The following is a 69,947-nucleotide window of genomic DNA, read 5'->3' as shown; positions in this document are numbered from 1 at the left end:
GGAAAGCCTGCTCCGACTCGAGTTTATAGAATCATTGAAAATAGCGTAAATAAAAAAGTTAGTTTTGTTGCAGGCTGATGGGATGAAAGAAAGCAATTTTAGAAATAGATTTAAATGGCAACTAGTTAAGTGATGACATTTTCTGGACATAAGTTCCTATCAAATTCCCTGGTATCTAAAATCCATTTCTGAACTCGAAACATTGATTCCGAGTTTGCTGTTATTGACATTATATTCCTCAAAAGTGCTTACAAAAATTAAATTTGAAATTCATTGGATGTTTTTTATTCTCGATTTGTAGTAATTTGACTCTGCAATCAGAAAGTCAATTAGATAAATTGTAGTTTAAAAGGATTTGTCCAAAGGTGTCATTTTTTAAGTTTAGAATACTTCTTGAACTTTTCTTCCAAACTTTTTTTTCGTAATTTTTTGATGCTATTTTTTATTATGTTTTTTTTTTTCTCTTAGACAGAAGTAGCCATGCGTGAGTTTGGACGTGGAATTTGTTCGGTGCCGAAAATTTGACATTTTTCTTCCGTTTTGATTTATTTTTCATTGGCAAATTCCAAGAAAGTTTCTGATGAGATTTTCGGATTTGTTCGTACTGTAAGTGAATCTACATGCTGAATACAAAAGTGAAGCTCTGCGTGATTTTTTTTTTCGTGTGGCGTAACGGAAAAGATTTCCGTTTGGTTCCAGCTTTTGCGGCAAGACCATAATCTGTTCACAACCTGCGGATGGGTGGAAGCAACAGCATCGTATTCGATGTATAAGCGGTTTGTCGTATGCTTTGAAGAACCTTGGTGAGATCTTTCCATACTTTTTTTTGCTAGATAATTTATATTATATTCTATTTATCAAATGAAATATTCTTTCTACCTCATCCCATCTTCCATGTCCTTAATCCAAATTCCAGCCCCTTCCTCCCTCTTCCACCTCCTAAAAAATACCAATTACTTGCCAAATTTACACTTACACAACCAACCACAACTCATTCGGAGCGTTTGGTACGGTATGTCCACGCATCCTTCCTCCCCTGTTGATTCTGTAAAATGTGATCCGTTCTCAGAATCTGTCTCTGCGGTTAATGCAACGCAGTAGGCCTGGCCGCTCTAGTTTTTGCAATACATGTTCGGGGTTACTCGGATGTAATGCAATCATTAATGTTGACAAGAAAGGACTTGGGGCGTAATCTAACCACAAGTTCATCCAGGATGCTTTCTTCGGACTGGCTGCGCTTGTGTTCGATTAGATTAGATTACACAGAAAAAAATAATGTAAATTTGGAAGCTGTAATTTTGGAAGGTTGAATATTACCTCTTTTATGATGTAATTTTACCTCAATTTAGACTGAAAAATTGACATTACACCAGAAAAGTGGTAAAATTACACATTTCCAGAGGTAAAATTACACCTTTTTTCTGACATAAAAGATGTAATATTACCATGATTTTTTTTCTGTGTAGATTAGATTATGCTTTTTTCTCTTAGACATGCTCTTGTGAAGAATGAAATCTAAGAAATATTTTTTTTAATAATACTTAGTTGAAGTTGTTTAAAGATTTTTTTCAATATTTTGAAGAAAAATGTATAAAGAGACAGTTATCAAAAAACTAACTTAATCCACCTATGTGGTTGATGCCTTCCTCTTTTTTTACCAACAATGGGTAATATGAGTGGTTTGGACACATATTTCAGCTACACACATATAACTTAAGTAATCATAACTCGAGACAAGGTTGCCAGATCTTCAATGTTTTGGACTCGTTGGAAAGGGTTTTCGATAACCTAACCAACGATGGGTCGGATGGTGGATCCGGACATAGTTTACATACATTTAAGTGAGATTCAGCTTCAAAAAAGTACATAAATATTACTTAAGTGGCCATATCTCGAGACAGGGTTGCCAGATCTTCAATGTTTTGGACTCGTTGGAAAGGTCTTTTGATTACCTAACCAACGATGGGTTGGATGATGGATCCGGACATAGTTTACATGCATATAAGTGAGATCCGGATAAATGTGAAAACACATTTTTATATATAACTTTTGAACTACTTATCGAATCTTCAAACAATTCAATAGCGATGTATGGGACCCTAAACCAAGTCGAATGCAACCGGTTTGATCAAAATCAGTCCAGCCAGTGCTGAGAAAACTTGGCAAGAATTTTGAACACATACATACATACACACACACACACATACACACACACACACAGACATTTGTTCAGTTTTCGATTCTGAGTCGATAGGTATACATGAATATAGGTCTACGAGCTGTATTTCAAAAGTTCATTTTTCGAGCAGGTTTATAGCCTTACCTCAGTGAGGAAGGCAAAAATATCAATGAATTGATTAAAATATTATGTTTTTTTCCAAAAGTTTCAGGTCTTTTACTAATGACTGGCTGAGTTTTTTTTTGAAAGTTTGTGATTGAATTTGATTAATGAAGGCGATTTGAATATTTTTCAAAGTTTTTGTCCCTGGGCTCTGGCAAAGGTCGATGAGTGGGGCAAATAAATAAAAAAAATAAATAACATGCCAGTTTTCTTTTTATTTTAATTATTTCTATTAAAAAAGGCATGCACTATAAAGCAGAACTGTCGATTTGCAATCAAAAGTTTATAGTTTTTAAAAAATAGAAAATATTTTTCTTGCGGAAAAAACTTTTTGCGGTAGTGTACAACGAAAATTTACAATAACTCAAAATATTTTAAAATTAACTAAAACATGTTGAAATTATTATACGCTCAGGGGAATGCATTTCAAATTGTTCTGAGATGGTTGCACTTAAAATTACATTCAAACTTAAGGGTACACAGCAACCAAGAAAGTTTTTGTCTTCTTATTCCAAAATTGTCAAACTTACGAACCCAATCCTGCAACAATCTGATTGTTAAAAATAGTTAAACTTTTTTGTTAACTATTTTGTAGACTGTACTTTAGGGGATGAATAAAAAAATATACTGATAGTTTCCGTTGTTTTGAAGATACTAAAATGTCTGTAACAAAAATCTTGGTGGGGGTGGTTTTTTTGCCCCACCGGTTTCACAAAATCATATTTTTCGAAAAATCATAACTCCGCGCCATTTCAACCGATTTTAGCTGTCATGGACGAAAATTTGAAATGATTAGATTGGCTTTTAGTAAAAATAGCTTCAAGTTTCAAAAATCTAGCTTATATTTGAAATGGTCGTATAAAACATGAAATGCGTTTTTGAAGGTCTTGAGACAAAAGAGCCTATGTCTGAACATGTTTCTATCGGATTATTCGGACATTTTTACATAACATATGTAAAAATGGTGAAGTTTCATTTGCAGGATTCCAAGGAATGAAAATAAATAAAACGGGCAAATATAAACATTTTTACTCGTGATAAATTTGAAAGACGCAACTTTTGGTACCCTATAGCATGTTTTTTGAATTTGTATTTTTTGCCCTGAAAAATTTTGAGCTTGAGTTCTCCATTTTTTTTTAAATCATTCTGTTTTCGTAGAAAATTACTGTATAGCTACACATTTTTTTTAATAGATATTTTCATCTTAAAAAATAAATCCGTCTTTTTTTTTTTGTAGGTAATTTAGAATGGGAGAGATTTTTTTTAATAAAACTAATTTTTGTATTAAAACAAATAAACATAAAAAATGTTCCAACTTTTATCCAATTTCAAATAGTCTTATTTATCGGAACTCCACAGTGCGAGTGACCCCATCGCACTGAGAGCAAACATTTTTGTTTTTGTTTTGATTCCACCGGTTCTTACTCCACCGTTGAAGTCACTCTTTCTCGTGCTCCATCAGTTTCAACTTGGAGTCCCCCCTTTGCAGTGGCACTCACCGAGCTCGGGTAGCTCCGCGAGAACTCGTGAAAAACGTGGGCGGGCGGCGCTCCACCGAAGCTTTGCCTCCATAAAGTAAGTGTCTTTATGATTGGACTGTGCTCGCGATGAGCACGAGCTGATGTTTTTTTTTTCGGCAGCTTCTGCGAGATAACGACTTTTTAAGAGTAGCTTGGCGAGTTGTTAATAGATCGATTTGGAAACGTGTTAGACCGTTTGTCTTGGATTTGGGGGGCTGGAACGAGCTTAAGTAAACAAAATCTGGACGGACTGTAAACTTTGCATTTTAAACAGCAATTCATTAGGATCAGAGTAAAGAAATTGTGTTTGAATTTGGTGAGTCAAACAGAATGAATTTGGGCAGTTAAATTACAAAGCAGTTCAATATTTTTCATTGAAATCATTTCCTATTCGAAAGCTCAAGTTCACAGACAATCGGTTCAAGAGCAACCTAAAAAAGGGGCGTTCGTTTTTCTCACTCTCGAAAGATCAACTGATTTTGCCCTCTAAACTTGGCCATTGGAAAATAAAAGAGTGGACCCGCAGCAAACCGATTGTCTTTCATGTTCCGCCTCGTTGAAGAGCACTTGAATGCAAGTTCAATTGCAAACCTCCCGATAAACATTAGGTATGCTGCGCGCACTCATACACGTGCGCTCCCAAGTGCAATCAGATGGTTATGCTTTTGTTGGTTCTTTTTTTTTGTCCGTGGTGCGGCGGCAAAACCTTCGCCATGATCGAAGTTTCCAAGTGGGTGCGGCGGCAGCAGTACGGAAGCTCTCGTTTTGAAGTTCAAGTACGCACCATCTGCAGCAGCTGCTGCTGCTGGGTTAGAGTGTAAACACTTGGAGTTTGCGAAGCTTCTCAATTGAACTAGCGTGAAGATTTGGAGCAACTGATCTGTCATTGTTTGTAGTTGACTAATGGAAAGGGGTCGCTGTGAGTTTTAAATGGAATTTTGCCTATTTTTTATTATTAAATAATCAAAATTCTTGGCAAGTATACCTGTAGGTCAACTTTCCGCAAGGAGTTTCACAGTTATTTACGATGTGTTAAATAACTATCGGTAACCCTCAAATATTTCATTTGTTGCAGCGATTCATCAGCATTCTTGGCTTTGATTACCCAATCGGCCCTGTTATAACAGCTGCAATAGACCGTTTTTTATTGATACCACCTCACGTAGATCAATAATTTTTAAGCGACCTTCATCCATCGGAACAGCCACATCGGATGGAAATTTATCAACACCTACACATCGTACTTCCCTGCTGGCAGAGCAGATCCGCAAACCTGGGAAGCTCAATTAACCCACATTTCAATCGACTCTGCAATCACCGATGACCGAACATTTATTTTTGCCAGAAGGTGGAACTCCGACGTCTCTTTGTTGACGTTTTGCGAATAAAAGTGACAGTGTGCGAAAACAAAAACTTATCTATTATTATTCCGTTTCCCTTATTTATTAATGGCGCAAACGTGCTCGGTATGCAAATTTTGACGGAGAAGAAGTCGCAATGTGGTTGTGAGCTGGGGGTGTAGCTAATGGTAATAGAAGTTACCTCAGGTTCAGTTGTTTGAATTGTTTTGGAATGCGGCGATCGTCGTATAAAGTCATCTCTATTAATAAAAATGGTAGCAGAAGGTTTTCCTTCTGGGCGCCGAAGGAATCGGCCTTTGGGCCCATGCCCCAACACGGAACCAGCAATCGATCAATCTTCGAATCGTATCACGTCCCGGGTGCTGAACAACACACGATCAGCTGAATCATAGCTGGCTGTGGTGGGTTGTAACTTTGAGTTGGTAGGACTTGGTTTTTAAAGAGTGACTTAAACGCGTCAGCGAGTGTCAACTCGTTTGACGGATTTGCACGTTTAAAGGGAGTGAGTGAATTAGTGCGATTTCCCATGCGTTCGATTCGGTGCATGTTGTCGCGAATTTTAATGGTCGCCAATTGTGAAATAAACTTTCTTGTCATTTGGATGTTTACAGAAAAAGGTCGTTAATTTATCGCCAAACAGGACAAGAGTTCGGTTTTTATATCTGAGCCAAACATCCCTTTTAAAATGTTAGAGTAATTGCTTAGACTTCCTTATTTCATAAATGGAGGTGTTTTTATTCATATTAGTGATTGATTTGTAGAATGGAACATAATGTAAATTAAATGTTTTCATGTAATAATCATGTGAAATTTAATCCATGATTCTATTATTATTAGGAATTGTTTTAAAGATTATTTAGAAATATTGTAAAATGTTTAAAGCATTATTCTCATGTCCAAAATATCCTTTCTTTATCCAAATTTGAAAAAAATATAAGGGTGCAGTGCAGACTCAATTATCCGAAAATCCTCGTAAAAAAATCACCCCAAATTTTTTTTTCGTTGTTTTTTTTTTTGTGACGCTGTGATCAAACATGCTCTAAAGTGATTAAAAAAAGGAAATGATATTTTGGAAATTGCAAGATAGTACTTTACTTTTAGTTAGTTTTATTGACTATACTATAGTATACAGCCGTGCTACCTCCTTAAATTTAAGATTGATCTATCACTTGGCTGAATTCCAAATTCGACCTCTCAACCACTTGAATTTGACTCAAATTGGGTCGTAGAACTCAAATTTGTTATTAAAGTATGTTAAAAAAAACTGTTACTGACTCGAATATTCATAGTTTCTTAAAACCTTCGAAGCATCGGATGATCAAACCTAGACTGTAGAGTAGGATGTAACAAAAATGACTTTTTGGCGGGCATTCAAGGGTTTGTTCCGGTGGGCATACTAAGCCCAAATCCAAAATATGAGCTTGATTGGACGTAACAGGAGCTGGCGCTCCGGCCTTCAATTTTAAATGGGATTTAACCCGTAAAAAAAGATTTTTTCAAAAATGTCACTTTTTGAGGCATTTTGGCCACTGAAGCGTTTATTTTCAACATCATTGGCGTGTAGGCCAGATCCTTGCGCATCTTTTGGTATATATAACATTGAAATTTGGAGTACCCTGGAGCTCGGTACAGACCTTCAAAGTTTGGCATTTTTTCGAAAAATCGGCCCCGGCAAAATCAAATGGCGTCTAGGGCGTCGCGAGGCGCGACGCATATCTTTTTTGCCGGGACCGATTTTTCGAAAAAATGCCAAACTTTGAAGGTCTGTACCGAGCTCCAGGGTACTCCAAATTTCAATGTTATATATACCAAAAGATGCGCAAGAATCTGGCCTACACGCCAATGATGTTGAAAATAAACGCTTTAGTGGCCAAAATGCCTCAAAAAGTGACATTTTTGAAAAAATCTTTTTTTACGGGTTAAATCCCATTTAAAATTGAAGGCCGGAGCGCCAGCTCCTGTTACGTCCAATCAAGCTCATATTTTGGATTTGGGCTTAGTATGCCCACCGGAACAAACCCTTGAATGCCCGCCAAAAGTCATTTTTGTTACACTCTACTGTAGAGACATTCAGCCTAAAAATCAGCCTTTTTAACATTTTTTGTATTTTTTGATATACAGTCCAGACCCGACTATCCGAAGGCCTTGGCAAAATTTCACTTCGGATAATCGAATCACAAAAAAAAATGTATCGCTGTCTTTTTTATTGTTGAGTTTAAGTCAGAGGTGCTCAATCTTTTTGAATGGCGGGCCAAATTTTAAATGAGAAAAAAAAATAAAAGGGATGAGAAATGTCAATCTACAAAATTGATAAAAAAAAATCAACTGTCGGTTTCCAGGTAATATTAAAACATTTTCGTTATTGCGGGCCAAATGAGAAAAAAAATTAAAAGAAATGAGAAATGTCAATCTACAAAATTAATAAAAAAAATCAACTGTCGGTTTCCAGGTAATATTAGAACATTTTCAATATTTTTGTACAAAAATTCTCCAATAAATTGGATTATTTTCAGTAAAAAATAAAAATATTATTGATCTGCTTTACATTGCATTTTTCGTGCCTCACAAATCAATGAAATCAATACAGTATTTTTGACTAAAGAAAATCGTCGCTTGTGTGCTATCTTGTGACACGTCCTATCTTTTACAGCAGACGTGTCACAAGATATTATAGATTATTTTTTGAAAATATTTTAGAAGGGGTGACACAAACTTTGTTAAAATGCGTAATTTTATTTTTGAATAATGTCTAACTTTAATGATTAATCGTAGCTTAAAGATTTTTCAATAAAATTTCAATAAATTTCATTCTGCCTTAATCAGATGATAGGTACTCAGATTCTTAACCCACTCGTTATGAGTTCAAATCACGCGATGGAAGGTTGTAAGTGAGAAATAAGTTTGAGGCCCGGATAATAAATAAATCTTACGTAATGATTTTTGATAAATTATAAACCTATATTTGAGCTCAGCACAGTTTCCTGCTTTAATCATTAATTCGAACGTTCTTTAACTTATTTCCAAAAAAGAATTGATGAAAATTCGGCAAAATTTCCTTTTTTTCAATCACATTTAAACGTATTATATGCATTGTTTGATTAAGAAAGATTGTTCAACACAACTTTTTTTTTATATGATGGGGATCAAAGCATGGAAAAAGTTATTTTCAAGGAATAATAAAATTATTTACAAATGCGTCAGAGGGCCATTTTATATGATCTCTCAAAATGGGTCCGTGGGCCACAAAAAATCACCTCGCGGGCCAAGTATGGCCAGCAGGCCATACTTTGATCACCCCTGGTTTAAGCATAACCCCAAAACTCTTCTAAAGTTATTTAAAAGTTTTAAATCCAAGGTGGTGGCCAAAGTGACGGTCATAGAATATTGAAAATTTTACTTTTTAATTTATTGGGCAATCAACCATTCAAATTTGACTGAAATGAGGTCGTAGAATTCGAATTTGATGTTAAAACAAGAAAATAAAAAAAAAACGAAAATTTATTACCGTTTGTGATTTGATTATCCGAAGCCCCATATAAACCTTCAGATAATCGAACTTCGGATAATCGAGGTTTCGGATAATCGAGTCTGGAATGTACCTTATCTTAAGCCTTGTAGAAGCCTTCTTTATGACCAACGAAGATTTTTCGCAGCAGAGCAATTCCCTACGAAATCGGTCTTTTTTTTAAGAATTTTAATTTTTGTATTTTTTAATCCGACTGAAACTTTTTTGGTGCCTTTGGTATGCCCAAAGAAGCCATTTGGCATCATTAGTTTGTCCATATAATTTTCCATACAAATTTGGCAACTGTCCATACAAAAATGTGGGTCTCGTGGCGCAGGGGTAGCGGCTTCGGCTGCCGATCCCGATGATGCTATGAGACGCGGGTTCGATTCCCGCCTTATCCACTGAGCTTCTATCGGATGGTGAAGTAAAACGTCGGTCCCGGTTTCTCCTGGCTCGTCAGAGGCGCTGGAGCAGAAATCCCACGTTAGAGGAAGGCCATGCCCCGGGGGGCGTAGTGCCAATAGTTTCGTTTTTTTTTCATACAAAAATTATATGTAAAAATTCAAAAATCTGTATCTTTTGAAGGAATTTTTTGATCGATTTGGTGTCTTGGGCAAAGTTGTAGGTATGGATACGGACTACACTGGAAAAACATGATACACGGTAAAAAAATTTTTGGTGATTTTTTATTTAACTTTTGTTCACTAAAAACTAATTTTCAAGAAAAACACTATTTTTATTTTTTTTTCATTTTTTATATATTTTAGAGGACATCAAATGCCAACTTTTCAGAAATTTCCAGGTTGTGCAAAAAATCTTTGACCGAGTTATGATTTTTTTAATCAATACAGATTTTTTCAAAAAATCGAATATAGGTCGCAAAAATTTTTCAACTTAATTTTTCGGAGTAAAATCAAATTTGCAATCAAAAAGTACGTAAGTGAAGTTTTGATAAAGTGCATCATTTTCAAGTTGAAGCCATTTTTTGGTGATTTTTTTGAAAATAGTCGCAGTTTTTCATTTTTTTAAAATTGGTGCACATGTTTGCCTACTTTTGAAAAAAATAATTTTGAAGAGCTGAGAAAATTCTCTATATTTAGCTTTTTTGAACTTTGTTGATACGACCCTAAGTTGCTGAGATATTGCCATGCAAAGGCTTAAAAACATGAAAATATATATTTTCCAAGTCTCACCCAAACAACCCACCATTTTCTAACGTCGATATCTCAGCAACTAATGGTCCGATTTACAATGTCAAAATATGAAACATTCGTGAAATTTTCCGATCTTTTCGAAAACAGTATTTTCAAATTTTTTAAATCAAGACTAACAATTCAAAGGGGCAAACATTCAATATTACGCCCTTTTAAAATGTTAGTCTTTATTTGAAAATTGTGAAAATATTGTTTTCGAAAAGATCAGAAAATTTCACAAAAGTTTCATATATTAACATTGAAAATCGGACCATTAGTTGCTGAGATATCGACATTAAAAAATGATGGGCTGTTTGGGTGAGACTTAGAAAACATCAATTTTCCTGTTTTTAAACCTTTGCATTGCAATATCTCAGCAACTAAGGGTCGTATCAACAATGTCCGAAGAAGCAAAATATAGAGAATTTTCTAAGCTTTTCAAAAATATTTTTTCCAAAAGTGTGCAAACATGTGCACTAATTTAAAAAAAATGAAAAACGGCGACTTTTTTCAAAAAAGTTACCTAAAAATGGCTTTAACTTGAAAATGGTGCACTTTATCAAAGTTTTACTAAAGTACTTTTTGATTGCAAATTTGATTTTACATCGAAAAATGATTTTTTGAAAAAATCAAAAACATATTAAAAAATAATAAAAATTAAAAATAGTGATTTTTTGCAAATCAAGGGCTAGAAACAAAAAGTTGAATAAAAAATCATCAAAAAATGTTTTACGTGTATCATTTTTTTCAGTGTAGTCCATATCCATACCTACAACTAAGCTCAAGACACCAAAACAATCAAAAAATTCCTTCAAAAGATACAGAATTTAGAATTTTCATACATCATTTTTGAATGAACTGCTGCCAAATTTGTATAGAAAATTATATACACAAACTAATAATGCAAAATGGCTTCTTTGGGCATACCAAAGGCACCAAAAAAGTTTTAGCCGGATTAAAAAATACAAAAAAAACGAATGAACGAAATTTGAAAAAGCTGCTCAAGTGTTTTCAGCCAATATGAAGGTAAGGACAACATGGGAAAACCTATGTACCCGTTTTGATTTCACTTAAAAACGCATAAAAACACAATTTTTGATTTTCTTGATTTTGTTTTTGATTTTTAGAAGAAAACTTTTGAAGCCAGCAAGGGCAAAAAAAAAATTTTTGGTTAAAAAAATATTTTTTTTTGAAAAATATCAATATTTTGGAGAACTTTTAAAACATTATAAAAAATACTCATCTCCATTTTTTAAATGTTACTTTTTTCGTGTTTGACAACTGACCAAAATATTTTTTAATTTTTGATTTTGTAACCATTTTAATGTTTGAAGTTATCAGATTTGCTTACGAGATTTCTATCTGCGTAGTATACTCGGCATTAGTGTACAACTAATGGTTTAGAAAACTTAAAAAAAAACATGTCTGGTATAATATCCGTTATTCGATACTTGTAACACCTGGCTCCACCCAACCTACAACGAAATCCGCTTGCACTCGAATGTGACTCAGAACAACCGCTACTTTTCACTAAATCTCACCAGCAACCTCAAGAATTCAGCACTCCAACCCACCCTTACACACACCAGCTCCCGCGATTCAGGTCGGTCATCTGGAGAACAGAAATTATTGGGAACGTTGCGTTGGTTGGCCGTACTTAAAAATGCTTGACATTGTCCCCCCGATTGCAAACAAATTGTTGTCCTCCAGGATGACATCAATGTCGCCTGGGATTTTATCGTCGGGGAGAGGTTCTCCTAGAATGGAAACCTGGCCCGATAATCGCTGCCACGGGAGTTGCATTACCTTCGAAGTTGCATTAATTTCAATTAAATCTCGCCCCTTTGCGTGTGCGGTTGTGTGCAAATTGGGACAAACGATCATCAAGAAAGCGCGTGTTGTTGACCACTGTTGAGGTCAGTGATCCTTTGGGTGGGATGTTGTTGGTGCAGAGTTCTAGTGCAGCGGTGTCTGCCAACCTATCCACTTGAAGCTGGGCAGTTTGTTTTAACCCTTTCAAGCCTGAATTTTCAAAAAAATATTTTTGAGGTAATGATGGGAAAATGATTCTTACGACCATACGAAAATTATAGGATAGTTTTGGAAATTTTCATTTTTGGGTCATATATGACCCATCAGGCTTGAAAGGGTTAAGTCGAGAGAGAACACTGAAACCACATTAACGAGTATGATGTTGAACAATCGGTTAATGACGTTGAATGTTGCCTGCTGTTGGTCGATAAATTACTCCGCTGAAATCGGGCCAAATCAATCAAAATCCTAGGCCGAGAATGCAAAACAGCCTGTAACAAGGTACCGGTTTCAGATTATACAACGCAGCACTATCGCTCCTCAGGTTGATAATTTAGTAGCCCCAACGATCGTTATACTTTCAACTAAGCCCGAATTATCTTATACCGGCTCACGCTACAAGTGATTAGTTACACTTGGCACTACTTTCGGTGTCTGCCCGTGATAAACAAGTTCGACAGTTTATGCTACTAGACCAGCCCAGAGGCCGGTGCTAGGTTGTCTGAAATTGTTCGTCCACCCAGCAGGTGGTGACCACCGTGCTGAACCTACCCCAAATGGGTATGCTAATTTCGATGCTTTAACGGCGCGGGACGCGACGAACCTTTCGAACTCTCGTTTTCGCGAACCGTATCCTACCTGATGGCGCGAAAACTTTCCTTCCAAAATGCAACTCGTTCGGGGTGCTAGACGCGTGGTGCTGAATTTTAAAGATCCCCTCCCGTGAATGATCGATTTGAGTTGGTTTTTTGTGAGTGTGTAGATTCGTGACATGCCAATGTGTTTGGTGAGGTTCGGGTTAGCGTATTTTTGGGTCTATTTGGGAGTTGCGTAAACATCAGTTACCTCAATGAGCCTGGAAGCATATAACGACTTGTTCCATGATTTAATCATGATATGCGGTTTTGATGATTTTGAAAATAAATAAATCATTAAATGTTTTTGAAATAATTCGATATTCTTCAACTGAAATCACCAGCATCTGACTCATCGCCCAAGAACAAATTCTCTGCTCAACTAACTGATCCAAAACAACTCAACCCGTTCCCCAAAAAATTGCGATGACGCCCTGCTTGATGGACAAACGATCATTGTCCCCGCGTCCACAGTCCCGAACGTCGATTCCCCGTCCCAGTCCAAATATGGCCGGTTTCGCCTTCTGGTTTGAAACCTCACCGCCTACGCACATCCAGTTGTAATGGTAATTTCGTCGAGGTTCACCTTTCAACATTGACAGACCACGATCGTGAGCAAGCACCCAAAACGAGCAGGGGTTACATTGAACTTGACTTCGTCGTGTTCCGTTCAGGATCTACGTCGCCGCGGGTTTTGATCCGCGGTAGTCAACCCCCCTCCAGTTCGAGAATCGTTAAAAAATAATTAGAACAGTTGCTGTTGCGTTTGTTAGCGGCTTAACCACCCACGCGCCCCCATTGCGAACGACATGGAATCGGCTTTATGGGCCTTTGTTGATAGATCTTTAGGAATAAGTCTCTGCAACAGTAAGTTGGCAACACCTGGAATGCGAATTCCGCGTGGTCTGTGGCATGTTCCGTTCCGACTTGGTGACGATGGTCTTCGGCGGCTAGGCGTTCAAGATGTTGAGTTGAGGGCGCACTGGTGGCGTAGGCCGCTAGGGTTTGCGCGTTAAGTCGGATCAGTCTGCAAAAAGAGAGCCTGATCTAGAACGAGTCAAGACGGGTGGTGTTTATTAGCTCTACGCGTTTCTACACAAATTCCACATCTTGGTTTATGGCGACAGAATCGCAAGTGACGTGAAATAAATTTGATCCGAATCCAATTGACGTTTGGCGATGGGCTTCGGTGTGGGTTGTGGAACGAATTGTTTCAAACGAATTTTGCTTGTTAGGAATGACTTTTTCTTGAAGGCGTTTCTCGTGAATATTTGAAATTATCATCTAGAACTATCATAAATAGGACGTATCCACAAATTATTTTATGTCTCTGGCTGGGTGCAGAATAGTGGTATGCATAATGCCTCAATTTAGGACTGTCGAAGCAGAATCAATTTACTATTTTGATTTTTCTGGTTGGTTTCGATTAGAACAGACTCAAACCAACAAAATGTGTACATCCATTTCCAGATTTAAAAGCTTTAAGTGTTCTAAGAACTGCTGTCCCTATTCAGACTGAAGTCCCCATTCACCCCAGATTATGGTATGCCAATATATACCTAATATAATATAATATATGGACATTGATATAAGATGTCAAAGGGATACACTTAATGTTTACATTTGTTTATAGAATCTATTAAAAAAAAGTCGAGAAATGTTTCAAAACAAGTGACTTCAACAGCAAAACATATGTCACGCTTGAGCTTGAACATAGCCTTTTACTTTATTTATGTTTATGCTGTAACGGCTTGTCCCAGGGCGCTGCCTTTTAAAATATATCGAAACTTGAAAAGTTGTATTTATACAGTCGACTCTCTGGCTGTCGATCTTCTCGATATCAATAATTCTCCATCTATCGATGAATTCTTCAGTCCCTTCAATCTGCATACTTCAATTATCTTCATTCCTCGATATTTTCCCTTGCTTGAAGGATCTCTTCCTCGACGGTCCCTTGGATTCTGTTTGCTTTAAAAATCTCTTCCGGTTGTCAATAATTTCACTTTCTCATGGCTTGCATAGACATTTTTCTTGGCGAAACGAAGCCTTGAAGGGTGTTTGACATTAGTTTGTTTTAGTTTGATGGACTTTGCCATGATTCTCTCCCATAGCTGGGTATCCAGAAAAAAATATTTTCAATCGAGTCTTCATTTTGCATCGTTCTGTAAACTAATGATTCTCTTCCTCGATGGTCCCTTGAATATTGACAACCAGAAAGTCGACTGTATTACCTAATTTGAGTGAAGCCCCTTAACCCTAAGAGATAGAAAGTTGGTGTGCTCTGCAATCGACGGTGTCGTGCTAACTTGTCGCACGTCGCTTTTTTACGTTTCGAGAAAAACGCGCCCTTTAATATTTGACCTTGAATATACAAAAACGACAGCATGCAATGTAAACAATAACAAACAAAGGTAAGGCATTGTGAGCTGCACAAAATGGCGTTCTTAGCTTAATTTGGCCCAAAATGCATGTGCGACAAATTAGCACGACAGCGATAAAATATGTGTATTTTAACATAGGTAACAATCTTTGTAGAAGATTTAAAAAATTTCAAAAATTGGGGTGGTGATATACACAGAAAAAATATGTGAATTTACTCGACACGAAAAACATGAATCACATGTAAATACAGTTGATGTAAACTTGAGATTCGATGTACATGGTTGAATCACACGTAAAATCATGTTTTTACGTATAAATTGTTGCAAATTTACATCAAATTACATAGAAAAAAAAAAATGATGATAATAGTCATCAGGAAATAGTGATAGATTCTGTGTCAAAAAAAGATGAATTTTACCTCAGAAAATGATGAACTTTCATCAGTTTTTGATGAATATTCATCAGATTCACATTTTACACATTTTGTCTTTCTTACTTAAGAAAGGTATAGGTTTTACTTTATGGCTGGACGTCATTTTCATCTTCGTAAATAAGACGATACAGCATGAATATTCATCAGAAAAATCGCCAAAAAATCACACTGCATTGATTTTTTTGTAATATTACTTAAAAAAGAGGTAATATTCAACCTGGGTGCTGAATAGTGGTTCGCAAAACGGCCTCAATTTTGAACTGTCAAAGTGAAACCAATTTACTGTTCGCCAAAAGTAGAGAGTATTGTTATCGATCATTTGAAAGTTTTGTTAGTAAGAATGAAAAATATGTGGCTTTTGAAGACGAGAAATCTTAAGACAGTTTAAGTCGAGATAGTTCTCAGCCAGGGAATTTATCTGCGACATCGCAGAATAACACTCTCGCCGTAGTTTTTCGTCACCCGTAAAAATGAAAAACCTCTTCTAACCGATCAAAACTTGAAAACACACACATATTTTCCAGCAAAAAATGTTAAAAACTAGATAAAATAAAACACATACTACTGATTATAAAACAGCTCATTTATCAGTAAGAAAAAAGTCATGCTTGTGCTTGAACATCCTCCTACTTTATAGATGTGAACAAAGTGGGATCATTCGAAAATCACGTTACGCATTCTCTCTATTCATCACCCAGTATTCAACCTACCAAATTTTCAACATTCCAATTTAAATTTAAATGTTTTGACGACGTGCAAAAGTGTTACACCATAAATTGTTATGTGTGTAGCTCATCTGTCACATTTTGTAACGAAAGTGGAGAGGGTGGTCAAAATCCCAAATTTTGCGTTACGTTTTGAAGGAAGCCTCCCTTATAGTTGACGATCACGTTTTTTTGCGTTTTGAACCACTGTGGGTTACAAGATGGATCCGGTAAAGTTTTCATCAAAATAACATAGATCCAGATCTTCAATCTTATGGACGCTTTGGATAAGTGTTTCGATTACACATCTAACGACGAGTCACATCTTTAGTTCTTTTTTTAAATGGGCCAAAAATCAAAATTTTCAGATCCCAAATCATGTTCACCAACATATTCGAGATCCGGCTTTAAAAAGAGTATAATCTATATACACATAAAATTTCATTTTTGATATAGTTGTCTGTTCTTCACTATTTGGGACTTGTTCGGAAGCTCTTTCAAATACATTTCTGAAAATAAATAATTGTAAGGCGTTTCTTTCATAACCATCCACTGTAAGTCTTCGTAACGTGAACCATAATCGTTTCGTTAGGGACTTATGAGACCCCAATACAGATGTGATTTGTATGGATAATCAAACGCGTCTATAAAATTAATGTTTTGAAAACACTCTCTCAAGTTATGCAAACTTAAGTGATACTTATGTACATATTAACAACCTTAACGAGTGACTGAGACTATGAACGGATCGTTCATCTGGCATTTCGTTGGATAGGCTATCGTAAGAATCCCCAAGCGCGTCTAAAAAAGATCTAGTAACCTTGTTTAATTTTTTGGCCACATAAATCAAGGCTTTTTAAAAAAGTAGGTCTAAATAATACATTTTTTTTCTTTCTTACATTTTATTGGGATGTAGTGTCGAATACGCTGTTATAAATACGACTATTTACACATCGAGATATTTCTAACATTTCATTTTAAAGAAACTTTCACGCTTCACGGGTTTCCTTAACACGTTGAGTATTTTCGATTTGCACTGAAAAAATAATACTTGCACCTTACACTCTAGACACATCCTCTTCACATCAAGATCACACGATTCACCCACACCCACTAGGATGTCCTCAACCACCTCCAACCCCCGCCCTACTCGCCACCCCAGAACCACTTAAAGTCGAAGCCCTTCAAGCCGGCCTTCTTTTCCGTTTCTTCCCGCGGGGTCTCCTCGGGGCTGACCTTCTCGAACTTGATGTGCGGCTGGTAGCCAAATTCGTTCGCCTTGTACGTGACCTCGCGCCGGATGCCGTCCCGCCCGACGGAGAAGTACCCGCCGTCCTTGTTGCCCTTGCGGTCACCCTGCTCGTGGTGGCCGTGGTACCCGACGGTGTAGTTGAACCGGTACAGCAGCCCGTTGAGGATGTGCTGGATCATCGCGTTTGCCGTGTTGACGTGGTCGAACTTGGCCGGTGTAGTCGATGAAGTTGTGTTTGGTTTGGAGGGGGGTGAGGAGGACTGCGGCGGGGACTCTCCACTGTTGTTGGCTCCAGTGGAGCTGGTGGCGGAGGAGGAGGATGGTGCTTTGCTACCACCGCTTGGTTGCATACCTGCGGGGACTTTCTGTTCGTTTGTCGACTCTTTGGAACTGGGAGCTTTCGAGTCTTTTTGTGATCCATTGACAAGCTTTTGCGGTGTATCTTCAGCGTTGTTCTTGGACGGTTGATCGCCGTTCGTGGTGAAAGTTGAAGTTACCGGTTTTGGGGTATTCGCGGGGACGTTTTCAATGTCGTTTTTGTTGACGATCTTGAATGGAGGGACGTACAACGTGCTGGTTTCAGGAGGAGTTACTTCCGTAGCAGGTTGAACAGTCGTTGTTGTTGTTGTTGTAGTACTCAAATCCGGAATCTTGCAGCCACCACAAGCTGCAAGTCCTGACGGTTTCGGCGTGGAAATCGACCTGGCAGTGGTGATTATTCGGAACGGTTGTGGGGTCGTTGAGGTCGTTGTTGTTGTAGCGGCCGTCGTCGTCGGTGGTGCCGTCGGTCCCAGTTTGTAGTTCTTCATGCTGACAATTTTGAAGTTGCCATTCTCGTCCGTGGCGTACACTGTCACGTGGTACACGTTGTCGGCGGTGATGAAGCCGAACTCGCCCATAACGATGCCATTTTTGTCTGCGAGAAGAAAATCGATTGAATTAAATCAGCTTCAAAGTGGTTCGTGATGATGTCTCCACAGTGTCTGACATATTGTTGATCGAAGACGATGATCGTTCTAACAAAGGAGATTGGCCAAATCTGGTACAAAGTGGTTACAAATCTGGTTTGGATAGTTGCTCAAATGTTATTCGATACCTATCTAATCTCATAGTTTAGGAGCGAACATTCATCGTCGTTATTCTGAAAAAAATCATCTTTCCACACCCCAACTTTTGAAAGTAAAGAATGCGATCGGATCACCTTACAGAAAAAAAGAAATTTAGAGTAGTTCATCATCTTTAATTTATTAATGTGAATTTTGGAATTTGATAATGCAACGCATGCTAGAGAACTGTCTCTGATTTTGTTTGTTATAAAAAAATTAAACTGGCAGAAAAGAGAAGGAAACCGTATTTTTAACGTAAAAAAAATGTAAAAGCATTTGTTATACTTGACATGAATTGCTTCTGTACCCAAAGTGATAAATAAAAATAAAATAATCATGTTTAAAGAACATTGTCAGGAATAAAATAGTGATATAAACAAAACATTTTTCATTTAAAAAAAAATGATAAAACTGCCATAAACGTTTTGGTAACCCTACCCAGCTCGCTATAAATAGTACGAAATTTGATAACACTCGAGCGAGCTTCCAGCGTTTGTTTGTAAACACCATCAAATTCTTCGCCCCACACCGGGTGATGTCACCTTCCCGATCGGGGTTATTTACATTTCCCCGTCCGATTTTCTGTGCGAAAGAAAAAAAACTGGGTTCGGCCTTACCTTTCGATTCCTTGCGGTGCTGGTGACCTTCGATGTTGAACCCAAACTCGTACGGCCGGATCGGACCGTCGTAATACTTGGACGCTGCCTTGACCAGGGACAGGAGCAGGACGATAATCTGAGGTGGGAAGAAGGAGTGTCAGTCGGGGAGATATTAAATTTACTCTCGGCCAGACGAGTTGGCACGGTCCGTTGGAATATGTGCGGGAAAAAGTGATTCTAAAGTAAGAATTTTTATAGCTGTTGAGAATGTTTGTCATTTGGGAAACGGTTTTGCTTAACCCTGAGATTAACAATCTTTGTTTTCTTGAACAAGTTTTTTAATATGAAGGCATGGTTTTCATTTAATATATTACCATTCTTATGGACTATGCTTATTATTTTTACAAAAAAAATATTTAAGAGAATCAAATATGGAAAAATAAAAAAAAGTCCAAATAATGTTCCTTTTGCTGAGACATAGCTTGAAATTTATATTGTTTACTAATCTAAAACAAATCTAAAAATATTTTTTCGAAAATTGTGTTTTTACGAAAAACGGATTTTGTGTTGAACAGTGAAATTTGAAAATGTTTTTTTTTTTCAGATTGAACCGATTGAACTGATTTCGAAAATTGTGCTTACATATTGCGCAATTCTCACTAACTTGGACTTCGCACTAAATTATTGCTAAATATATTTTTAAATTTGTCGAATACCTCGGTGTCTTGATAAAAAAATCCGTTCTCACACTACAGATTTGCAAATAATTAGTTCCTTTTTTGTAAGGTATGGACGAACAAATCTGGAGTTTTTTTTTTTTTTTTTTTTGAAAAGGACCAATAAACCAAATTTCTAGTTTTTGCATTTTGGGTGTTTTTGAAACCGCCTTGAGTCAGGGGTATTAAAAAACACCCAAAAAATAAAAACTGGAATATTGGTCCTTTTCAAAAAAAAAAAAAAACTCCAGAAATGTTACTTTGGTCATAGGGAAGGCCCCACAATGTCTTAGATTAATCAAAAAATATAAAATATGCATACCCGAAATTCTGAAGAATTGCTCATTGACAAGGTACCAATTTTTGCGTCTAAGACAGCTAAAATCGGATGAAATGACGCGGAGATATGTTTTTTAGAAAAAAGTGGTTTTTGCGAAAAATTACGAAAATAGCCATTTTTTGAAACACCGTAGCACAATGTGGGTCGCCCTAATGGCCAAACAATAAAATACGAGTCTAATTATTTTGGCCAAGGAACCCGCAGAAAAAATTTGAGCCCGATCGGAGAACTTTTTTTTAGGCTCTTCCTAGTCAGAAATTTACTAACACATTCAAAGTATGTTTACATGGCAGCTGGACGTTTGTTGGCATCAGATTTCCTATCTCTTTCTAGCAAAAGTTTTTTTGTCAGGTGATTTATAGCTGGGTTTTTGACTGACCGCCCGATACATCAGCCAACATTCCGGATTGGTACGAAATTCCAACGAAAAATCTATTCTATCGATACAAAGACCCCCAAAACGGTGTTATACCCACTCCAAAATGTTTATTAGCAATTCTTTGGTAATATATTGACAATAAGTTAAATTAAAAGTTTGCAAAATAAAGTTTAGATAAGTTGTATGTAAAGTTTCCAGAGTTATTTAAACATTTATACTAAGTAGTTAGTTAGTTAGTAGTTTTTTTAATCAGTCAAGGATGCCTATTTGAAGTTGAGAGACTGGATTTAATACCTTTATTTATGTAAATTTTTCGAAAGGTGTACAAACTTTTTTTGCGCCTTTGTTGATTTTTGTAATAGTATTTATTATAGATTTTTTTTTATAGAAATCATCTTTTCATGAGCTTTTTGTAGCAAAATGTTCGGCATGAGTTCCTGAACAAAATGTAGTACTAGGTTTCTGTCAAACTTAAAATTGTTTACATGTTTCGTCACAAAATGTGCATAGTGCCCAAGGGGTGTAAATACTTTTTAAACATACTGTACTTCGCAGGGCTGTGACAGCTCGAGCTCGATCATTGTTTGCATCAGGACACTGTGACGAGAAGTTTGGCATTTTTGGTTTTAATCATATTTTTTCCAGTAGGCCTAGAAAGCTTTTTTTGAGTAAAAAAACGCCATTTTTGCAGATCTCACTGCCTAACCTTTTGACCTTCACAGATCCTCAATATTCGATTTCAAACATATTCAAAAAATCAAATCATCCACATTAACGACCCCCGGGTCTTTTGTGGTCTCTATTGTAAGTTTCTGCTCAAACCTAGGAGTCCGAAGGCTTGAATGGGGAGAGCACCCAAACCTCTTTCTACTCCAAGGAACCTTCCACCCCAGTGTTTGAACTGACGACCTTTGGATTGCGAGTCCAACCGCCGCCAGCGATTCCACCGGAGTAGGCTTGGTTTGGTGTGTTGTTTGTACTTATGCCATGGAGACGACTCCTACACCTGGAATGACTTAACGGCCTAACAACCAAGGCCGGGACCGACATTTTACTTCCTCATCCGATGGAAGGGTGCAGCAGATGGGAATCGAACCCAGAATCATCCGCTTACGAAGCGGACAGCGAAACCATTCGGCCAAGCACTGCCACAAACATATTAAATAAAAACCGAAAAAAAACTCCATGCATTTTTATTAATTTTCATATGAAAAACGTGTGTACTATCTTGACACTGTAAGTGTGACACTTGGCCAATGAGATTTCAGGTCAAATCGCGTTTGTCACATGTACTTGCCCTGCCCGACTACTGTAAACATACAGCAATTCCATTTGAAAAGAGCCTAAACCAAAAAAAAAGTTCTCCGATCGGGCTCAAAATTTTTCTGGGGGTTCCTTGGCCAAAATAATTAGACCCGTATTTTTTTGTTTGGCCATTAGGGTGGCCTACATCGTGCTAGGGTGGTTCAAAAATGGCAATTTTCGTCATTTTCGCAAAAACCACTTTTTCTAAAAATCATATCTCCGCGCCATTTCATCCGATTTTAGCTGTCTTAGACGCAAAGAAAGGTGATGAGTTTGGCTATTTGGGAAAAATAGTAAAGTTCCAAAATCTAGCTTAACTATTGAAAAAGTCGTATGAAAACTTAAAATGGCGTTTTGACCGTGTCTGGACCAAAGAGCCTATGTCTGAAAATATTTTTATCGGATTCCTCGGAAAATTTCACATAACATATCAAAAATTGGCGATGTCGAACCGTACGTTTCGAGATATGATTTTTGAAAAAAACTGCGTTTTCGACGCGCCACGCGCAAAAACGGGAAAATGACGAAATCGGCAAAAATCAACTTTTTCCACTAAAACTGCGATAACTTTAAAATTTCAGCGATGACCTATAGATGTTATGGTACCAAAAGTTGCGTCTCTCAATTACGAAAATTTTGGTACCCAGACATGTATAGGTCATCGCTGAAATTTTAAAGTTATCGCAGTTTTAGTGAAAAAGTTGATTTTTGCCGATTTCGTCATTTTCCCGTTTTTGCGCGTGGCGCGTCGAAAACGCAGTTTTATTTTCAAAAATCGTATCTCCAAAACGTACGGTTCGACATCGCCAATTTTGATATGTTATGTGAAATTTTCCGAGGAATCCGATAAAAATATTTTCAGACATAGGCTCTTTGGTCTAGACACGGTCAAAACGCCATTTTAAGTTTTCATACGACTTTTCAATAGTTAAGCTAGATTTTGGAACTTTACTATTTTTCCCAAATAGCCAAACTCATCACCTTTCTTTGCGTCTAAGACAGCTAAAATCGGATGAAATGGCGCGGAGATATGATTTTAGAAAAAGTGGTTTTTGCGAAAATGACGAAAATTGCCATTTTTTGAACCACCCTAGCACGATGTAGGCCACCCTAATGGCCAAACAAAAAAATACGGGTCTAATTATTTTGGCCAAGGAACCCCCAGAAAAATTTTGAGCCCGATCGGAGAACTTTTTTTTTTGGTTTAGGCTCTTTTCAAATGGAATTGCTGCATAATTATAATTCGTGACTCCGGCAACCAAATTCAACTAAAAATCGGCACAATACACAGAATAATCAATCATACAAAACGTTTTTGTTATTGTTCTTATTGAATGCTCTATTTTTTTTTGTTTATTCAACGTCAAACATTAAAACGCGTTTTTCTTGGAACGTCAAAAAGCAACAAGCGACAAGACAGAACGACAGCGTCGATTTCGTGGCTTACTATTGTTAATATTTTGTAATGTTTTCTTTTATGATTTTCATTGTAGTTTCAAAAGCCATTCGAGTGATTAAATTCACTCAGCAGAGGGTTAAGTCTGCATGAGGGGTTTGTTTTTGTTTTTCACCAACCTGTCTGTCTGTCTGTGCAAACGTCAAAGAACGGTGATGCGCTGCTCCATAAAAATGTCAATCAATATTTTATTGATGCACTTCTGCAGATTATGGTGAGACCTGGCGTGACCACACTGAGACTGGGTGGGATTACTGATATGCAAATGGCATCCACCAGCTCAGAATGACTGGCGCTATTTTGACGTGGTTGTGGGTGGGGTTAGTGTTAACAGCAGTAGGTTCGATGGGATAAAAGCTCTATTATATTTCCATTCCAAAGTCGTAAAAGTTTAGCCTGGAGCTTTAAAAGCATTTTGTGGCGATTTTTGATCGAAATTGAAAAGATTTGCAAAGAAATGATATAGGGGAACAGCATCTAATTCCAGCGTGCCTCTAATGTTGGCAGGTCAGAACTTTGACATTCAGTTAAAGCTAATTAAAAGCGTTTTCAACTGAAATTGAGTGATAAATAGCTGAATAAGAAGTGAGCAAGCAAGTTTCTATCAAAAGTTTTGCAAAAGTAGTTGTTTAAATAGTAAAAATCAGTAAATTGGATGGAGTTAGGAGCGAGAGCTTAACCTGCCAAAGATACGAGAATTTCCCCTAGTGTTTGAAAAGGAAAATAACGTTGCCCAAATATGCGCGAAAATAACACAACTCGACATACATACATGATCAACTTCAGCAAATGCTTCAGTTTCGTAAAGGTATGTGTACTTGGGGTCCCTGAACACGCTTCAATTCACTAAGTTGTTTTTTTTTTTAATTCCCAGCCAATTGTTATACTGAACAAATTTTGATGGAAATCATCTTCAAATTCCATCAAAGATATTTTGAAAACAACAACAGCTGGTATGAGTCATTTGTACCCTTGTGCGATGCTCTTCGATTGCGTTTTGATTAATCTACGTCTTTCTAGCAACTTGTTACGCAACTTCGCACTATCATGATCACTTAACGCGTGGCTATCAGCTAACTAATAGACACAACCATCGTTTGATAAGCGTGCCTTACCCCCATGGTCAACAAATCGTAGTGCGTCAAAAACGTATGCTAATGTATGCTGATAGCATTTATGCAAATTTTGGTCGTGTTCGATCGCAAACACGAGCTTGAACCGATTTCGATAATTTTGTCTTCTTATTTTCTCACACCTCGTCCCGAAAAAAAAATGAAAATCAGAGCTGTTTATGGATCAAAGCATATCATCAACTCTAATAGAGACATATTTCGGCGCTCAATCCTAATTCAATTTGCGTTTCAAATGATCTCGTAAAGCGAATTTATAGCTCGTACGGCCGTTAAATTATCAGCCCCCATTTGGTGATCTATTTTATTGTGTGTCCTATCGGGATTTAACAAGTCGTAAAACTAAACCGTGAAGGAGTGCCAAATGTAGAGGGGAGCTCCCCCCACATTTATTATGTCTACGGAGGTAGCGGACGGTCGCGATAAGATCAACGCAAGGTAGTTACAACAAATGAAGTGCCGATGGTGACATTCGTGCTGTCGGAAGCCCTCCGACGATGATGATGTTGATGGTGATGTTGCTGGGCCGGAAAGGGCTGAAATATATTGCTGGCGCAACTCCATTGAATCACAGGTCGAAACTTTATCATGTGGATTGACGTGCAAGTGTGTTGGCTGTCAATTGATTTTTGATCATGTTATGTTGTGAGAATTGAGCGATGGTACTTTTTTGTGGTCAAAGGTCGAAATGGAGGAAGTCGATATTAGCTTTATTAGTAACTTAATTTTATTGATTGTTGTATACAAGGATTATTTAGCTGAGGCCAACTTTACAACCTTTTCAAATGGCGAGGATTCAATAAATGATGAATGTGTTGTTGTTTGAACGTCCGACCTTATAAACATCACAATTCACGAATCATTGTTAACATAAACATAAACATAATAAACGTTAAATCAAAGTTGTAAAACCATTGATTTTAACTGAAGCGGTTGCTAACTGAATATTTATGATTATTATTTTCATTTAATCATTACTAAAATTCTGAAACGAGTACTGAAGGCAGAAAAAAAAACATTTTACAAACATCTACTAAATTAACATTCCAACGCCCAAGGCTCCAAAAAAGTTGGAACGGTAACTTCAACTCAATGGTTCTCGGGTATAACTCAACCAATTATGATGATTCTTCTTTCCAGTGATTTGTTAGGATGTCTAGATGATTTTAGAACTTTGCAGAACTTAATTTAATCAAATCTGTAATTTTTGCGATCAAAAATATCGTTCCAACTTTTTTTATCGCGTGTAGAAAAAATTCGATGTTTTCGGTCGCAGAAATAACAGGTTTGATCAAATCAAGTTCTGCAAAATTTTAGGATCATCTAGACATTCTAACAAATCACTGGAAACAAGAATAGTCCCGATTGGTTGAGTAATGCCCGAGAACCAGCGAGTTGAAGTTACCGTTCCACCTTTTTTGGGAGGCTTGGGCGTCCGTGTAAGTTGGGCATGCGTTTGGCGTTCCAGTGTTAAGAAATTCAGATACCATATCATCCATATCAATGATAGCAGTGACCTACACAAAATTACAAAAAATACCAGGGCTGCGGAGTCGGGTCATATTTCAAGCGACTCCAACTCCGACTCCGACTCCGGCATTCTGAGATTAGCTGATTCCGACTCCGACCCCGACTCCAGCTTTCAAAAAAGGGTGGCTCCGACTCTGACTCCACATATTTTTAAATGTTTCAAAAGTCATTTAACTATTATTTCGTGAACATTGATAAATAGGATTATTTAAAAACTCTCTATGTGAAAAAACGGAAGTTTTACAAATTTTGTACGTTATTGAAACAGAAATCAAAAAATATCTTCAGTTTTAAAGGCATTTTCAGAAGAACAGTTTGATAAGTAAATTTGGATTTATTAACTTAACCACAAATTTTCATTAAATTTATTAAAAGCTAAAATATTAAATTGTTATTTTTTGAATGATCATTTAAAGGAAGCTGGTCTTAGTGATCGATTTAACATATAAATTCAAATTACAAGGATCACATTGAAAGTATCCAGGTTAAATGTAACAAATATATTAAATGTTTGTATCCACTTATAAACAGGAATTCTAGACTTTGTCTCAAGAATAAACTGTTAATTTATAAACAAATTTTCAGACCTGCCATGCTTTATGCTGTGCCGATCTGGACAAGCTGTTGCTTAACCAGGAAGAAAAACTTCAGAGGATTCAGAACAAAATTCTGAAAATGATTCTGAAACTTCCTCCCTGGTTCAGCACCAGTGAACTTCATCAATTAGCCGAAGTTGACACTTTGGATGTTATGTCCAATAAGATAATTGATGCATTTCGACAAAAATCATTGCAGTCTTCAGCTGCATTGATCCGCTCTTTATATAGTTTATAAGTTAGTTTTAAGGTATCCCTTTTCCCTTTTGTACATGTAGGACCTCCTACATTTGAAATCACTGAATAGCGAAAGCTACAATATTTCATGAATAAATGAAAGTTGCTAGTATTTAAAATTGAGGTGAAAAGTCATCGTTTGTGATTGGACACTCAATAATATTTTAACTGAATGAATGTACATGGAAAAGAAATTTGAATAAATATAAATTAAAAAAAAATATATATAAATTCAATTTGCTCACTTTTAGGGTGGCATTTATAAGAAGCACAGTGACTTGGTAGTCACCTTGTTATTTTTAAATAACAATTTTAAATGCAACTATTTTTTAATGATCCATTGATGTTTTAAAGACGTGCATGGACATCACGCAATGCCTGAAAAAGATTATTATTACAAATCAATGTATTTAAATATATATCTTCGGGAATGGACGTCTTTTGAAATTTCCGTGACCTAGAAAATATTTTACATTGGAATTTTGGATTTATTTTAATTTGAAATTTTCTATATATTTAAAAGGAGGCGCACAATACATCTTGAATCTTCACCTAAAATGTAGCTTTATGTATGGCGCATCTTCATCAAAATATATGAAAAAAGTTAGAATTGTATAAAAAACAAAAATCCACTGGTAAAATATTTTCTAGGTCACGGATATTTCAAAAGAATACTTAAGCTACCTTTCCAAGAAGAATTGTTTTAGGTACATTTAGTTGCAATGACTATCACCTTCCATCATATTGGCGTGGGACAAACAGTGTGAGAAAATTCTTATCGGTTGAATAATATTTTGATATTGATTATTTTGAATAATATTTGAAATATAAATTAAAATCTTATAATTTTTCTATACATTTTTTAAATCTTGAAATCTTATCCTATCCTGAAATCTTGAGATTTGTTCAACGATAATATGCAACAATATCAAAATAGTTTTCCTAAGGATCGACATTCTCAAATTTTAGTAGAGAAATAGTAAACATTAAGATAATCGATATATTTTACATATTCAATGAATATTTCAAAATTAGTTGCAACATTTTTTTATATTATTTGTCAGTTTCAAATATTTTAAGCGCGACACTTTAATTTGTTTGTACTTAAGCCGTTGCAAATATTTGTCACAGTTTATGTCGGATTAACAGGTTATCATTTAGTGATCATAGATCTCTAAAAAATAAAAAATGGCAACGCAGCGTATGCGATTAGAAAAACAAAAAAAAGCAAACCCCTTATGTCAATATATCAAATTTTTTGTAATTGTCTACTCTACAACTTTGTAGAACATTGTTACACTCTAAAAAATAATTCTGCAAAGTTAGAAAAAACATGAAATTTTAAAATGATGTTTTTTTCGATGGAAAACACGTTTTTTCGGAATTCTGAGTAAGCCATCAAAACGGGCGTCTAATTTTACATAAAAGTCCCTTTGACACCAAATTTCTATCTCATCACCGTTTCAGGCTGCAAATTATTGAAAAACACCTCGTTTTTGCATGTTCAAAAATGGAAGGGGTCGTACCGCCCCTCCGTCTCGAGATATCAAAAAACGGACCTCGGATTAGTGATCGCTTTTTAATGTTTGACCTTGAATGAACGTTTTGTTAAGCTGATCATTCTGTGCATTGTCCCAAAATTTTGTTGAATTTGTTTGCCGGAGTCCCGAGTTATAATTACGTGTGTCAAACGCGCTATGACCTGATATCCCTTTCGCCAACTGTCGCACTTACAGCTATTTTTTAAATGTGTGTCAAGATAGCACTACAAGATTGAAACCTCTTTCATATGAAGAGTGAAAATAATGCACAGAGTTTTTTTTTCGGTTTTTATTGATTTGAAATCGAATTTGATGGATCTATGAAGGTACACATTAAAACATTGAAACCTGCACAAAATTTGGCACAAAATGCACGTGCGACAAGAGAGCATGACAACGATTTTTTTTTTTAAATAAATTGAATTGGATAACATCAAGTTATACTAAAATGCGTGCAAATTTTCATATTTTCGATGTTTTTTGTACCTCAAACTTCCATGCCTATTTTTCCCAACTCCCTTTTGTCGTAGTGGGCTCATATTTGGCATGAGTTCATCTCATGTATAGACAAACAAACGCTGAAAGTTTCATCAAAATTGGAGCACCTCGATACAGTCTCTAGAAAAAAAAAAAACAAAGAAAAATCTGCTCAAACTGCCTGTAGAAGGTATCATTCCCGGTTGGTCATTTATCTGCAATTATTGTTTCAGGAAAATATTAAAATCTTGATTCAGAATGCATCAATCCAATATGATTTTCTACATGATGTTTGTAGAATCCTTTCACATTCCTTCCGTGCATAATTTTAATTGTAATTTATTTTTTCTGGGCCCTAAATAAAGAACCACCATTGACAATTACGGTTTTGAACATTTTAATATTATAAAATATTACGTCATAATATTTTGCTTTAGACAAATAAAGTAATATTCATTTATTTACAAATACGATGTTTAAAGAAGTTTTCAAAATACGTTTTTTTTATTGAAATACAATATATTACAAATGATCAAATGGGTGTCGACACCATGGCTGTCCCAGCAGCATCAAACTTCAACGGATTATCTAGGAAAATGGTAAGATGTACAGGTTGAATAGATAAAAATATGACGTGAAATGAAATACATAAAGATAGACGCTGTTTAATATTTTTTTGAATGAGGAAATTTGTCCAAGTTAAAGTTTGTTTAACTTTTCAAACAGCCGAATTATTGCATAAAAAAAACATCCCAAACTACCTCATTAGCATGCATCGTGTTCAGCGCTCCCACCGTATCACGCCGATACCCGAAGGTGTCAAAATCGCACATTCCCGTATTATGCATTAATGTCAATTTGCACTTGCAAAAAAAGAAGAAGATGCGGCTAGCTAGTATCGTACCGGTGACAGCTTCAGGGTTCACCGCTGCTATAAAGCGACATCCGGGATGACAGCCATACGGCCAAGCCTTTGCCCGGTGAGGCCAAATCGGTAGCAAGTTCTATGTTTGCATAGCCACCGTCAACGATAGAAGATGTTCAGAGAGCAGCGAAAAAAAAAATATCGCATCGCATCGTAGCCAAACACGGCAAATGTGCAAATAAATTGAAAATCACGGAATTAGCATTGTTGAGTGAGTAGAGTGCGCTGTTTGCATGCTTTGATAAGGTTCTATGGGTACACAACACACTTCTGGCGGTGGCTTTGGAACGTCGACAAAGTTGTATTGCTTACGGTACCACGTGGTCGATGTAGGCATTAGGGATCAGTAGCTGATTAAATGGTCAGTGTTTGCAAACAACTTTATTGATTGGATACTTTTTCAAATAAATATTGATTATTTGGTGTCATAATTCCGGGATCCAAATTGAATCAACGTACGGGATTTAATATCGAACGTGACAAATATTATTCACCCGCGGGTGTAATTAATTAGCGATTAACAGCTTTCCTAAGGACGGCCTGTTCAACGGCAACATTGACTGCACAGCATGAGGCAGTACCGGCGAGGTGAGTTATCTGATCGATTAGGAAGCCGTAAATAGAAATAAATGTTGAAAGTAACGATGCAATTGAATTATTATTCATTCGTAGCGAAGATTTGCTAACTTCAAGCCGAAAGGTGTTAGCGGAGAGCCGCTGGAGTATTTATGGTCTACTCGATTGGCCATTTTGCATACAACAAGCCTGTTGACGGCGTGATCTACGACAATCCGTCGTTGGCGTGGAAGTAACAGAAGGGAAGATAATACCTGACAGAAGGTAGGTACTAGCTATTGCCAGCTGGTTGCGGTGCATAGGGTGTGAAAATGCCAATAATTAATGATGTCGCAGGAAAGCCGACTGTTACTCAATTTAAATTAAGATTTTTGGAACTTTCAATTTCCCAACAGCAGTGCAACACACTTTGTCAGATAAACGTATTTCCTAACTGGTTGTATAACCGAACGGCCTCGTTACCACAACTTGTTCTACAACTCCTGTGCATTGGAAAAAGCGCACTTTTTTCTGTTGTATAACTTGCCAGAATAAGATGCAAGTTATCAGAGTAAGTTGTACAAATGTATCTGACAACACTGTGCTAGCTAACAAGAGATTCAACGAAAAAAAAGGGGCGTGGTTAACGGCTGTGCTGTCAAATCAAAGCGCGCACTGAAAAGGAAAGATGGATTGAAAACAGTTGTATAACCGTTACCCAACTTACATGTAAACAAACAGTTCTTATCAGAATTTCAATCAACGACGAAGCCAATATGAATAGTATCTCTGACTATTTTGGTACGCTTGTTTCTGCCCGATTTATTTAGAAAAAAATTGAAATTGTATGAAAAAAAAAATAAAATAATATTTTCGCGCTCTCTAACTGTGATTCTTGTGAAACCCTCTTCATGGAGAACTTTTAGATTTTCATTTTTTTGATGAACTTTGTCTTTCCCAAGATTCGATCCGATGACTTCGACGACTTTTTGTGATCTCCACGGCAGGTCCAGGCGCGCTTCCACATATCTCCACGAGGCTTCATAGTAAACAAGCTAGCCTAAACGTCAATAAGAAGGCTGCTGTCAGCTTTGTTATACTGTAGTGAGCTATACAACTTAACTCCAGAAAAGGCTGTCATTGGAAATAAAGTTATATAAGTTTGGTTCAAGTCAGTTTTTATAACACCATTATGTAACTTTGTTATAACAAACCGATTCAACTGTCATTTCGATTACCGTACCACGGAGTAACATTGAAAATTGGTGTGATTTTAATTTGTTGTTTTCTCTTTCACGAATTCCGTAAGCTGATATTTTTTGTAGCTTTTACCGGCGATATTTTTATAAATAATCGGTCAACTATTAAAATTATTGCAATCTTCGATAAATAAACATTATTGACATTACAACACGCAATGTCAAGATGAATATGTTTGTTGAATATCAGTTATACAACCTATTCTCCGATAACATTTGTGTAACAAAGCGAGAAAACCTAAGGTTATTTATAGAATGGTTGGCCACACGCATTTTTCAGAAGATGCCGTCACATGACAATGTTAGATAAGCAGTGAAACAAACAGTGCAATATTATTCTTATTCAACAAACTGTTTTCGAGGAAAACAATGCAGATGAGAAACAGCATCATGTCATATCATGATTTTGGCGTTTAATTACAGCTCATAAAAAGCGTTTTCGACTGAAATCAATTGATAAATACCTCAAACGGAAGTGAGCAAGCAAGTTTCTATCGAAGGTGTTCCAAAATAAGTTGTTTAAACAGTGTAAATCAGCAAATTGGATGGAACCCTCCAAATATGTGAGAATTTTCCCTATGTTGTGTTTTGTTGGCTGTGTTGACTGTGTTTTAACACTTTTGTGGCACAAAACACGATAGTTACATAAGTCAGTTATACAAGCAGTGAAACAAACTGTTATTTAAGTTATGTTCAGATTTTTTCTCGTATGTTTATCAAAAACAATTGTCTAACTTTTATTCAACAAAATAACATAAAAGGGGCTTAAAATTTAAATAATATCAAGTGTGACCAAGTGTGACGTGTAAGACAATTCTTAAAATTTCATCGATGCATACCTACTTTTAGAACATCTAACCTAAATTCCCAGGATACAAGCAAAGCTCATCTCGGCATCTCTTTTTAGTCACTTGACATTAAAGGAGCCGATAGTGCAATAACAACAGGCTTCCTAAAATGTCACTATGTTTCGTTCTCTCCATTGGCCATTCTAAAAACCCTAAGATGACACCGCAAACAAGCATTGGTCGTTGATTTAAGATATGCAACGAGTAGCTTATTGAACATGCATGGCATGCAACTTTTCGTGATAAAGGCGCGGAACACGCGATGCATCTGATGAGATCAGATTGTCGGTGGGTTTCTTTAAGCGGGTGTTAATTGTTTGGGTAAACTTGGCGGTTTACACGCTCTCTGGGTTGGATGTAAAAATTACACCAAGGAGATCTAACATCGTCGTGGACGTACTATCATGACGCACGAGTATTTTGAGCTAAATTGAGCTAAGGAAACCAAATTGTGATTTTTTTCAGAGCTGCAAGTTGTCCAGACTAGATAGCACGATGACGGCGACATGGCTATGGGTTTCTTCACGATAATTCAATAGATTTGGCAAACATGTTGTTAACTAATGAAGCTACAATACTTGTAAGTGTGGAATAAGAGATAGTGCTGGTTGTCACAAGAATTATGATTTCAGGGTCTAATCAACTGATTGGTTCTAATTGATGCTTCAGATGGCAGAAAATGTGTACTGTCGTCTGGAGGAATCAGGACTCATGGGTGAATTAATTCACCATGGTTTAGCTCATAATTTTGATATTTTCGATAAGTACAGTCACACAACAGAAAACATATCATCTATTTCCATATTTCTATCATTGCCGATATGAGTTTTAGCACAAAAACTTTATGCTACAGTGAGAGATCGACTTCCCATGTTTGAATAAATGTCCCATATGCAAAATCAGCATTCGAAGAAAAACACATGGCAAGTTCATCCCACACAACGAAAGGCTAGTTGTTAAATGTCCACTAAAAAACTGGATTTCCTCCGGTTCTGTGAAATAAAGTACTGTATATTTTAAGTTACCCTGAAAGCGTGCATTATTTTAAACCAAACTGTACCATCAAAATGGGTGGGCAAACTTAGTTTACTTTCAAAATTGAGCCTGATTAGAAGTACTTGAAGCTGGAATCCCGTCTTTAAATTTGAAATGAGATTTAACGTGTAAAATGCTTTTTATTTTCAAAAACATCGATGTTTTAGGCAATTTGGCCACTGCACAGTGGTCCAGATCGCAAAATTAAGTGGAAAATGGATTTTCCGAAAAATGGTGAAGTTTTGGTGTTTTGAGAAGAGTTGTTGCAAATGAAAAGGGGCAACGTTTAGTTTGTTTGAAAATTAGGGGGTCCACGATTAGGGCGATTTTGAAAATCTAACTTTTCAGGAATATTTTTGGGATTTTTTTCGTCTTATAGAAAGTTGTTAGGCTTGCTAATTCAAGCTACTTTGTCGAAAACACCAAAATTGTATCTCGTAATCTACGCCTTTTCCGACCAAATTTATAGAAAGCATCTGAGCAAACCTTCAAAAATCAGTTTTGAAGGTGAGCCTACGATTGTTTTTCGCTCAAAATTTTTGTGAAAATAGCCTAAGATGTAACAAAAAGACTCACGAAAAATGAAAAATGGAGCAACTCACCTGAAAAAATACAAACATCATTAACTGAAACTGTTTTTTTAAAAAGTGCTCTAAACGTCAAAATTTTCAAAAACCAAATACGAGAATCGATTCTCCAGACAATTTTACATAAAAGTCTCCAAATTGACCATTATTCTAAGCCCAATCCTTGTGAAGTTACAGCGGCTTTAAAAATAAAACTAACTTAATCCACCTATGTGGTTGTTGCCTTCCTAACTTTTTACCAACATTTGGTGATATGATGGGTTTGGAAACAAATTCTATCTATCTTTTATATATATACAAAATTTCGACGGTTTTGTTCGAACGAGAATCAATTCAACACGGAACGTCCGATCGAGGTGCTCTTTCTTGCGTTGGGTTCGTATGGTAAGTTCGTGAGTGCCAAAAAGTTACAACCGATTCCGGAAAATTTGCAGATTGTATGGGAAAGGTTTAAATTAAGTTTTGATCACAGGAGGCTGAATAAGCAAAAAAGTCAAAAACGTCAACAAACGAAAAAAAGGCAGAACGAACTTTGTTAGGTAAGGCTTGTTTCTCAATAAAAAAATACACAAATGTCACTTAAGCGGTCATAACTTGAGACTGAGCGTTGTCTGATCTTCAATGTTTTGGACTCATTAGAAAGGTCTTTTGATTACCTAACCAACGATCGTTCGGAAGATGGATCCGGACATAGTTTACATACATTTAAGTGAGATCCGGCATCAAAAAAGTACATAAATATCACTTAAGTGGTAATAACTTGAGACAGGGCTGCCAGATCTTCAATGTTGTGGACTCATTGGAAAGGTCTTTTGATGACCTATCCAACGATGGGTTGGATAGTGGATCCGGACAAAGTTTACATACATTTAAGTGAGATCCGGCATCAAAAAAGTACATAAATATCACTTAAGTGGTCATAACTTGAGACAGGGTTGCCAGATCTTCAATGTATTGGACTCATTAGAAAGATTTTTCGATTACCTATCCAAAGATGGGCTGGATGATGGATCCGGACATAGTTTACATACATTTAAGTGAGATCCGGCATCAAAAAAGTACATTAATATCACTTAAGTGGTCATAACTTGAGACAGGGTTGCCAGATCTTCAATGTATTGAACTTATTAGAAAGGTTTTTCGATTACCTATCCAAAGATGGGCTGGATGATGGATCCGGACATAGTTTACATACATTTAAGTGAGATCCGGCATCAAAAAAGTACATTAATATCACTTAAGTGGTAATAACTTGAGACAGGGCTGCCAGATCTTCAATGTTTTGGACTCATTGGAAAGGTCTTTTGATGACCTATCCAACGATGGGCTGGATGATGGATCCGGACATAGTTTACATACATTTAAGTGAGATCCGGCTTCAAAAAAGTACATCAATATCACTTAAGTGGTCATAACTTGAGACAGGGTTGCCAGATCTTCAATGTATTGGACTCATTAGAAAGGTTTTTCGATTACCTATCCAAAGATGGGCTGGATGATGGGTCCGGACATAGTTTACATACATTTAAGTGAGATCCGGCATCAAAAAAGTACATAAATATCACTTAAGTGGTCATAACTTGAGACAGGGTTGCCAGATCTTCAATGTATTGAACTTATTAGAAAGGTTTTTCGATTACCTATCCAAAGATGGGCTGGATGATGGATCCGGACATAGTTTACATACATTTAAGTGAGATCCGGCATCAAAAAAGTACATTAATATCACTTAAGTGGTAATAACTTGAGACAGGGCTGCCAGATCTTCAATGTTTTGGACTCATTGGAAAGGTCTTTTGATGACCTATCCAACGATGGGCTGGATGATGGATCCGGACATAGTTTACATACATTTAAGTGAGATCCGGCTTCAAAAAAGTACATAAATATCACTTAAGTGGTCATAACTCGAGACAGGGTTGCTCGATCATCGATGTTTTGCACTCGTTAGAAAGGTTTTTTGATAACCTAACCAACGATGGGTCGGGTGATGGGTCTGGATGTAGTTTACATGCATTTATGTGAGATCCGATTCGCAACTCTGACACTTTTTTATACATAACTTTTGAACTACTTATCGGATCTTCAAACAATTCAATAGTGCAGTATGGGGCACCAAACCGGATCGAATGCAACTTATTTGACTCAAATCGCTTCAGCCAGTGCCGAGAAAACTTGGCAAGAATTTTGAGCACCAAGGGGAATACGCACACACATACACACACACACACACACACACACACACACACACACAGACATTTGTTCAGTTTTCGATTCTGAGTCGATAGGTATACATGAATATAGGTCTACGAGCTGTTTTTCAAAAGTTAATTTTTCGAGCAGGATTATAGCCTTACCTCAGTGAGGAAGGCAAAAATGTTGAAAAAATAGATTCTTTGATGGTTTTTGGCAATTTCTTTATGACAGACTTGATTTTTCAGTCTCGAAAATATTTTTACCGGAAAGCTCGTCCAATTTCCCATAAGTTTGTCTTTGACCACATTTCAATTGGATGTATGGGCTTACAGATATAAGCTAATTTATTATCCAGGTTACTTTACTGCACTGAAAAAATATTATGTTTCCAGTTATGAACAATGTAATTAGCTTATATCTGTAAGCCCATACATCCAATTGAAATTTGCTCAAAGACAAACTTATGGGAAATTGGACGAGCTTTTGGGTAAAAATATTTTCGAAACTGAAAAATCAAGTCTGTCATATAGAAATTGCCAAAAACCATCAAAAAACGTATTTTTTCAACATTTTTATTTTTAAAACCGCTGTAACTTCACAAGGATTGGACTTAGGACAATGGTCAATATGGAGACTTTTATGTAAAATTGTCTGGAGAATCGATTCCCGTATTTGGCTTTTGAAATTTTGACGTTTAGGGCACTTTTCAAAAAAAAAAAACAGTTTCAGTAAATAATTTTTTGTATTTTTTCAGGTCAGTTGCTCCATCCTGCATTTTTCGTGAGTCTTTTTGTAACATCTTAGGCTATTTTCACAAAAAATTTGAGCGAAAAAAAATCGTGGGCTCACCTTCAAATTTGACTTTTAAACATAAAAATCAAAAAATCTTATAAAAGTGGTGTGTTTTTTTCTTTCACTGCATTTTTTTTTTCGGAAAGCCCGTCAAATTTCCTAGAAATTTGTCTTTGACCACTTTTTGATACGATGCAATGGCTTCGAGATACAGCAATATTTAAATTACGAAATACAAAAATATTGAAAACACGTACGCCCTTCTCAAATGTCATTATCGAGTGTTACTGGCTCCATATACACAAAAATGGCTTATATATGCCTAGGATAACATGTCTACAAAGTTTCATTGAAATCGGAGAGGGTCGAGAAAAAAGTATCCACAAAATTCCTGTTTTGAGCTGGAATTGCTCTATTGAGTATTTCATGAACAGCCTTTAGGGCCGGTCTTAGAACTATTTTCAAAATGCCATCGCGGGCCGGATGAAATGGCCTCAAGGGCCGGATCCGGCCCGCGGGCAAGCCTGAATTATATGATTGTCCATGTAATATTGCCGCTGAATCTGAATCTGCCCTCAGAATTGAGCCAAATTGTCAACAAATCGATTTTTGGATCTTACGACACTTTTGAGCACAAATTTTGAGATTATCTTCGAAGTTTTGAACACTCCACGGTGGGTAAGAAGGGGATTATTATGCAACTTGCATGCACCTCGGAAATTCCTCCTGGAGGTTGTTGGGGAGACTATTCTGAGTCAGAAAAATCGATTTCCAAAATATTCTGTCGGTGAAAACTGAATTTATCTCGATTTGAAGTTAAAAAACCTAATATTTCACCTAAAACCTCAAAAATACGTCTAAAATCTCGGTCTAACTCTGGACAAAGATGTGAATTTTCATCAAAATATCAATTCTTAGTTCCCAAAATATATTCCTGACATAGTACACCTTAAATCGGTCCATTACTTGAGTCCCAGCGTCATTAGAAGGTGTAAAATAGTGTTTTTTCTTAAAAAATATTTTTAAATTGTTCTTTTTAAATAAACTGTCATGTCTGAATTCCAAAACTAATGATGTAGCATTGTTGCAAACAAAATGAAGAAAAATTTTGCAGAAAAAAGAATGAAATTTTATCCATTTTCAGTAAAGTTATGTCCATTTTAGTGGGAAAATTGTTGCCAATTTTCAAAATTCTTCGATATTTAACTTATTCCTGTTATTAACAGCTACTACGATCATATTCAGTATGATGTAACAAAAATTACTTTTTGGCGGGAAATCAGGGGCTGGTTCCGGTGGGCATACTGAGCTCAAAACTCAAATATGAGCTTGATTGAACTTAATAGGAGCTGTAGCTTTGCATTTTAATTTTAAATGAGATTTAACCAGTAAAAACCATGGTCTTTCAAAAATGTAGATTTTTAGGTATTTGGCCACTAAAGCGTTTATCTTCAACATCATTGGCATGTAGGACAGATTCTTGAGCATGTTTTGTTATTTATAACATTGAAGTTTTGAGCAAAATGAAAAGGCGCGTCACCTATCTTTATTGCTGAGCCGTTTTTTTTTAAAAAAAAATCAAGACATTGAAGGCCTGAGCTCCAGAGTGCTTCAATTCAATGTTATATTTACCAAAACATTCGCAAGGATCTGTCCTACATGCCAATGATGTTGAAGATAAACGCTTTAGTGGCCAAAGTGCCTAAAAATCTACATTTTTGAAATACCATGGTTTTTACTGGTTAAATCCCATTTAAAATTAAAATACAAAGCGACAGCTCCTATTAAGTTCAATCAAGCTCATATTTGAGATTTGAGCTCAGTATGCCCACCGGAACCAGCCCCTGATTTCCCACAAAAAGTAATTTTTGTTACATCATACTGAGTATGATCGTAGTAGCTGTTAATAACAGGAATAAGTTAAATATCGAAGAATTTTGAAAATTGGCAACAATTTTCCCACTAAAATGGACATAACTTTACTGAAAATGGATAAAATTTCCTTCTTTTTTCTGCAAAATTGTTCTTCATTTTGTTTGCAACAATGCTACAACATTAGTTTTGGAATTCAGACATGACAGTTTATTTAAAAAGAACAATTTAAAAATATTTTTTAAGAAAAAACACTATTTTACACCTTCTAATGACGCTGGGACTCAAGTAATGGACCGATTTAAGGTGTACTATGTCAGGAATATATTTTGAGAACTAAGAATTGATATTTTGATGAAAATTCACATCTTTGTCCAGAGTTAGACCGAGATTTTAGACGTATTTTTGAGGTTTTAGGTGAAATATTAGGTTTTTTAACTTCAAATCGAGATAAATTCAGTTTTCACCGACAGAATATTTTGGAAATCGATTTTTCTGACTCAGAATAGTCTCCCCAACAACCTCCAGGAGGAATTTCCGAGGTGCATGCAAGTTGCATAATAATCCCCTTCTTACCCACCGTGTACTCTAGAAAGGTGTTTACTAACATTCCCTTATGCCCGGGGTAGTTTTGCACCCTCGTCATAAGATGAAGACATGGTGTTTTATTACTAATCCGTGTTTTATTATTAATCCGGATGAAGGTCTAATACAACCACACGAAACAGTGGGATAAGCGTTGTGGAACCTTCCGGTGGTGAGGCGTCCTCCAATTGCTAATGCTAATGCTAAATCTTTGATGTTTTGAACACTCTAAAGTTCTGCACTGCGTTTGTTCGCATAAATGTCCTTATTTTGTTAAGAATGCATATGGGCCTTTTTTGTGAACGTGGGCGGTAAAAAGGCACTGATTGTCTGGCATTTTTAGGTAAAAAAAAACATTATATTTTCTATTTTTTTATAGAAAAATGTAAGGGGCTGTCTAAAAGAAATTTGAAAATTGTACGCCAAATCTTAATCTGTCCAGAGTTGAGCCAAAATGCTAGAATATAAATATTTGGTAATAATTTATATATTAAAGTAAAATAGTCCTATACACAGTAAAAAATAATGTAATGGAAGCTGTAATTTTAGAAGGTTGAATATAACCTCTTAAATGATGTTATTTTACCTCAATTTAGACTGAAAAAGTGTCATTACACCAGAAAAGTTGTAAAATTACACATTTCCAGAGGTAAAATTACACCTTTTTTCTGACATAAAAGATGTACCCCTTCCCAGATGTAATATTACCATGACGCAAGGTGTACGTGGTGGGTCTACAAGGTTTCTGTGAAAAGTTCATTGTTATAGCAGGACTAAAGCCTTACCTCAACAAGGAAGGCAAAATGATGCTTTTTGGGTTTGGACATTTTCGAAATTCTCAACGATTTTGTTTTACAATTTTTAAAAACCACATGAGATTGTAGTGCCTTTTGCAAAGAAAAACTTTGCCTAAGAGTGCGAAGAGATTCGAATGTTACAGAATGTATAACATCTTCCCAACAATCTCCAAATTTTTCGTTAAGTTGTCATTTTTGTGTTTTTTGATTGATTTTTATTAATCTGATATTCTAGACTGATTACTTACAAATATTTTGATGCTCATTTTACTCAGGAAATTTCTTCAACGGTTTATAAGGAACAGTAGAACAATTGCCTTGAAGGATGATCAGCTTGTTGATAGTCTAATATTATTGAACACGAAATGCACTGTTATCCACATTTATTTGAACTTGAATGTATTATTTGAATGTATCACAGGAACGTATTGTTGAACACTTTTACTATCTTCGATCAGCTTATAACAGCTTACACATTGATATCAGCCAATTTGATCCAGCTTTCTTCATTTCGTCAACTAATCATCATCTAATCACTACCAAAGTGTCTCGCCGTCTAACTTAGTGCACAGCATTCGATCCGCACCGAACCACAATTGACTTGACTGCCATCGGCTCCTCCCGAGTGCGGTGATGAGTATTTTCTTCTTTTCCACTCGACGGCCCGCAGCAGAATACTCGCCGGAGATGTTCTTCCCAAGTGGAAGCTCGATTCGCAGCCGGTTGGAAAAACGATGATCGTCACCATCATCATCGGCGCTCTGGTGGTCGTGTGTCTTCAAACGATTCTGATGGCGATTCTTAGAGCTGATAGCAAGACACGACTCATCTTCCTCACCTGTAGACTAACCCCCGGAATATCACTCTGTGGGGTTGTATGAATGGTGGTGCTTCCTAAGTTGGCCTTATCATATAATGACAACATATGAGTGCGTTGAAATGTTAAATTCTGATAATTTTAATAATTTCAAGCATAACAAAAGTTATGGTTGATCTTATTATAGTTTCAAAGTTCAAACTGTCAAAAATAAAATAATATAACCCGTGACTAATCAACTAGTATTCATGGAATCATATACAGACATGCCTCGGTTTTGTACGCCACGGTCCAGTGCTTAACTGAAGCACAGAGCTTATGGGATTTTGGCTATATGGGAGACATTGGCTTTAATCGTATGAAAAATCATGCAAACATCAAAAAAATATAATGTTTTGGAATCGGGATTATGTCAGCTATCCATTAAAATCATTATTTCATTAAAAAAAAAAATCACAAACATACGTATTTTTCATGTATTTTGAAAATGCAATGTTTCTCGAAAAAATACTCAAAATTATTGTTATTGCAATATGGGTAAAAAATGATTGGAATTTTTGATACATTACGAATGAAAAATCATTTTTTAAAAACACTCAAAGTTTTCACAAAACTACGTATTTTTGAAAAAAATACTCAAAATTCCAGTTTTAACAATATGGGTATCAAATGATCGAAATTTTTTCATAAATTTTGAATGTAGTCAAAACATATTTGTTACCACATTCGAAATGTATGTATACACTCAAAATTTTCACAAAACTACGTATTTTCGAAAAAAATTACTCAAAATTTCAGTTTTTACTATTTGGGTATCGAACGATCAGGATTTTTCAAACATTTCGCATGTAATAACAAAATTTTCTGAAAATACTCAAAATTTTCACAAAACTACGTATTTTAGAAAAAAATACTCAAAATTTCCGTTTTTAATAATGTGGGTATCAAACGATCAGGATTTCTTCATACATTTCGAATATAATAACAACATTTATTCAAAATTTCAGTTTTTACAATACGGGTATCAACGATTGGGTTTGATACCCATATTGTAAAAACTGAAATTTTGAGTATCTTTACGAATATACGTAATTTTGTGAAAATTTTGAGTATTTTCAGAAAATTTTGTTATTACATTCGAAATGTATGAAAAAATCCTGATCGTTTGATACCCATATTGTAAAAATTGAAATGTTGAGTATTTTTTTTTTCAAAAATACGTAGTTTTGGTAAATTTTGAGTGTTTTCATAAATTTTTTTTAATACAATGGAAATGTATGAAAAAATCCTGTTCGTTTGATACCCATATCATGGTGTATTTTTTCGAGAACATTAAGATAAAAAATTCGGCAAGTCTGATATTTGGCACCAGGGGGGCGACATCTATATCTCACTACAGGCAGCTCGCCCGTAGCCAACACAAGCTGTCAACTTCGGCACCAGAACAAAAGGGAAATGTCAACTTCGGCTCCAGCACAAAAGAACAGCTGTTTGTTACGGAACCAAAACAAAGCAACTGCGCACTGTAAAAAAAAGTACAAAAACTGCAGGCATAAAATGGAAATGAATTAATTATTGTTTTTATGTAAAATTTTACCGCAATGTACGTTTAAAAGGTAGTGTATGTTTGTGAGGTGATTTTTACCAATTTATTTGCCAAATAAACTACTTAAGTTGGGATTATTAAGCACATATCGGGCCGATGACCTCATTTAAAGTTGTATTTTTATCACATGAAACGTTTAACTTAACTACACTCAAACCCCGATGGTTTGACACCAACTGTTGTCAAACGAACGGGGTCACTTTTTAGTTTGACACCCCTTTTACACGGAGTTCACACACACTACTAAACGTTTGTTTTAATTGTGTACGTGAGCGCCGTGTAAAAAGTGACAGTTCGTCACTTTTTAGTTTGACTTTGACCAACCAACGGGGTACAAACTAAAAAAGTGTCAAACGAAAAAGTGACCAACCACCGGGGGTTGAGTGTACTGTGTTATTTGACATTTACTACAGTAATTCTTATAAGTTATAACAAAAATTAAATTATAAAAAAAGAAATATTTTTGTTTTCACTGTGAGCAGTTTGCGCGCGTTATCAATCTCAGTCACCCAAGATGGCTGCCGTTAGCATCCCCCTGTTTGGCACCATGAAAGAAGGGCTCTTTCCCGACATTTTAAGGGGTCTGGCGAAATATTTCGTCGGGGGGTCTAGAGCAACTTTATTTTTGAAGATTTTATTTCGATTTTATTGGAAAGCGATGGGTTCATGTTCATATCCCTCAAATTAAATATGAATGTGTCTCAAGTGAGTCTAAATTACATATTTGACTTCAAATTAAAAGTTTCCAACCCAAATTTACCAGATTTCTAGCTTTCTTTGAAATAACCCCAACATCCAAGCTGGAAACCTCAAAACTACCGAATAAAAATCTTTTCTTTGTAAAATTTGTCATAAAAACACAGCAACAGATTGCCCGGATAAAAATTCAAGCTTATAACATTGCTAAACTTGGAGTATTTCATTTAAAAGCTTTTAATTACCCAAAAGGTTCCCAACGTTATTTTTTCAATCCTCTGCCAACACTCAAATTTTTTGAAACATTTTCGAATCAATCACAGTTTAGAGAACAGTTTTCTGAACAATTTCCATAAAAAGCATCAATTTTGGTTCAATATGAGTAGAGATATACTCAATTTCTTAAAATAAAAAGTGACTTTCTCCAAAATTTCTGGATTTAATTCCCGATCAAAAGATTATTTCAAAGAAAGCTAGAAATCTGGTAAATTTGGGTTGGAAACTTTTAATTTGAGGTAAAATATGTAATTAAGAGTCACTTGAGGCACATTCATATTTAATTTGATGGATATGAACATGAACCCATCGATTTCCATCGACTTTTCTGAAGAAAAATCCTATCAATTCGAAAAAAAATCTTCAAAAAAAAAGTTGCTCTAGACCCCCCGACGAAATATATCTCCAGACCCCTCAAAATGACGGGAAAGATCCCTTCTATCATGGTGCCAAATAACACACTTGCCGATTTTTTTATCTTAGGTTTGTTCTAGGAAACATTGCAGGCCAAGGGTGCATGATACTGATGATACTCGTCGGTTGACACCCAGGCGAGGAACATCCTGGAAGGAGCCCAACTGCATTCGTAGTGCTGGTTGGACAAAACAGTAGGCTTTGGTTCCTTGCAAGTGTCCTATTTTCTTACCTCCACGTTGGCTTGGTTTAGTCATCATGATGACAAGGTGTAACCTAGCTGGTGGCCTGTGGAAACGACTCGTTAACCTTTGACCAACGAGGGTCAGAGTCGAGACGGTTAGAAGAAAGGGGCGCGTCAATGTGGGAAAGAGAAGTAATTTGTGATTGTAGACGGTATTGTTTTGATTCGCAGTATGTTGAGTCAACTGCTGTGGATGTAGCTGAAACATCACACAACGAGGTTCCTCTTCTCTTCATTCTCAGCTACCACCTATCTTCTGTTTATTTTGTTTCACTGATTTTCTAACGCGGCTTCTGTTTACTATCCTCCATTTGATTTCGATTTTATTCATTTGATTCTCTTATTTCTCAACGCTTTTCCACTCTATTTTACCAATTGATGCTGCTGTTACAAACTGTCTGCTTTCCCTTAATTTGGCAGCGATGTCAATTTTGTTTATCATGTGCCTTTTCTTTATTTGTCTATTTGAATATTTTCTCATCTTTCCTGTAAATTGCCCTCAATACAACCTAAGCTTGTGTGTTACCTCTATTTATTAACTATTGTTAATTTCTTTATCTACTTCATAAATTACTATCTTTCTTTTACTATTGATTCTTTACAAAGTATATTTCCTTCACTGACCATTGTTTTGAAACTTCACCTTTTTCTTAAGCAAGTTAGGTTCGAGCCCTTACTCAATTTATGGAATGATTAAAGGAATAACACAAATATTACTATTGTACTTTTGAAAAACTTTTCTAAAATGCTTAGGACCAAAATATTGTAACAAAACACCGCGACAGAAAAAATAGCAACAGATTAACACGACTCAACAATAGGGAAAATTTCAGGTTCACAGTAAATAACAATTAGTTTTTAAATTCAAACTAAAAATAAAACAGTTCTTGCTTTAATGAAAATTGATAGGCACACTATAAATGGTCGGCCGAGTTAAAATGCGTAACCGGAAAAGAAGGTGTGCATGCCTGGCACGAACACTCAAAGCGTGTTCTAGCGTGTTGCTCGTACTGACTCAGAGCAAGGGTGAGATGTAGGTGTAAGGGCAGTGCGTGTTCGTCGGGAACCTAGTGCATAAGATCGGTCAAGTCCCGTTCTTACAATGAAAATTGCGAATTGCGAATTGCGAATTAGGTTTGTTCTAGGAAACACTTCGTGATATTGTAAAAACTGAAATTGTTGAGTATTTTTTTCGAAATTACGTAGTTTTGTGAAAATTTTGAGTGTTTTCAAAAAAAATGTTATAACATTCGAAATGTATAAAAAAAAACTGATCATTTGATACCCATATTGCAATAACAATAAATTTTTAATTTTTTTTTGAAGAGGCCAAAACATTGAAGATCTGACAACCCTATCAAAAGTTATGAGCACTTAAGTGTAATTTATTCACTAGTTTGAAGCCGGATCTCAGATAATTCAATGAAAATTGTGTCCGGACCCATTATGTGACAGGTCGTTAGTTAGATAATTGAAAGATCTTTCAAATGAGCCTAAAACATCGAAGATCTTATGACCTTATCAAAAGTTATGATCACTTAAGTGTTGTTTATACACTTTTTTGAAGCTGGATCTCTGATATTTCGATCGATACGATGTCCGGATTAATCATGCGACCTATCGTTGGATGCGTGCATAATGTTCATACAGATTCAACGAGTCCAAAAAGATAAATATCTGACAACCCTGTCGAGTAATGAGTATATGAAGTTTTATTTAGAGAACATTTCTGGAGCAACATTTGAAAGGGGCGGTACGAAATTGCTCCAGATTTGTAGGTAGACATTTTTATTTTACCAATAAAAACTATAGTATTATGAGGAAGGCATCAACCACCTTACGGTGGATTATGTAACGTTTTTATTGTAGAATGTGTTTATATTTTTTTATTCGATATTTAAAAAAAACATTTCATTTTTTGCTGGATATAAGAAAGATCAAACGCCAAATTATTAATCATTTAACGTCCCTTATTAACTGGTTAAACTCAGACAGTCTAAAGGTGAAATGTCATTGTGCCTCCTCTTAGCAGTTCCATTAAAGGAATCTACTAAAATGATGTTTGTGATGAATCTTGATTGTATTTATGATAAATGCACAAAAAACAAAACATAAGGATGCCGTAACTAAATAATACTGGCAATGGTGAGTTCAAGACACCGTAAATGCTTCAAAATTTGAAAAACTCGCAACCAATCCAACCTTCCAAAATTCATTCAGAAGAATGCAACAATAAATTCCACCTCCCCATTCATCACCTCAGGATTACGTTAGCAACCGTTAACCGTTGGCTTGTTTGCCGAGGGGGTAGCAAAACATTGCCGAAAGGTCGATTACTTTGTGTACAAGTGCCGGTCGAGGTGCAATCATGAGGAATGGTTCCGAGTTGGACATAAAGCTGCTGAAGAACCTGCGGCCAACACAGCTCAGTCCGTCATGGACGAATCGTTCTAATGTGTGAACTTAATGATGCTTGACCTGTGTAGCTCCCAGGCTGAGGATAGTGAGAAAATTTGGAAGTTGTTTAGGAATATTTAACAAAATTTTATTGTAAAAATTTTCGATATCAAACGTATTGATCATTTTGTAAATTATCATATTCTATTCATAAATTTAAGATTTCAACGGATTTTACCCTAAAACCATATCATGAACCATAGTTGAAAAGATGTGCTGTTTTGTCCAGGTTGATTTATTGATAATTCTGCGCGCAAACCGTTCGTCCTTCAATTGTCGAGGGCTATCTGTATGATTTGGGGAGGCGTTAAAATGTGAAGCTTCACTGGTTTCGTCATGAATGAACTGTTGATTTGAAGTGATACCGGTAAAATTTGATTAATCATTCGGCGATTGTTTGATGTTATGTTTACTTTGTTACTTAACTGAGGGTAGTTTCCTTTTATGGAAAACAGTGATATTATTCAACCTCAATTAGTCAATTCAGATATTCAATTCTGAAATGCCAAGCAAGTTTCCTGGTTTATTTCGAATGTGTCATCCCAAAAAGTTGTTATACGTTTCCTTGCTTTTTTTCTGCAAAAAAAAATCGTCAAGAATAATCGGTATCTATTAATGTCATGATTTTAACATCAAACTACGAGAATTTTACAGCTGCTAAGATGCCCCCCAAATCTCAGGGTTAAACGATTTGCGACATCGTTCAAAATTTGTCCAACTGCTAAATTGGCGGCGTCTGCATTCAATAAAATAAGCAAACATAAAAATACAAAATATTGCAGCACGATTTTTTGCATCAGTAAACCATGATTTGTTTTATGCCGTCGTCAAAAATCAAAAATCAAAATCAAATTATTCGCTCTACAGCTTTGCCTTGGCGTTCTCGATTGGGAGATTCCTACTCGAAACTAGGTGTCCTAGGTGTGCCGTCGTAAAGATCCGAAATTGAACGTTCGCGAGGTGATTTCTGCGTAATCTAATCCGGCGAGTCTCTGACAAAACCGAGCACATCAAATTACAAAACAACACCCCCACAACGAATCGGAAAAGTGAGATGTATTGGGATTTGGCTAATCCAAGATGAGTCAGCGAGTGCAGTCCCGAGTCGAAATGTTCTTCACTTTTTTTATTTCTACGTTGACGTCTGCCACATGTCTAAAAATAACTTTATTTTGAAACCTCCTCAAAGTCGGAACATTCAAAGTCAACTGGTATGACACACAGCCGCTTCTTTTTGGGTAAACATTTTGCGAAAGAAAATCGTAAATTTTAGCATAACGTGACGTAACAATTCTCGGCGGGGTCAGGTTCTAATGAACTTTTGCTGCGTTTTTTTTTCGATTCTATTTCGATTAATTTTATTCTAAAAATCCGCAACGGATTGTTTCGGCAAAGATCATCAAATGGAACTGATTAACGTAGGGGCTGGTTCTGGCGACAGATGGTGACTCTATGAGTCACCCAATTTGTTTGTTTTGTGTTAGCAGCATTTGATTGAAATTAATTTTGATTGACTGGAGTTGAAGGATATGAATATTTTTTTGTGTGTGAAAGTAAGTTAAAACTTGAGTTTTTTAAAATGAAGACTGTTTTTTGTTTTCTTAACAAAACGTTAGAAAATTTATGAAACTGCATCAAGCAATATTCTATTATGTTAAAGGAACCCACCGAAGGCAACAAAACAAAATGATATTAAGTTAAGGTGTTTCCGGTAACGACGACTCAAAAATATATCAAACATTGATTTTAAATTTATTACGATACTTTTTTCGAAAATTAGACAACAATGCCAATTAAGTATGTTGTGCCTTAGCTCAAAACTTGTTTGTCATTTGTGTTATCCATTTCAAAGTTTAATATAAATACATTTGTTGTTTTAAGGAGCGTGATAATTTCATTTTTTCTAATAAAGAATAAATAAATAAAGGCTCGACATTTCACATGGTACAGGTTTATGCGCAGCATTCAAAATTTAACCAAAGAGTTATAATCGCTTCAGAGGAGAGGTGGGCTAAACCGCTCTTTTCTATGAGCCGCTCATATTTGCTCGCTCATTAAAATGAAAGGCTCTTTTGAATGGCTGTTTCGTTCTTTATCAAAATTTTGATGAAAATGTTAATTTTAAGCATGTGTGTGATTTTTTGTGTGCTTTTATTGAATTTTTATAAATTATTATAAAAAATAAAGAGTAAATCTCACTTGCAAACAATAGGTCTTGGCAGTCTCAATGTGAAGATTTCTACTCGAACGTAAAAATTTGAAAGCTAGGATGGAAAGAGCACACAGACTTAATTCTAAAATTTGGAGAAAGGTGCTTTTGATTTGACTAAATTTTGTTTATATCTGTTAAAATTATACAAATGCTTATAATTTATTACAAAATTATATTCTGCGAATTATTTTCTAAACGCCTTTTTATTGATATAGTTTAGAAATGCCAAAGCAAAAGTATTTATTTTTTCCATAGTGTTATGGGCTATTAAGTCATTTTTTAGTGAAATTTTCCATGTTGCTAGGAATTTTGAAATGCTAAAATGTTCGGTTAGTACTTTAATATATCTTTACAATCCATTGTGCAATGAAAAGTTTTTTATTTTGCTTGGAAAATCATTCAGTTTTACTTTTGGAGTTATTTCAAAGAATACTAGATATCTAGAAAACTGAAAATATATGATAAAAATGCAATAAAGGACAAAATCGTGACGTCAGAAATGAACTCAAATCACTCAAAGTTCATTTTGTGAGTGACTTTAACATTTTGGCCTAGTTTGACAGTTACCTCGTTCCCAGGTTTTCTGTGGGAGAGAAAAGGAGGCGAATACTTTATGAAAATCATACCTGTCAAAATTCCTAGCCTCAAAATTTTGTCGCGAGTTGCTTTTCTCCTCTATTGAGTGCACAGCAACCAAGGAAGTTGTTGTCTTCTTATTCAAAAATTTACAAACTTACGGACCCAATCCTGAAAGAATCTATGAGTTAAAATTGTCAAACTTTGTTGTTAATAACTTTGAAGACAGTTCTTTAGAGGATGAATAAAAAATCATATCAATAGTTTCCGTAGGGGAACATCCATAAACCACGTGGACACTTTTGTGAAATCTCAGACCCCCCTCCCCCTCGTGGAAAATTTCCATACAAAACAAAACTTTTTTGTATGGAGCTTGAACAATCACTGAACTCCCCCCCCCCCCTAAGGTACCCACGTTGTTTATAGATGGTCCCTAGTTTTGAAGTCACTAAAATGGTTGATGTGTACCGTTAATGTTTTTTTTTTAATCCTAAGTACTTCATCCGTCAAAACAAAAAACATAAGTGTTGTCTACGGGAATAGAACCAGAGACCTTTGACCGACTAACCGAATGACTTAGCTTCCTCGACCACTACAGCTTGATGTCCAAGGACTGGTCAGATTTCGATGTATGGCAATTGTTGGAGATTTCAATTTACGAATGAACACATTTTTATGATGGTTTGAGTTGGTAGCACTATTCTTTCGAATTTTGCTTTGAGCCCTCAATTAGTTTATAAGCATTGTAATAATTGAAATAACATTTTTAGCCCTCGGAAAAAATGTAATACTACAATTTGTTGGAAATACAATTATATTTTAAAAATAAAATTAATACACAAGTTTAGACATGTTTCCATCTTGGAACGTTTCTTACAGTTAACCAGCTCTTTAAGCGGCTCCCTCTTTATTTGCCCTTCTCTTCTTTAGAGAAAGTCTCTAGGAATTCGGCTGAATTCAAATTGAGCAAAGTTGTAGAAGATGACTTCAATTTTGTAGGTGGAGATGAGTTCTATTCAGGAATAAATGTTACATTTAAAAAAACTTTTTTTCCTTTTTCACAAAAAGAGCAATTTGCAAAAAAAAATATTGTTAATTTTTTGATATGTTTTGTGTGACCAAAAAATGCCACAGAGAAATATGGACATCATGATTTTTGAAACCTAATGAAAATGCACTTTTAAAAAATTCTGAAAAAAATATTTGAAATCACAGTTGAGAAAATTGATTTTGTCAAAAAGCAAAGCAATCCACTTAAACGACCCCCGGGTCTTTTGTGGGCTCTGTTGCAAGTTTCTGCTCCTTTCTAGGCGTCCGAAGGTTATGTGTGGTGAGTCACCCAAATTTCGCAAATGGACCGACGTTTTACTTCCCCATCCGATAAAAGGCCAGGAGGATAAGGCGGGAATCGAACCCGCGCCCCATCGCATCTCAGGGATCGGCAGCCGAAGCCGCTAACCACCGCGCCACGAGGCCCTGACTTTGTCAAGGTGTTATCCAATTGGAAATCTGATTTTCAATATTAAATATAACTTTTCAATATTAAATATAACTTTTCACTTCAAATTTTAGCCCTATTGAAATGTTTTGCTTGGTGACGAAATTTTAAAATATTCGATAGATTTTTGTAGAAATATAGAGAATTTTCTAGGAAATTGAATAGTTCTCTTGTTCCTGGTTTTCCTATCTATTATTCATAAGAGAGTTCATAATTCCATCTAATTGCGACGCAAAATCATAGCCAAATAAAACATATAAAAAATTCGCATTTTGAAAGATTTTCTATTTAAGATTTCTTCTGCAACATTGTAGTTTTTTTCAATTAAATGCATCTTGTGACGTTAATAACCGATGAATTCCGGTTGACCTTTACGAAATTGTCCACTCTGCGTCAGTGCGTCTCCAACCGTAATTGAAAAAAAAACGACTCTCTTCTAACGAACAAAATGCACGTGGATCTGGCCTGTGCGTATCAAATCCGGTTCCGGGCCCGATTTATGGAGTTGCTTCTTCAGCTTTAGCTAAAAAATATCAAAATAATTTCACAAATCGTGTGAAGTTCGCTAATGAGTGAACCACTGAATAAATCAGAAATCTCAATGTATCATTATCGTCACGAGATTTTATTGGACCCGGCGTTTCGAGCACGACAGAAAACGCATAAATAATCAGTCAATTTTTCAAGCACACCCTTTTTATCAGCTGTCGAGTGGGGTCTGCGGCTTCACGCATCGTACCCATGAGAAGTTGAAGCCAAATCCACCTGCTACGTCTATGAAGCACGGTGTGTTTGAAATTTAGTATAAGAATTTATATGTTTTTTTGCGTATAGATTTTAAAGAATGCTTTTAAAAAATAAAGTTTATTTGAATCTGAAATTCATAAAAAAAAACTATTTTTGAATCGAGACCTTAAGTCAACCCAGTTTGTATTATATTTCCACCCCAAACGGCTGGTAAGCCCGCGGGCGGATGACCTCACGGTGGTTAAATTTATGCTTATACGATTATGGCAAGATCGATACTACTCGATTGAAAACCTCAACCTATGTTGGGTATGTTTTTGCGTATTATCAAAGCATCACCGGTGGAGATGGAGATGCTCCAAGTTAAGGGACGGTCCCACTCATTCCATATCTTTGAAATCAACGCAAACGACGACATCGATCGATGCCCGCGCGTGACATGAACGTAACCTCAAATTGTTCTCAAACCGCTTCCCGATCAGCATGGCGCTGGTCGGTCGGTGTCATAACTTTGTGCCGCAGGGCTATGATTAACAATATTAGGGTTCGTTCCATCAGCCCAGAATTAGTGATGTCTTCATTAAGATTCGTCCTTGATCTGTGACTACCAAGCGGAAAACAATCATAATGGTTTTGAAGTTCTTGGGAGAATAACTTTTCAAAGATCGCTGGTATTCGTAAATCAGGATTAGAACTTTGCGAAGAAGGACTGTATTTTTTGCCGGTCGTTAATTAGGAGTTTGAGGTTTTGATTACTCTAGAAGAATGATATTTATGAGAGTTAGTTGTTTTCCAACAGTAACATATATAATTTCCAAGCCTAATTCCAAATGAGTATCTTATCAAGTTCAACCGATGAGGCACAATAAGACATTAAATTATAATTCAGGAATGAATAGATCCTTATGAATTTAATTTTAATAATAATCATTCTTTATAATTTCCACTCAGTTTAAATAGCTGCAATAAGAACTGCAACAGAACTATGCTTAAAAGACAAAAATAGCACGCTTTACTTGCATCGTGAAGTTTCATACGGTTAAAAACATTTATTTAGTTTTCACCTGATCCAATTAAAACTTTTTCAAACATAGTTACTGTTACTGGCTAACTACAAAAAAAAATCTAAAATTAAATTATTTCTCTTTCTTTTGATTATAATGTTTAAGATTGCAATGATTTCAAAAAGATAAATGCTAGTATTATATTTTTTGTATTAGTTTTATCCTTGCTAAACATTATTCTGTACTAGCTCTCGGGAGCATACGCTATTTTTTATGAAAAACGCGAGCTTTTCAACGCATAACAAGAAACGGTTTAAACATCGCTGGAAGCTCCATGGTAACGGTTGCCATAAAAAATAGCGTTAAGCGTTTTCAATCTGCCTGAGAATAGATTTAGGCGCGTTTTGATTCCATGAATTTAGAATGCCAATGGCAGTTTTCCCACATAATTCGGTACTTTTGAATGAAAAAAACATTAAAAAATAACGTAAAAAATAATAATTAATTAATTTTAATTAAAAATTAAATACATATTACTTAAGTCATCATGTTTTCCGCTACACAACAGACACCAAATAAAAAAAACATTTTTTTATTCAATCCTTATGTCGAAAAACTTTAGATAATCAGAAAGTGAAAAAAACATCAAACATAGAAAGTTCTGTGATTAAAATATCAATCAATATGTAACGAAACCCGAGAAAAGTATGACCGAACTTGCAAGCGATTTTAATTGCAGCTAATACACGCAAATAACATTCCAAAAGGGCGTAGCTCCAAAACATCACTGTTTACATGAAATAAGATTCCAGATTCGGATTCAGCGGGAAAAAATTACTTTAAGAAAGCATACCCTGACCTTGAAGTTATATACTTGTAACGTCGTGTAAATAGTAGGCCTTGCTTATGAGTTCTGAGAAATTTTGAAAATTGACACTTTTTTCCCTAAAACTCAAACATCTTGGCACTAGAGGGTCAAAATTGCATTTTCTCAAAAGAAAAAAAAATGTTGCTTTACTGGGAAAAAAAGGCTACCCTAAATTAAATGAGCATTCCCGAAGAAAAGTTTCAGGAATGGGCCTGGGAGAGACCAAAAACTTGAATTTTGGTCCAAAATCGATAGTGCATCTTAATCCATGGACAAAAACCTATTGTTTGAAAAAAAAAATACACACCTGATTGAAACAGTTTTTGTAATGATTCCAAGCTTTTTAAGAAAATTCGTTCAAAAAAGTGATTTTTTTTAGTAAATTAACACCTTCCAAGAGCAAAATCGAGAAATCTTACGTTTTTCTACATTACTTGTAACTGGATCGTCCAAATTTGATGAAATTTTGATGGTTATAAGCAGCGATGGAATAATCATCATCAAAAGAAAATCTTTGGATGATCATCAAGAGAAAAATCCAAATGGAGCATGCTCTCCTCTCTCGCGCACGAAAGATCGGTAAAAAGATTCGAAAAAAATCATCATCTTGATTATTTGGCGGAACATCTTTTTCACTACTACACTTGCAAGTGTAACGTCACTCGTCGAAAAATGACCTGTAACATTTTGTAGATGGGCAATGTGTGTAAACAAAGTGAAATAAATGACTTTAAGTGACCAGGAAATTAAAAAAAAATCATCAGTAGATTGATTTTCTTGGAGAATTTCGGGAGCCATTTTCTTTTGCGTCATTTGCCTCCTCTCTCTTTCGCGGTTGAAGAAAATTCGCAAGCGGTTTTTTTTTGCAATTATTCCATCCCTAGTTATAAGAAAACATTCTGTATAAACAAATGCAGGTTGAAGCTAGTTGAAAAATTGTATGGTTGCAGAGAATTTAATTTTAAACACATAAATTAGTGGTGCTCTGAAGTAACCGTGGGCGTTAGAGGGTTAAAGACGGGATGCGAAAAAGTATTTTATTATTTTTTATTGTCTAAGATAACATTCTTCCTAACATCATAATCTATCATTTAAGAAGTGAGCACCCACAATTCCTCGACATGACTTCAAAATGAGACAGACTACTGTATAGTAATGCATATACAAAAAAGAAACATAACACAGGTAAAGTTATTTTTTTTTTGCATAACTAAAGTTGCTAAAAATTTTCTAAAAAAAAATCGAATAAAATTTTGGAAAATGAGGGTGAAATACGATGGGTTCTATAGATTATCAATAATTTTCGCTGCAGCCGACCTACACATAAAGTGCTTCTTATTTGTTTCTATTGAAAATGAAAATATGACTCCAGTTGCTATCATTGGATTTTTCGATGATTAAATGCATGCTCTTGGTATCTTCGATACCATGGCACCAAATATTGAATTCTGTAGATTGGAACGGCTTCATTCTAACAAACCAATTTCCTCAACGGAATCCATTTTTTTTTTTAAATAAATCCATGAAGGCGCTTTGTTTCTAAATATTATTAAATCATAGGTTGCTATGGAATTTCCATAGAATTTACGCTTTTAATTATTTGGCCGGAAATGCTTTAGTGCATTGAACTCTGTAGCTTGGCGGCTACAAGGGTCCAAATTCTAATTGCGCAAGATAATAGTATTACGTTTCTAAACATAGAAACCCCAAAAAAACATACTTTGATATTACTTTTGATATTCATCGAACTTCACAAAAGTACTCCAAGATTAGGGCAGGGCGCTGGCAGACAGGGCGCTGGCAGTTATAAGGGGAAATGAGGTGAAGAAGCTGAGGGCCATTCATTCTAAGTGTAATATTTGGTTGAACTAGCTTTTTAGGGGTCTTCCATTACCCGACACTGGATCTATCCATTATTTGACAAAAGGTTTGAAAAAACTGTTGTCGCGATCTTTAATTCTGTCTCTCCTCTTTCTATCCTAGGTTAATTTAATATTTCTCGCCGATAATTGCCAATATAAGCAAATAATTATAATTTTTTTTTTTGTATCGGATATGTAGGATGACTGTACGAGATTGCATGGTGCTTTGCAAAAAATAAATAAAACAGATTGTCGTGTTCACATTTCACTTAAATACTAGCTTTATTTCGTCAAAAAAAAAATTATAAAAAAAAGATATGGCAGTTGGTATTCGTACAAAGTTCATCATGTTGTTGTTGTAGTTGTTGCTGTAGCAATAGAGCGGCACGTTACGAACGGCCTTTAGGTAACTCAAGTTTATTCCGAAAAAAAACCAGGAACGCAAAAAAAGATCATTTACAAGAAATTTTATAAAAACTGTACACTTTACAAGCATGGACTTAGATTTGTCGGAGTATTCTCAGTTGTTGTTGTAAATTTTAGTTGTTTGCTTCAATTGTCGTCGTGTGCTGTTGGTGTGCGACGCTTCTTCAGTGGGGCTGCTGATGTTGGTGCTGATGTTGTAGTTTGTAATTTGTTGTACTACAATTGGTATTGTGCTGCTGTGGTGCAACTTAGGCCACTGGCAGATGGGCACCCTCGGGCTGGAATCCGTTCTCGTCGGCGACGTAGTTCACGGTGTAGACCTGTCCGTCAGCGCCGGTGAAGGTGTACGATCCACGGACAACCAGAGCCTCAACATCATCGGCCAGCTTCTTCAGCTCAGCCTGTTCCTGGCGGGACTGTCCATCGCTGGTCTCGAAGCTGTATCAGAAAATGGTAAGAAATGGTTGGTCAGGTGCTAATCGATGACAACTGAGCGAGCAATTATGTTAATTTGGTACCGCCAAGATGTTTGAACACTTGAGTGGAGATGACACAATCACCACTTGACTTGGATTCGGATTCAAGTTGTGTGAATTTGTTCGGTATCATAGGTCTCACTCGAAACGATTAGACACTGGGCAGGTGTGCACAGCCAAAGGTCACCAAACTCGACAAATTGGAGAACCACACGATGCTGTTTGGCGACCTTCAGCCTACACGACAAGGGTTCGTTGCTTAACCTGCCTCACTCACGCATTCAAGTCTTTTCGGTGATTTTTCTTGATTCGGTTGCACTTTTGCCCCTACTGTGGGGTCACTTTGGGTCACTTACGCGAACTTGTATCCATCAACGCCGATGTTGTCGTTCTCGTACTTCAGGATCTGGGCATTCTTGGAGTCATCCAGGGGCAGGGCCAGAGCCAGGGCAACGATGGTGGCGAAAGCAATGATGGTCTTCATTTTGAGTTTTGTTTGGGTTGGTTTGAGAGAGCTGATAACTGAATTTAGTTTGGATGCAAAAAACACACTGACGAGATAATGAGCGTGGGGCCCCTTTTATATGAGAGGAATCTTCATATTATCACACGACGCCGAAGACGACCATCCCCTGGCCACACCCCAGCAGCATCTTCTCCCCAAACCACCAACACCACCACCACGAGGCTTGGCAGAGAATGAAATTTAAATATGAATATTACCTCTACCGCCTGTGTGACCACACACGCGCGCGCCATGGTCGTCCTTGCACGCCGGACATCGCCGAAGAGCTTTTTTTCGGAACCATCTCTCGCACACACACACAATAAACTTGTTGGTGATGGTGACTGATCAGGAAGAAATTGAAGATGATGCGTTGTCGATTCCATGGCACTCAGCAAGATAGGGCTTTAGAAGATTAGTTAAAAAAAATTTCATAATATTTTTAGCTTTATTGGTATGAATTGGCTTGCAAATGTCATTGTCTAAATTTTATAAGAAAGGCAATGTAATGCAAAGAAAATTTTCCTTTTAAAATGTGTTCAATACAAAATTAACATGAAATTTAAATGAAAAAAAAAAAACACACACACACACAAAAACGCATCATAAATAATCGTTAGTTGATTGCAAATTAGCCGATGTATGTTGAATACTCCTTAAATGTTTGAGAGATTGTTTTCAAATGAAAGATCATTAAGCTACTTGAATATTGGAAAAACATAAAAAAACAGATCATAAAAATACAGCTTCGTCAATACCTTGGTTAAAAAAATAATAATCCATTTCAGGTTCAATGGAAGCATACAAATCCTACGTAAACTACTGTTTTTTTGGAAATTAAAAAAAAAACATTTCAAGCCCCAAAACAATTCATCGTTTTCAGAAAAGACATAGTAAAAACAAAGAAACAGTTTCTCAGAAGCAAATTTTCAATAAATGATTTTAAAATTTCCAGATTATTAGGTACCTAGATTTCTAGATTATAAAACTATTAGATTAGATTTTTAGAATTTGAGATTTTTAGATTTTAAGATTTTAAGATTTTCAGATTTTTAGATTTTTAGATGTTTAGATTTTTAGATTTTTAGATTTTTAGATTTTTAGATTTTTAGATTTTTAGATTTTTAGATTTTTAGATTTTTAGATTTTTAGATTTTTAGATTTTTAGATTTTTAGATTTTTAGATTTTTAGATTTTTAGATTTTTAGATTTTTAGATTTTTAGATTTTTAGATTTTTAGATTTTTAGATTTTTAGATTTTTAGATTTTTAGATTTTTAGATTTTTAGATTTTTAGATTTTTAGATTTTTAGATTTTTAGATTTTTAGATTTTTAGATTTTAGATTTTAGATTTTAGATTTTTAGATTTTAGATTTTTAGATTTTTAGATTTTAGATTTTTAGATTTTTAGATTTTTAGATTTTAGATTTTTAGATTTTTAGATTTTTAGATTTTTAGATTTTTAGATTTTTAGATTTTTAGATTTTTAGATTTTTAGATTTTTAGATTTTTAGATTTTTAGATTTTTAGATTTTTAGATATCTAGATTTTTAGATTTTTAGATTTTTAGTTTTTTAGATTTTTAGATTTTTAGATTTTTAGATTTTTAGATTTTTAGATTTTTAGATTTTTAGATTTTTAGATTTTTAGATTTTTAGATTTTTAGATTTTTAGATTTTTAGATTTTTAGATTTTAAGATTTTTAGATTTTTCGATTTTTCGATTTTTCGATTTTTAGATTTTTTGATTTTTTGATTTTAAGATTTTTAGATTTTTAGATTTTTAGATTTTTAGATTTTTAGATTTTTAGATTTTTAGATTTTTAGATTTTTAGATTTTTAGATTTTTAGATTTTTAGATTTTTAGATTTTTAGATTTTTAGATTTTTAGATTTTTAGATTTTTAGATTTTAGATATCTAGATTTTAAGATTTTTAGATTTTTAGTTTTTAGATTTTTAGATTTTAGATTTTTAGATTTTAGATTTTTAGATTTTTAGATTTTTAGATTTTTAGATTTTAGATTTTTAGATTTTTAGATTTTTAGATTTTAGTTTTTTATATTTTTAGATTTTTAGATTTTTAGATTTTTAGATTTTTAGATTTTTGATTTTTAGATTTTAGATTTTTAGATTTTTAGATTTTTAGATTTTTAGATTTTTAGATTTTTAGATTTTTAGATTTTTAGATTTTTAGATTTTTAGATTTTTAGATTTTAGATTTTTAGATTTTTAGATTTTTAGATTTTTAGATTTTTAGATTTTTAGATTTTTAGATTTTTAGATTTTAGATTTTAGATTTTAGATTTTTAGATTTTAGATTTTTAGATTTTAGATTTTTAGATTTTTAGATTTTAGATTTTTAGATTTTTAGATTTTTAGATTTTTAGATTTTTAGATTTTTAGATTTTAGATTTTTAGATTTTAGATTTTTAGATTTTTAGATTTTTAGATTTTTAGATTTTTAGATTTTTAGATTTTAGATTTTTAGATTTTAGATTTTTAGATTTTAGATTTTTAGATTTTTAGATTTCTAGATTTTTAGATTTTAGATTTTCAGATTTTTAGATTTTTAGATTTTTAGATTTTAGATTTTAGATTTTTAGATTTTTAGATTTTTAGATTTTTAGATTTAGATTTTTAGATTTTTAGATTTTTAGATTTTTAGATTTTAGATTTTAGATTTTTAGATTTTTAGATTTTTAGATTTTTAGATTTTTAGATTTTTAGATTTTTAGATTTTTAGATTTTAGATTTTTAGATTTTAGATTTTTAGATTTTTAGATTTTTAGATTTTAGATTTTTAGATTTTTAGATTTTTAGATTTTAAATTTTTAGATTTTTAGATTTTTAGATTTTTAGATTTTTAGATTTTTAGATTTTTAGATTTTAGATTTTTAGATTTTAGATTTTAGATTTTTAGATTTTTAGATTTTTTTTTTAGATTTTTAGATTTTTAGATTTTAGATTTTAGATTTTTAGATTTTTAGATTTTTAGATTTTAGATTTTTAGATTTTAGATTTTAGATTTTTAGATTTTAGATTTTTAGATTTTAGATTTTTAGATTTTTAGATTTTTAGATTTTTAGATTTTTAGATTTTAGATTTTTAGATTTTTAGATTTTAGATTTTAGATTTTAGATTTTTAGATTTTTAGATTTTTAGATTTTTAGATTTTTAGATTTTTAGATTTTAGATTTTAGATTTTTAGATTTTAGATTTTTAGATTTTTAGATTTTTAGATTTTTAGATTTTTTAGATTTTAGATTTTTAGATTTTAGATTTTTAGATTTTTAGATTTTTAGATTTTTAGATTTTTAGATATCTAGATTTTTAGATTTTTAGTTTTTTTAGATTTTTAGATTTTTAGATTTTTAGATTTTTAGATTTTTAGATTTTTAGATTTTTAGATTTTTAGATTTTTAGATTTTAAGATTTTTAGATTTTTCGATTTTTCGATTTTTCGATTTTTAGATTTTTTGATTTTTTGATTTTTTGATTTTTTGATTTTTTGATTTTTTGATTTTTAGATTTTTAGATTTTTAGATTTTTAGATTTTTAGATTTTTAGATTTTTAGATTTTTAGATTTTTAGATTTTTAGATTTTTAGATTTTTAGATTTTTAGATTTTAGATTTTAGATTTTAGATTTTTAGATTTTTAGATTTTTAGATTTTTAGATTTTTAGATTTTAGATTTTTAGATTTTTAGATTTTTAGATTTTTAGATTTTTAGATTTTTAGATTTTAGATTTTAGATTTTTAGTTTTTTTAGTTTTTATATTTTAGATTTTTAGATTTTTAGATTTTTAGATTTTAGATTTTTAGATTTTTAGATTTTAGATTTTTAGATTTTAGATTTTTAGATTTTTAGATTTTTAGATTTTTAGATTTTAGATTTTAGATTTTTAGATTTTTAGATTTTAGATTTTAGATTTTTAGATTTTAGATTTTTAGATTTTTAGATTTTTAGATTTTTAGATTTTTAGATTTTTAGATTTTTAGATTTTTAGATTTTTAGATTTTTAGATTTTAGATTTTTAGATTTTAGATTTTTAGATTTTTAGATTTTTAGATTTTTAGATTTTTAGATTTTTAGATTTTTAGATTTTTAGATTTTTAGATTTTTAGATTTTTAGATTTTTAAATTTTAGATTTTAGATTTTTAGATTTTTAGATTTTTAGATTTTTAGATTTTTAGATTTTTAGATTTTTAGATTTTTAGATTTTTAGATTTTTAGATTTTTAGATTTTTAGATTTTTAGATTTTTAGATTTTTAGATTTTTAGATTTTTAGATTTTTAGATTTTTAGATTTTTAGATTTTTAGATTTTTAGATTTTTAGATTCAGTTGCATTGACTCAATTTAAAATATATCTTTTAGAAATATCTCAAAAAATCTCTTGTTTATTATCAACATGAAACATATTATTAAAGATTTTGTTCAAAGTTCTCTATGGAACTTACAAGTTAAGCTGTAGCTAAACACCAAAAATTAAAACGAGACAGCTTTCCAAACTTCTTGATGCCTTCTTGCTCTGATCACCGAAAATGTCACCACCGATGCCACAGAGCCGCAGAGCAGCTTGATTATTTATTCAGCAAACAAACTACCTCGTAAAAAAATCTCAAGCTGTGAGAGCGGTTGCGATCGAGCGCGAAGATCGCTTTTGAGGGTGAGCTTGAGAGAAAGAGAGGATGCTGCGGCGGGTGACAGATCATAAAGAAGGACCAACTCGCGCGGAAGAATACAAAGAGATGAGAGGATCGTGACCGAAAGCAAAAAAAAAGATCCAAACTTTGGACGATGGCTAGCGAGAATGGATCTTCGCAACATCATCCAGCAGCAGCCGGTAACATAAGCCAGTGCGTGTCCTGAATGAAGTGTGTGGTCATTAGTCAACGCGTGACTGGTCGTTTTAGAGTTCTTCCATCAAGTATCATGGTTATTTGGTTACATCGACATCGGCACAAAGAGAGTATTTTTTTCACTCCTCAAGTCTCCATGCTCAAAATCGTAGTGGCCCAAAGAAATGTTAATTGAAACATTGGGACATCACCACCTCAGTCTGTGGCCGAAGCAGTTAAGTCATTGGGTCAGTCTGTCAAAGGTCTTTGGTTCGATACCCGCAGTCGACACTATTAGTTTTTTTTTTTTTGACGGATGAACTTTTATGGCAAATGATCCTCGAGAGAATAATTCTCTCACCCATCGCGAGCTGTGTTCTCTGTCTCTCGGACGAGCAATGTCCAGTTTTGGGTGTTTGTTCTACAAAGTTGTAGACCAGACAAAAACAAAAATTGTGATGTATAAATATAATGTGTTTGCCTGTATTCTTTGTAAGTCATCAGAATTTTACAAAAACGCCTTTGTTTTGATAAAGTTATGATTTTGACTATTTTAACCAGTTTTTTTTTAATTTTCACCTCTGCAACTTGATTATGTGCCCTTGAAATTTATTTTTGAACGTTCAGCAAATTCTGCATTAAAAATTACTCTGTGAACGTTTTGTGAGTAGTTCATTGCTAGAATGACAGGACTTCTTCTAAAAAAATATTTTGTAATTTGATCACACGTCCTCACTTTTTACAGCAGGCTATTTTTATGTATTTAAAATTTAATTTCTTATAATCGAATATTCCTGCGACATGTTTCTAAAAAAAAACTCGTCAAGAACGGGTTCACACAATAGCGCTCCTAAATGTCAGCCCACCTGCCTTCGCAAAGTGATCAGCTTATGCCATCTAACATTTTTATTCCCGAAACATACCCAATCTAATCCCACAGAACTCGTGTGTCTTTCTTGCCGGATTTCGTCCAAGTCTAATTTATAGTGTCCTTGAATGTTGGAGCGTAAATTGTCGCTATGGTCAGAAGATAGTTGGGCATTTTTCCTTAAGGTAGATCCATAGAAACGGTGTGCTGGAAGTTTGCGTTATTTAAAAAAAATGTGACCCAGGTTGAAATATTTTAAGAAGCATCCACTAAGCGACACATCGACACTTTTATTAGAACTGAAAGCAAAACCTGTCGAACGCGTCGTACAGGTTCTGGCTGGCTAATTTCCATTTTTTTGGTGGGTAGATCACGTCGGTATCGTCTTCACTTTCGCAGATACCAGTCGATAGGAAAATTTGAATTTTATGTCCGAATCAAGTTTTTTTTGGGATTTTTATTCGCGCAGATATAAAGACTGGTTTGCGAAGCTTAGATAAGCGTTGGAGTTGGTTAAAATCACAACGAAGAAGTTACCAACCAAAATTCTAACTAGCGAAAGGCCAAGCCGATACTCTTTATTGAACCGGGTGTGATCTTCGTCTCATCCGTTGCCGGGTGTGGGGATAACCTGTTAGATCCACCGGCCGAACCATGCGGAATCGGTTGAGGGTTATTATTGGACGACGAAAGCAAAGACATCCACCAAGGTCAGCGAAATTAGTGATTCAAATTTTTTCGAAGCTTCATTATGCATGATACACTCATAATTATGTCTGAAAAGAATGAAACAAGTTGGAGTCGATGAATGTTTGAAGTTTGACAGAGCTCTAGTATTGAACTGATGAAATGATACCTTGATGTCAGTGGGAAACTGACGGATGATACTGATTCAAGCGGAGAATAGCTATGACCACAAATGACGTAGCAAATTTTCAAAAAAATCAGTTCTCCCCATTCTCTCTTCACCATCGTAGCATATTCCCCTTCCCCCCTTAAATGTAACGTGATTTGTGGATGGCGCCTAAGCAAATCGACGCCTTTGTGTTCTCTTGTACTAAGCTTGCTAGTTTTCCTATCTAGTTAGCATTAGAGAGCACAGAGGCATCCATGAATCTGAAACACATTAAATAAGGCATGTCATGTAACACACGTTCTTCCTATGGAAATGATCTATCGCCTGGTATCTTGAAATTGATTCGTACCATTTATGTCTGAATAGGGGAGCAGCATCTAGTTCCATCTTGCCTCCAACGTTGGCATATTAGTTTTAATAATGTCTTTGTTAGTTGAGTTCATATTGCCGACATACATGGTTTATTCAAAAAGTCATTTACATAAAATCAATTTCAGTACGTGTTATTCAAACCACAGAACCACGTGGGCACTTATGGGTGAGACGTTGGCAATTGTGAGCTATAAATTGAAAACTTTGGGAAAGGCTTGGTGATATCGTTTGGGTCGATTTCTTATGTCAGAATATTTAACTGTGCTAATTTTAAGCCAATTCTGTTAAGGTTTAGGGGTCGCTGTTGAGCTTAGCTTGTGTAGGGGAAATTGGAAAATTTATTTGGAAAACAAATAATGAAAATGAAAATAAATCGGATTTTATATTGAAAAACATGTTAAAGATACACAACGAAGTACCGTCATCAGAAGTGACGTTGGATCTGGGGGGTGAAATTGGGTCATATAAATTTCAGCATTTTTGTATGACCCAATCTCACCCCCAGACCCAATGTCACCCCTGATGACGGTAAGTAAGAAAATACTTTTTGCTAAAAAAAATATCATTGAAAATCAGGAACAACTCGGATCGCAAATATTCTAAAAAAATGTATATATTTTATTTAACAACCTACTATTTTTCATATTAAAAAAAATGATAATGATACACATCTTCAAAAATACCCGCAATAGGAGTGTTCAAAGAAATAAAATTGAAACAAATATTATAATATTATTATATAATACTAAAGTTCTGTAGAAGAATTCACACTTTGACAAATTTGGACGAAAACTGCGCTACAACACGGTGAAAAAAGAGTTCCCAAAATCGTGAACAAGCGTTCATGAAAATGGAAACCACGAACAAAGTGTTCAAATCCCATGGAACGATTTCCAAAAACGTACCATGGGATTTGAACACTTTGTTCGTGGTTCCCATTTTCATGAACACTTGTTCACGATGTTGGGAACTCTTTTTTCTCTGTGCATCCGTCAAAATCTTGAAGCGTTGTTTTTCCTCGTAGACTTTTGCGATTTTCCGTTACAAATTTTAACGCTCAACAGCGACCCCAATTGTGGCTGATGTGGCTTAAAATTTCCAAAGAAACATATTTTGCCTAAGAAATCAAGCCAGGGGTGGGATATCCATTTATTTTTTATTGTCAACCTATAGTCCACGCTCCACACAAAAAAAAATATTTTTATATCATCAATTGGTCACACCATTCCACGGTCAGAAAATTGAGAAGAGAGATGGTTGTTAAAACAAAAATTACAAAATGTTTATGCATATAATAGATGTAAAATATCAAACCATTAAAAGCCATATCTGTTGGCAGAACACGTCTTGCAGGGGCAACGAACAAAACTAGAATGATTTATTCAACAAATTACATTAAGTCAATATCAAGTCAAGGCATACTTATGCGTATTCTCAACAATATCATTTTATCATTTGCTCAATTGCTGATGTTTTAAAAAAAAATCATGCATCGAGTGCTGTCTCAGTTTTGGTGGGGGAGGGCAACTCAAATAGTCCTGAGCCCTCAAAAGACGGAACCGTTGCCTACCATCAAACAGACATGGACAGACAACAGACAGTTGTTTTGATCAAATAGATCAAAATGGAAAAATAATGCAATTTAACCTAAGAGAAGTCAGCCTTTATGTTCACTAAAGGTTGCAAGCATCATTTGGTAAATCTTAAATAAAGAATTAAACTCCGTTTCTCTTATAGCTTTCAATCCAAAAATGGTCCAATCCAATGGACGGCGAAAACGTTGTTGATTAAATACACAATAATAATAAAAAAAAAACAATTGCCCAAAACATTGCATAGGCTAAACTTCAAAAATAATACTCGTTTTGTGATTTTGTTTCTCCAACCGGTTGATGAAATGTCATCTTGTTTTGTCTTCCTTGATGGGAAACTTGCATTGAAACTTTGAAACTTGAACCTCTCCTGCAAACAACAAACACGTCATCTAAAATCGCTCCAATATCACTTTTTTTATTACAAACTACTTATTCCTAACCACTCCTGCTCCCCTTGCTTACAGAGTGGACAGCTTGTCGACATACTCGTTCGGGATGTGGGCACCCTCAGCGCGGAATCCAGTGTTTCCGTCCGCGACGTATTTTACTTTGTACTCCTGGCCGTCATCACCGATGAACTTGAAGTTGCCCTGCACGGTCAGATCTTCACCCTTCTGGTCTCCCTGCTCGACGTGGGACGTACCATCGTCGGTTTCGTAACTGTTGAATAAGGGGTCGATGTTAGAATGACCGTGGGATCACACACTGCACGAGACTTACGCATATTTGTAGGTTCCTTCGCCATCCTGGACGTTCTCGTACTTGAGGATCTTGGTGTCGGCCATCACGGCGGCCACGGCAATCACGGCGAAAACGACGAGGACCTTCATTCTGGAGAGTTTGGGCTGGGACTGTGCTGCAACAACTGTGTCGATAGATGTTTGCTGGAAATGCGAGCCATTCCGGGGCAAGGAATTCTTTTATATACCCCCGGACCACTCCTAATTTCATATTCAGTATGGTTCCAATTAGCAAACGACTGCAGATTTAAACCCATAACCAGTGTGACGACGATACGATACGGCCCGCAGACTAAAACGCCCAAGAAGAGCTGCCCCTCTGGAAAAGAACTGAACGACATTGGAAGTTGAAAATTAAATTTATTACGGCTTAAAAGCCACACAAATGTGTTGAAGATGCCTGCGGCTAGTCTGATGTTGGCACTCTACCTGATAGCCCAGAAACCAAATTTGGAGCTAGCATTCTCAGTTGTTCTATTCAAGCGGAAGAAGTTGTGGAAGCATTGATTGGGTAAAACTAATGGAGAAAAAATGTTTAATTTATTTTTGTTTAATATTAAATCATAATTGAAAAATAAATGCAATGTTTTTTATAAAACAAAAGTAAAAGGTGGTAAGTATTAATAAAGCGCCAGAGATTGAACGCATTTATTCCTAACAAAATATTCAACATTGTCAAAGAAGTAAACAGCATCGTGTTTGTTTTAAATACTTTGGATTTCAAAAAAAAACAGTAACAAACCTAATAATGAACGCACTTAAAATATATTTATTATACCACTGTGTGAAATGGAACCAGGTACCGTCTCTATTCCTAATTTATATTAAAAAAGAAAAGTTACTATGTCTACCATAGATGGTAATTTCATTTACAAATAAAGTATCACATCGAAGAAAATAATGTGTTATTATCATTTGTTTTAGACCAAAAAAAGTTCTTCTAACGTCATGATTCGAAATCCGGACACTTAGTAGCATATCATGTTTGTGATAGCTGGCAAAAAAATCATGTAATAAGTTGGAAATGTAGAAACATCATCAGGATGTAGTATAAACAGTCTGTTTTAAGAGAATTCATGCAAGATATGTGTTTTCCAATAATTTTTCATTAGAATTTTAAAATTAACATGACTTGTTGTGCTTCGAATCCCGGACACTGATAAAGCTGATTCGAAATCCGGACACTTTTGCTTCGAATTCCGGACACTTGATTTATATTGATATATATCGCACAAATTTGGACTGAAATGTTAGTGAAGGGCATTCTGTAGGTCTCACATAAGCTGTTAACACTAAAACAATTGATATTTTATATAAAAATTTGCTAGAAATTAAGGAAATTAAAACCATAAATTCTGCTTTGCATTCCCGGTGCTTCGGACGCTTATGAAATATTTCAGTGAAATGTTTCACAATTTTTGGTAAACTTATAGTTTTAATCTTTTTAAATGTTTTGGCACTAACTACAGCGTTCAAACAAACTTCAAATGAAATTGATGTTAGAATTCATCTACATTCATAATGCGAACATATGTCCAAATAATTGATAAAACAAGATGAAGTGTCCGGGATTCTATGCGTCCGGGAATTTGAATCATGACATTATCTGCCTTGACTCTACAAAAAAGTAAACTTTTTATACGTTTTAAAAAACAAAAGGCTAATACAAAAACATTGATGTTATTGTCACTTGACATGACTATTTGATAAGTGAATCAGTGCGTTCATAACATTGCAAAAAACGCATTTTATTTTTAATACATGACTCTTACAAATTTAAGATAAAGTTTATGACCCTCGACTTGTGTCAAAAGAAATAAAAAATAAACAAAATGTTTTGCAAGCGTACCATTCAAACTAAAAAGTATAGTAAGATCTTTTGCACTATCACAATAATTGTATAAATTTTACATTATTTCATATATTTTTTTGCCAAAGTATAACTAATATTCCTTTGTCAAAAATTTGATATAAAGCAATGAATTCATAAAAAAAATCTTCAGATAAACCTACCTACTTGACCGAAATGTCTAACTGATAAGGGGCAATTGAACATTTCACTTTTCATCGGTCGGATAGCCGATCGGGATAAGGCGCCAGTCCTCTCCGTGAGTGCTGAGTTTGATTCCATTTCCCATTGCGTCCCCTAAGGAAAAACTTCAAACTTTCAAATTTATCTTATTCACCTTCAAATACAAAGCGCAAAAAAAAAACAAAAAAGCAGTCTTGCTTCAGCATATCACAACGTGAGAAAATCGACATTCAAACAGAGATTTACTTTGAAGGCAGCTCATAAAAGACTAAGACATCTTTTCGTGTAAACTAAATAGAGTGAGAGGGGGTGATTTGCGCCCCTAAGGAAAAACTGTATTTCTCAACCATAACAGCATTTCTGTGAAAAAATGTTCTGAAACCACTATAATTCTACGTCAACCATATGAATAACGCTTTGAACACCCTCCAAACTGTATAAAATGAAGATTCCAAAAAAACATTTTTGATTCATTTTTAACATTCAATAAGTTTAAGTATTTCGTACCAGATGACACCGGTGTTTTTATAAGAATAACATTTATTTTAAAATCATTTTTTTTATGTTTTTGGACTTAACTATCTAGAGAATAATTAAGACCGTTAAGACGCCGAAGTGATAGGGTAAAGCACTAGTAAAGCAACTTATGGTTTATATTTCTAAACGTGTACTGGACTGGATCACACAAGTTTCATGGATGTTTTTTTTTTATTTTCAAAAAAGTTGTTCTAAGAACATACTTTAGAATTTATTTTTAAAACGGCTTAACTTTGACAGGCACTGTGTTTCTTACAAATTTAAGCCTGATTATAAGCAATGTTTCTTTTAATTTTAATTTGAAAACAATGAATTTAAATGTTTTTTTATATGTAATAATATTTATATAAATTTGAGGTTAAGTAAATAAAAAAGCCAAATTTGATCCAAACTCATTGCTATATGATATATGTTGCCCTAAAAACAAACTATCTAGCATGATTCAAAACAATTCAAAATTAACTTAGAAAATTATTCTACTAAAAATAAAGATATTTTTGACTCACTTAGAATATTTTTGACTCACTTAGAACTTTACACTTAGCCTAAAGTTTCCGATGATGCAGTCCAATGCACAGTGGGGCCAAACCCGGTGCTAATCCCATGAAATTGATTACGAGAAAGGCCGCAGGTTTTTTGACCTCAAAATTAGTGTTCTATATGTAAAAAAGCCTGATAAATCGAATGGTGATGACCCCATCCACCGGAGACCACGGGAACAGGTCCATTTTGCCCCTTTTCCCCTAAAAATCAATTTTCTCAAACTATTTGACCTGTACAGAAAAAGGCCGCAGGTTTTTGACCTCAAAAATAGTGTTCTATACGTAAAAAGTCCGATAAATCGAATGGTGATGACCCCATCCACCGGAGACCACGGAACAGGTCCATTTTGCCCCTTTCCCTAAAAATCAATTTTCTCAAACTATTTGACCTGTACAGAAAAAGGCCGCAGGTTTTGACCTCAAAAATAGTGTTCTATACGTAAAAAAGTCCGATAAATCGAATGGTGATGACCCCATCCACCGGAGACCACGGGAACAGGTCCATTTTGCCCTTTTTCCCCTAAAAATCAATTTTCTCAAACTATTTGACCTGTACAGAAAAAGGCCGCAGGTTTTGACCTCAAAATAGTGTTCTATACGTAAAAAGCCTGATAAATCGAATGGTGATGACCCCATCCACCGGAGACCACGGGAA

At 34.9% G+C, this 69,947-nt stretch overlaps 3 protein-coding genes across 3 annotated transcripts; all 3 read right to left on the bottom strand.

The window, feature by feature from the left end:
* Positions 1 to 17,006: 17,006 nt before the first annotated feature.
* Positions 17,007 to 40,878, bottom strand: LOC6049802 (protein lethal(3)malignant blood neoplasm 1). Its single transcript, XM_038266149.1, has 3 exons — positions 40,472 to 40,878; positions 19,084 to 19,201; positions 17,007 to 18,276 (listed from the first exon to the last, which is right to left on the bottom strand). The coding sequence occupies exons 1-3, from the start codon at positions 40,487 to 40,489 to the stop codon at positions 17,255 to 17,257; spliced, it is 1,158 nt and encodes a 385-aa protein (XP_038122077.1). The 5' UTR covers positions 40,490 to 40,878; the 3' UTR covers positions 17,007 to 17,254.
* Positions 40,879 to 55,752: 14,874 nt separating this feature from the next.
* LOC6049801 (flexible cuticle protein 12) lies at positions 55,753 to 56,965 on the bottom strand. Its single transcript, XM_001866472.2, has 2 exons — positions 56,759 to 56,965; positions 55,753 to 56,364 (listed from the first exon to the last, which is right to left on the bottom strand). The coding sequence occupies exons 1-2, from the start codon at positions 56,884 to 56,886 to the stop codon at positions 56,175 to 56,177; spliced, it is 318 nt and encodes a 105-aa protein (XP_001866507.1). The 5' UTR covers positions 56,887 to 56,965; the 3' UTR covers positions 55,753 to 56,174.
* Positions 56,966 to 65,831: 8,866 nt separating this feature from the next.
* LOC6049800 (flexible cuticle protein 12) lies at positions 65,832 to 66,357 on the bottom strand. The gene is made up of 2 exons (XM_001866471.2): positions 66,162 to 66,357; positions 65,832 to 66,101 (listed from the first exon to the last, which is right to left on the bottom strand). The coding sequence occupies exons 1-2, from the start codon at positions 66,269 to 66,271 to the stop codon at positions 65,900 to 65,902; spliced, it is 312 nt and encodes a 103-aa protein (XP_001866506.2). The 5' UTR covers positions 66,272 to 66,357; the 3' UTR covers positions 65,832 to 65,899.
* Between the last annotated feature and the right edge of the window lie 3,590 nt (positions 66,358 to 69,947).

This window comes from Culex quinquefasciatus, chromosome 3 (assembly GCF_015732765.1).
Source record: "Culex quinquefasciatus strain JHB chromosome 3, VPISU_Cqui_1.0_pri_paternal, whole genome shotgun sequence".
Taxonomy (NCBI): Eukaryota; Metazoa; Arthropoda; class Insecta; order Diptera; family Culicidae; genus Culex; species Culex quinquefasciatus.
The sequence above is the reverse complement of the archived record's forward strand: the minus strand, read 5'-3'. Positions and strand labels throughout refer to the sequence as shown.

Coding starts and splice junctions, on each gene's coding strand:
- LOC6049802 (XM_038266149.1), bottom strand. Junction 18,277..19,083: donor GCACCGCAAGGAATCGAAAG/GTAAGGCCGAAC, acceptor TTCTTCTCGCAG/ACAAAAATGGCATCGTTATG.
- LOC6049801 (XM_001866472.2), bottom strand. CDS start 56,886: ATGAAGACCATCATTGCTTTCGCCACCATCGTTGCCCTGGCTCTGGCC. Junction 56,365..56,758: donor GTTGATGGATACAAGTTCGC/GTAAGTGACCCA, acceptor TTTCTGATACAG/CTTCGAGACCAGCGATGGAC.
- LOC6049800 (XM_001866471.2), bottom strand. CDS start 66,271: ATGAAGGTCCTCGTCGTTTTCGCCGTGATTGCCGTGGCCGCCGTGATG. Junction 66,102..66,161: donor GAAGGAACCTACAAATATGC/GTAAGTCTCGTG, acceptor CTTATTCAACAG/TTACGAAACCGACGATGGTA.